This window comes from Aegilops tauschii, chromosome 7 (genome assembly GCF_002575655.3).
Source record: "Aegilops tauschii subsp. strangulata cultivar AL8/78 chromosome 7, Aet v6.0, whole genome shotgun sequence".
Taxonomy (NCBI): Eukaryota; Viridiplantae; Streptophyta; class Magnoliopsida; order Poales; family Poaceae; genus Aegilops; species Aegilops tauschii.
Genome location: NC_053041.3, coordinates 302,355,543 through 302,427,631, shown reverse-complemented (window position 1 = coordinate 302,427,631; position 72,089 = coordinate 302,355,543). Strand labels below are relative to the sequence as shown.

Sequence of the window (72,089 nt, the reverse complement as noted above, 5' to 3'; positions counted from 1 at the left end):
CGCGAGATACCTCCGATTAAGCCGTGTGGTCGTCTTCGTCGTCTTCGCTTCGCGTTCTCCATGCATGATGATGATGATGTGATGACGATGTGAGTGTATGGTGTGGGCGGCGGCAAAGCCCGTGTCCTCGTCGGTACACGTGCCGCTAAAAACATGGCTTTGTGTTGGCCACGTTCGCCCTCACCGTCGCGCCTCGTCGGTCTTGACAGCGTTGATGTAGTCGGTGTTGAAGTTGCATGGGTCCTGCTCTGCTCGGACTTCTTGACGATGTAGCGGCTTCGTCGGGGATGCAAGGGGTTGCCTCGCTGAAGTATTCTTTTGTGGAGACCAGCGTCGGTGCAAAACCAACGCTCGCTCGTATCAGCAATGCCGGTGTGGTTGGCGCCTCGTCTTGGCTGGACGCCGTGTTTATGGCGGTCCTCCAAGACAAGGGCACCGCTTCACAGGGCCATCGGGAGTTAGTGTTGGTGAAGTCACGTCGCCTCCTCGCCATCACACCTCGTCTTCATGGGATTCGTGTCGCAAATAGCACCATGTAGTGGTAAGGGTTGGTGAAGCCACATCATTGCGTAGCACCATCTTCTTCGCATCGCGGGCTCCGTGTTGCGGGCAGCACCGAGGGCGTGTGTCATCTTCATGGCTCCGGGTCGCGGGCTCCATCTTGACGAGGTAGACATTGGTGGTGTCCTCCTTGCGAGCTCCACGCCACGATGCTTCGCGGTACCGGGTTGATGTTGGCGCTGGGCGTCGTCTTGGCGAGCTCCGCGCCACCATCCACAGCGGCACGGCAGCGGCATCCTTTCGAGCTCCACGCCTCCATCCTCCATGGCACCAGCTTGATGATATTGGCGTTGGTGTCGTCTTGGCGAGCTCCGCGCCGCTATCCACCGCGGCACGACGGAGCCGTCGTTGTGAGCCTCCATGCCTTTGTCCTCCATGGCACCGGCTTGATGAAGAAGAAGATGGACGTCGTCCTAGCGAGTGCCGTCTCGCCTTCCTTGCAGTACACGACGGAATCCCTGCGAGCTTCGCGCCTCTGGGCTCCAGCTTGACGAAGTAGACATCGACGGCATCCCCAACGGGCGCCATGCCTTCGTCCTCTAGCTCCAGCATGATGAAGTGGATGGCGGGTGTCCTTCTTGTGAGCTCCCCGTCATGATCCTTGCGGCACCGGGTTGATGACGTTGACATTCGCGTCATCTTGGCGAAATCCGTGGCGCCATCCACCACGGCACGGCGACGGCATCCTCCCAAGCCTCCACGCCTTCGTCCTCCATGGCCCCGGCTTGATGAAGTTGACACTGGCGTCGTCTTGGCGAACTTCGCGCCACGATCCACGGCGGCACGGCGGCGGCATCCTCGCAAGCCTCCCCACCTTCATCCTCCATTGCGCCAGCTTGATGAAGAAAACGAGGGCGTCCTCCTAGCGAGCTCCATGTCGTCATCCACGGCGGCATCCTCGCGAGCCTCGCGCCTTCGGGGCTCCAGCTTGACGAAGTAGACGTCGCCGGCCTCATCACCAAGGGCGGCCACCACAAAGGAGTCCCACGGGCTGCGCACCGGCAGCCCCATTGGTATTGCCATTGTCTTCAACGGCATCCTTGCAGAAGGTGTCGGCGGGCTGCGAGATTGCATCCTCCACCAATATTGCGTTCGGCGCCGATTGTGTGATGACTTGCTCGTGTGCATGAATGTTGTATACCAAGGAGAAACAAGAAGATAGATGCATTAGTTCAAAGTCTCACCCTCGGAGAATGTGTGCTTCATCATGGCGCCTCCTGGACTGCGTTTTCTCCTTCCTCCTTGCTCTTCTCGACGACGCCGGATGGCGGGATGAGGTGCTGGTCTGATGGATGTGTTGCTGCGTGGATTTGCTGTGCGCGTGATGGCGGCGATGTGTTCGGGTGTGGTGTTGCGTGCGTGGTGTGTTGGCTCCCCTCCTCTATGTTGAGACCTTGCCTCTATATATAGGCGGCCGGCCGAATCAGATTTCTTGGCCCGTACATCTTGCGTGGTTTGGCAGATCATCTTATCTTTCCTTTTGTATGACCTTCCTGATGCGAACTGTGTGTCCTTCCCAAAATGGCGGCTGCTTTTGTTTTCAAATTTTGCCGACTTGCCAATTGTGCATTGCTCCTCGTCCAAGTTGATCTTCGATACGTGAGCTAAGTAAAATAAATCCCGATGTCGTTTCTACACCTTCCTTCTGCTAGAACCTTTCCGTTTGAGCCTGCAAAAAGAAAGGAAACCATTTTGCCTACATGTGATTATGGGCCAGCCTCTCGTCGGGTAAATACGTGTGTGTGCCGGCCGGCCTGCGAATACTCCAGCATGTATGCATGCGTACGTGGATGCCGTGTATAATCTACCAAAAGAAAAATACATGCATGCTACCTTACGTTTACGTGTGCATGCAAAGATATAAACTTGCCCTCCAGTGCAGTACGAGGCACGTAATAAACTTAACTTGGATGCATGTGCAAAACTAAACCAAAGACCAGCTATACAGGAGTGGGCTACTATACAAGTACACGTATATGCATGGTTTGAGGCTTGCGGGTATTCGGGTATATACACGCGCCAGAATACATACATATAGCGTATAAATACTAATCCAAGGCAAAGCTGTTCGCGTACACGCAAAACCCCTATTTTTATTTTTGAACGTGCATGCATAAGCTATGTACATATGATAATAAGCCCAATCTCACGTACATTACCTATGCCAAAAAAAACTCAAAGATAATCATTAGTAAAGAAAAATATCCATCGAACAAATGCCCCCTCACCAAATAAAGTTCGAGCGTGAAGCGATCAAACTTAGTTTGGTGAAAACATTTTTTTCTGTAACGAATTGGCGCATCACCATGTGTGCAGCCTGGAGAGGTATTGACCCGAGGTTCGTGATATGGAGCATCGTCCCGAAGATCATTGATTGATAGTAATATAAATTAGTGTAGGCATGTCCATCCATACCTGTGTTCTCTAGGGTGCTTGTTGGATCGTATAATAGGCACGATGCCAATCAATGAGGAAAACCCTATCTCGTCTTCATTCCATGGCGAAACATCATGCCTTGTCCTGAAAACAAAAGGAATTTTTTTACCAATCTCGTTGCAACCGTCTAGCTGCTACGGTGCCAGCCGACTTGATTGGTGGGTTTCACAGATTCACGCTGGCCGCACTGGCGCGTTGCACTGCTCCCGTGATCTCTTTGTGTTGATGTAGGTGAGGCATCGGTAGACCGTCGATAGCTCCCCTTCGTTGAGCGAACCGTCACACCATCCATGGTGTGACAATTCTGGTGGTGCGCCGGGATGCCATCGGCCTTACGAATAATTGAGGGGTTGACGTTGCCCCCATGCTTCATTGTTGTTGGAGACAGGGTTGCGGAGACGAATCGGCTCCACCTTCGCGAGCGCAGGTGTTGCCTTCTGGCGCCCATCATGCGTGTCGGTGTAGACCATTGGTTGTCGGGTTGGTATCGGTGTTGTCAGGGACGCATGGGTATTGCTGCACCCAAACACCCAAGACAAAGTCGATGTATAGTGGTTGTTGTCTGATTGCCGTCGACGATGACAGGGAGTGTCTCTCCATGGCTGCAAAAGATGTTAGAGGAGCACAACTAGGAACACCAAATGAAAACGGGCGAAAAAGAGAGGGGAAAAAAGTTTGTGGGTTTTAAAATGTTGGCTTTCCCATTATACACCAGCTATAGGCGTGATATCTGAGAAGGCTACTGAAGGACTTGTCATTGGTAACCGTCGAAAGACCTTGACGATTGCAACTCAACAACTTAAATAGCTTTGGTGTACGTGTATGAAGATGTCGTGTTTCGGGATGCCTCCGAGAGGCAACGAAAATTCATACTCTAGCCCATCATCATACTGAGGGCCCCCACAGCTCAACATGCCCCCTGCACACGCCCCATTAACCCAGAGACTTGGGTGTGGTAAGTTCTGGGTAAATGGTTTTGGGACAACAGCTTGGCGATTTTTCTTTGTGCACATTGAGGGGTGGTGAACAGCTACCTCCCTCCTTCCTTCCAGTGGGCCCCTTACTGCTTGGGACCTCTTGATTGCTTCTTGGACTGTTGGGATTTTCTTTCTTGAATTTGCTTGTTGGACTTTCGGAATTTCATCTTGATTGCTCACGCGGATGATTGATTTGCCGCGGACTTCATGGACTTGTTTTGACATTCGACTCGAACTTCTTGACGACTCTTCTTCCGGGATTTCTTGGGGACCCACCTTAGGAACTTGGAAGGGAACTGTTCACCTCTATGGACTAGGAAAAACCCTCTAGCACTTTATCTGGGGCTTCTGGTGGCGCACCCCAGGGTTGCCATGTGACTACGCACCAAACCAACTTGTGTCGGGTCAGGCAGCCCTCCATGATCTTTTACTATAGTCTTCCCTGGAGTGCAAGACTTTGTGAACACGAGGCATGCCAGGAAACATAAAGAGCGCGGGGTCTCAATACTCAGAAGTGCCCAAGTAATCATCTTCGCTGCCTCCGGAAGCATACACCTGGTACGTGTCGTGCATCGTGGGTATAGGAGCCGCTCCACCTGCAAATCGACACATTGTGCTGCGCTCCAACAAGTCCTAGGGTAGCTGAAAGTTCAATCAACAGCTTAGTGCGATAGGGGAAAGCCATTTTTTGTTGGACTTAGTTCGTAAAAATTAGGGAAAACTAGATATATCCCCGAAATGCTAATGAGAATGCATCATGGATCCGAAAGCCCAGAGAAAAAGTTTACCCAATGAAAATCCGAAAGGCAACAAAAGAGCCAAATTTTAAGAAAAATATTTTTTGAGGAACCTTCCGTTGATTGGGGGCATTGGTCGGACTCCCTGAGAATCGATGAGCTGGTATGCTCCCCCGTCGTAGACTTGCTCGATGACGTATGGCCCTTCCCACTTTGGCTCGAACTTGCCCTTCGTCTTGTGCATCACAACGATGGGTCGCCTGAGCACGAGAACCAACTCGCCTTTCGGAAGACGCGTTGCTTGACGAGCTTGTCGTAAGCTCTCACCATATTCTGGCGGTAAAGCTCCAGGTTCTGTAGGGCATTAAGTCGCCCCTCTTCAAGGGCATCGAGCTCCTGAAACCGCAGTTGTACTTGTTCATCGTGGGTGAATTCATCTTGGATAGCCACCCTCAAAGAGGGTAGCTGGACCTCCAGTGGTAGGACCGCCTCACTCCCGTAAACAAGAGAAAACGGAGTCGCCTGTGTTGGGGTACGGATTGTGACACGATACGCCCATAAGGACTCGAAGAGACGATCATGCCAGTCTCTCCGATTCCTTGTCACCGTCTTCTTGAGTATCTTTCCGAGCGTCTTGTTGAAAGCCTCGATCGCACCGTTAGCTTGAGGGTAGTAGCCGGTGGAGTAGTTCCACTTGATCTTGTACTTCTCCGTGAACCTGTACATCTTGTTTGACTTGAAGGCCTTGCCGTTGTCAGAGGTGATCCGATGAGGTATCCCAAAGCGATATATGATGTTTCGCTCTAGGAAGTTGATGACGTTGTCACTCTTCACCTCCCGTAACGGAACAGCTTCCGCCCACTTCGAGAAGTAGTCCGTCGCGGCGAGGATGAAGCGGTGCCCCCTGGAAGATGGAGGGTCGATAGGGCCGATGATGTCGATTCCCCAGGCATCGAATGGCCAAGAGGGAATGGTAGGGTGAAGAGGGACCGGCGGCCTGTGCTTGAAATCACCATGAACTTGACAATTATGGCACGATCTAGCCACCCGAAGGCAGTCTACCATAATTCCGGGCCAGTAGTATCCTGCTAGACGTATACTATGATACATCTTGGCCCCTCCTTGGTGCCCGCCGCAGACTCCATGATGCAACTCCTGTAGGATCTTGTCGGCTTCACTTTGGTTGATGCATCGAAGTAGGACCTCCTGTCCATGCGAGCGCCTGTATAGGACACCTGCTTCAAAAAGATAGAAAGGGAGTCGTCATTGTAGTTGGCGCCTCGTGACAGGGTCATCGGGGAGGCTCCCATGCTTGAAGTATTCGAGGAATGGTTACAGCCACTCACCCTCCTGTACGGCATTTGTCATGACGGTATTGACTTCATACTCCGTCAGGATGAGCTCCAAGACAGCCGGGAGTAGCCACCTTTCTTCCGTGTTCACCTGCATTGTTTTATTATCTGGGAGCACCAATGCCGCTACTAGTTTCGCCAAGGCATCAGCAGGTGCATTCCTACTTCGTGGGACATGAAGCACTTCAACATGTTGAAATTTTCCCATTAGATTCCGGGCCGCGGAATAGTACGGCAGCAGTTCAGGCTTGTGAACTTCATAGATGTCGTTGACTTGATGGATGATGAGTTGAGAGTCTCCATAAGCCCGCAAGGAACGAACCTCCATGGAGAGTGCCAAGAGGAGCTCGAAGATGAGCGCTTCGTACTCTGCTTCGTTGTTGGAGCATTCTTCCTTGAGGAGGGAGAATGAGTGATACATCACCCCTCCTTGTGGCGTCTTGAACACCAAACCTACACCGGCTCTTTGTCTTGGGGTACCATCGGGGTCGGCGTCCATGCGGGAGGCACCGTCAAAGTAGAGCTCCCACGACGCATCGAGGTTGATGTTAAAAACCTCCTCATCAGGAAGGTCCGTGACAAGAGGTGAGTCATCTGGAATTGGGTGCGCTGCGAGAAACTCCGCCAAGGCTTGACCCTTGATTGCTTTTTGAGGCACAAAGGTGATGTCAAACTCCATCATGATAAGTGCCCATTTTCCAAGTCGCCCAATGAGCGCGGGCTGACTTAAAACGTACCTCACGGGGTCCGCCCTCGCGACGAGCTGGACTTCATGCTTCAACGTGTAGTGCCTGAGCTTCTTCAAAGCAAAGATTAGGGCCAAGCACAACTTCTCTATAGAAGAGTAGTTTCGCTCAGCCCCCACCATGGTGCGGCTCAAGTAATAACACGCCACCTCCTTCCCCTCGTCATTGTTTTGGGTGAACAAAGCGCCTATCGAAGTAGGTTGCTGCAATGTATAGGATGAGTGGGCGCCCCTTTACGGGAGCTGCCAAGACAGGTGGATTAAGGAGGTACCTTTTGATTTCATCGAATCCGTGTTGGCATCCTTCATCCCACACGAATGGAGCTCCTTTCGTCATGAGGCTCGAGAAGGGCTGGATGCGTCCGGAGAGGTTGGAGATGAAGCGCCGGATGTACGCTAGCTTCCCTTGCAATGACCTCAACTCCTTGAGATCTTGAGGCGGCCGCATGTCGAGGATGGCCTTGATCTTCTTAGGCTCGATCTCTATGCCTCGGTGACGAACAACAAAGCCGAGGAAGAGGCCTGACTGAACAGCAAAGGCACACTTCATCGGGTTCATCTTGAGTTGATGTTGGCGTAGCCGCTCGAAGACAACTCGAAGATCCTCCTGATGATGCTTGCGATCCTTGGTTTTGACTACCATGTCATCAACATAGCATTCCACCGAATGGTGGATTAAATCACCAAGAACACATGTCATGGCACGTTGGTAAGTTGCACTAGCATTCTTCAGTCCGAATGGCATGACGGTGTAGTAGAAATTTCCTTTTGGGGTCCTGAAAGCGGTGTCGATGGCGTCATCAGGATCCATCTTGATCTGGTTGTAGCCTGATGAACCGTCCATGAAGTAAAGTGCGCCATGGCCTGTGGTGGAGTCGATGATGATCTCTGGGATTGGGAGAGGAAAGTCATCCTTTGGGTAGGCGCGATTGAGGTCGCGGAAGTCCTGGCAGATTCGTATCTGCCCATTCTTCTTCTCCACAGGGACAATATTGGCGAGCCACCATGGATACTTCGTCTCCTTGATGAAACCTGCATCGATTAACTTGTCGACCTCTGCGATGACATCGTCTTCAAGTTCTAGACGTAACCGCCGTGGTTGCGGCATGATGGGATGGAACCGTGGGTCAATTTCCAACTTGTGCGTGGCGACACGAGGGTCCAAACCTGGCATCTCCTTGTAACTCCAGGAGAAGCAGTCTCGGTACTCCATCAAAAAGCTTCGGTAGTCCTCCCGCTCCTCTTCCGTCAGTGTGGCGCTAACAAAAGTGGGGCGTGGGTCGTCCTCCGCTCCAAGGTTGACTTGGACGAGATCATCGATGGTGGGCTACCCTCCGTCTTCTAAATCCTGTGGTGCTGATATGGAGCTAAGTTCCTCGGTGTCACTTGGCTCACCGTTGGCAGAGTGTTGTTGATGAAGAACGGTAGACAAAGTGTCGGACTCATCGCTTGATGAGACGGACATGGCGTGGCAGTTGACTCGTGTTCTGACACCGAGCTCCTCCTCTTCATCGGCAGAGACGTCGTAGGTACAACATTCCATCGCATGGTGTATCGGATCGCCAAGGACGCATGTCATGGCATGCTGGTATGTTGCACCTGCATTCTTCAACCCAAAAGGCATGCGAGTGTTGTAGAAGTCTCCTTCTGGCATCGGTCGCCTTTTATCTTCTAGTTCTTGTGGTGTTGGCGTGGAGCTGAGCTTCCCCTCATCGCCGGGGGCATCGGGGTTGTGTTAGCCAAGCCCAAACTTTGGTTGAGCTTTGCCTTTTTGCTTGGTGAGGTCTTCCGCTTGTCTCCACCATTCCTCGCATATGGCGGGTGGTGGAGGCATCCTGTTGTTCCGCCCAAGAGTGATCCCGGCCTTCTCCAATAAGCGAACCATCCTAGGCTCCGCCTTCATTGTCGATAGTACATCCTGTGGGTCACTGCAAGTTTGGGGAAATTCAAATACAAAATCACATTGTTTTACCTGCGGGGCCTTGTAGAAAATGGTCTGGACTCTAGATCCAGACAAACTGGGGATTGCCCAAACCTCCAATGGGGAAGTCACTGAGACATAGAGCGACGGGGGTTGTATGCCTTGAGCTCCCCTTGCGACTTCCTCCACCTCTTTTATTCTTCTTCTATCGGCTATCGGTACGGGCGCAGGCTCTTCCCTACAGGGGTTGCGTGCCTGTAGCGTGATGGGTCGTGGCGCATCATTGCCGCCTGTTAGCATCCTGGAGCCTTCCTGGGCACCTCAGCGTGATGGGTGTTGACGTCGGGAACCTTGCCTTCAACAGTAATGGGGTCACCGGACCAGGCATAGAAGATCGTGTTCCACATGAGGTCAAAGTAGAGCTCCCTACCTACAATTGGGAAGAGGAGCTATAGTCGTACCGCACAGAAGAAGATGACCGCCTACGGACTTGGTTCCTGTGGCTCCAAAAGGAGGAGCCCTTTGCATCGGTAGGTGAGCTCGGCACCATGGGGAGCTTCATCTCGTCTACTGGACCAAAACTTGGTTTGGTCAAGAGATCCACCGGAGGTGTTGTGCGCCCCAACTGCTGGTTGCTATCTATGACGGGGAAGTAGTACTTCGCATCTACATGGTGAGACTCCTTGAAGCTAAAAGTTGACATCTGGATCTTCAATGTAATGGCACCCAGCGTAGGCTTCCCTTGGTTGTCGAAGCCGCAGATCATCACGTCAGTAGCCTCCAAGTCGTCCACCATAAAACCTGCCCGCGTCAAACTCCGAAGAGGGAGAATGTTCACGGCAGACCCTGGCTCTATGAGGATCCTGCGAAGATGTGCAACACCAATATTACCTTCCACATACAATGGCCAGTTGTGGTCACCATCATCTATGAGCTTATCATCCTCGTCGAACGTGATCTCGTTCACGAACAAGAGGCTGGAGCAAAGATGGTGTTTCGCCATGGACACCTCATAGAGTTCCGGAGCTTGGAGCGCCTTGATAAGGGCTTCGCGAAGGTCGGGCACCATCATGAGCGCGTCGTGCACACTCAAGAGTGCTGGAATCCGCTTGAGGTGGGCGATGATGTTGTAGTCAACGTCACGTGCCTTCATCTTCTCTTGGCCTTGGTGTTCAGATTCCTCCACCTGCAAAGGCGCCTCCCTTGGGGCGGTTGGCTTCTGCACCCTTGTCAGCTTGATCTTTAGTGGTTCAGGTAGGACTTTGCCCCCACGTAGGTTCATGTTCACCTCTTCCAATGGCACTTCCTTTGTCGCCTCTTCAGCGTGGAGGACCGCCTGCTCTTCAGGAGTAAATATGTCTTCGGAAGGGGTATCGCTGTAGTCATGGATGACGTTGCAACTCTCTATGCTTGGTGATTGGGATGAGCTCGCTCCTTCTTGAACTTGCTCCCCCTCCTTTACCGGTGCTTGCCCCCAGCTGGGTGGCAAGAACTGCGCCAAGGTTGGTAGCACACGCCCCTGTCGAGGAAAAGGCTCGTCTCCCTCTGACATGGGGACAAATCTTGGCGGAGGCCGGCATTGACTTGGATCGAACCGCCTTAGAATTCTTGGGGGAGCACGTTCTGGCAAAACCAGGCGAGGATGTCGGGGTGGAAGCCTCCTTGCGTATGGCCTTCGGCGCACCGTCCTCCAAGGCTCCTCCTCGGGAACGGTTGGGGTCACCTGCGGCCGAAAGGGAGATGCCTGCGTCTTGGAGAGGACGAGGTTGGATAGCTGGTCTTCAACTTGGGCCAGTGGCACCCATGTTTCTTCAAGCTTCGTGTCTTCACTTGGAGGAGACGGTAACTTCATGCTCACCATGTTTACTGCATGGTAATCTGGGTTGATAGCTTCTGGGTCGAGGTTGATCCTCCTCTCATTAATGGCTCTTTGGAGCCATTCTTTGAATGCGACACAATCTTCAATGACATGTCCCACGTACCTATGATATGGGCAAAATAAAGGATTATATGTCATCCTCACCTGATCAGGCCTCCGAGGCTCTGGTAAGTTCAAGGCTCGATGCTCCATCAACTGTAACATGTCCTTGACGAGCTCCCGACGGAAGACGTACTGCTTCTTGAGGAGTTCCTGCATTGATGAGCGTTGCCTCCCTCCGGCTTGTTTGCCCCTTGCACCCAAGATGGGCACATGGCCTTGCGGTGCAGATGAGAAGATCTTGGTGGTGTTTGTTTCGGCTGGTGCCTTCGCCCTGCTACTGTTGTTGATTTGCTTGGACGTCGAGGCGAAACGCTTGGTGGGATCAAACGCGCTGGCATTCTTATAGAGCTCCATTATATGCGGTGATTTCTCAAACTCGAGCTTCGTGGCTGCTACCGCCGTGCTAAGGGCACTAAAGTTCTAGGCTCACGCCGAGAGGATTCAAGTGACCAATGTTGTTGCATCCCATGGACGCACATCTCAATGGCATCCTCTAGGTGCATCTCCCTGGCGAGACGCACATAACTGTTGCGGAAGCGGATGTTGTAGTCATCAATGGACTCATCGCGTCGTTGTCGGACTTGCGCCAGCTCGACAACGGAGAAGTCCTTCTTCATGGCGATGAAGTCCTTCTTGAAAACCTCTTTCATGGCCGCCCAACTCCCAATGGACCCAACCGGTAAACGGCTGTACCAATGGAAGGTGGACCCGGTTAATGACCCTGAAAATTGGTGAAGGAGAAGTGACGGGCTATTTGTTGTGTCGCCGCATGCCGCCTCGAAGTACGCCAAGTGCTCCCTTGCATCACCGGTTCCATCAAATTGACGGAACTTTGGTGGGTGTCACCCTGCGGGATACGCCATCATGTCATGCCACGCCTCGTAAGGCTTCTCCAGCTCACTCTCGAAGGTGCGAGGGGCTTGATCTATCGCCATTTACTTCAACTTCTTGTCCACCATATCCCCGACCATGTCGTGGTAGTCCTTCAGCATAACCGCGCGTGGTACTACGTTGGCAGAACCAGCAGGGCTAACCCAAGGCCGAGCTTGTGTGTTGGGGTTGAGTTGAGGCACATCATTTAAGGGCACCCTAGCAGGAGGGCCCACCTGGAGTTCCTGCTCTTGCGGATCCACCACTTGCTGCAGCACGCCTTGTGGAGGAACTCCTTGGTTGTTCATCATGAGCTCAATGAACTGTTCAAGCTTTGACGCCAACTGGTCAATCGTGTGGCGCTGGCTTCTGACCTCTTCTTCTAGAGGCACTTCTTGTGGTTCTACTTTGTTTACAGCACTTGGGCCCTGGGTGCCATCAACGGGTGACTTGGCAGCAGGATCTTGATCCACAAGGCTATCACCATGATTCACCATGCGAACGGGCGTGGTGTGGAGGTCTTCATCACCTCCCTCGTAATCTAACAAAACCGATGAAGCTAGTTCATGGTAACGAGGGGAGTGTGGGCCACTCTCCAACGATGGCGAGGAAGATGAGTCGGAGAAGCCTTCTTCATCATCAAGGCTGTCTTGGCGTTCTCCATCTCCGAGAAACCCATCCATCACGCCTTGACGGGCGATGGATTTTAATCTTGTATTGGCCCCTGGCCGGTTTACAACTTGTCGTCGTCCTTCAAGGTCTTGAGGAAGCCTTGATGTAATGTCGGTGTAGTGACGCTTGTATATATCTTCATTTTAAGTGCTCCCTCCACCTAATGAGCTTTCCCTGTTGTCACAGGAAGACACGTGGCCCTGGATCTTGCAGCTTCTTGCGATGTTGATGAGCTTGTCTTGGCATCCCCCTCCGCACCCCTGAGCCATGCACGAACAAGGCCAAGGCGCGGTAGGAAGGTCCTCTGGAAGTCCGCCTTTGGGTTCGGCACAATCTCTTCTTCAAAAGGATAGTCGAACTCCTCGGTGATGGCGGGAGGTCGCCATCCATTACTTGACCCTTCACTTGGCTGCACTCCAAGAGTACCGCACAAGGCAAGGTTCTTCTCAGTTGATTCCTTCGCTTTTTTAGCATCCTGCTGAGCTTGAGCTTCTCCTTGTTGGTCCATCCTTTCAGAGGGAACAAGAGGAAACTCCGTGGGAAGTGTTGTGTCTTGTGGGAGGGCAGCGTTGGCTGCACCCTCGGAAGCTACTTCGTTGTTGGAGGAGAACGTAAGCTTGGCTTCTTCAACGCCTTCCATCGGTGTGGCCGTCGGCGCTGGCATCTTCCGATTCTCTAGTGGGGGCGCTGGTGCGGTCGCCTTCACATGTTCATTATTCTCCTGGGGAAAGGATGAAGAAGGAACCACCTTGTTCCCTTGCTCAATGCTTCTCGTGAAGGTCTTGCGTGGTTTCGGCGCCAACCGGCTGAGCAGGTAGCTATACCGCTCATGCCGCTCCAAGTCCGGGGAGATGACAAATTTGATCCTGTCATTTTCTTGAGCAACCCCAACATCGGGTCGTAAACGTACCTGAGTGTGTCGAAGGACTAAGTCCTCAAGCTCTTGATAAAGAACATGGCGGTTTCTCCGACGCCTCTCGCGCTTGCGCTGGTTCTCCGTTGGAAAGATACCATCCCTTTGTACCGGTGGCGTGTGTAGGAGTGCTGGTGCAGGGCGCGTCGTGGATGATGGAGTCCTATCCGTCATCGTCTGCAGCTATGGCCGATCTCCCCACCTAGGAGGTGACGAAGGTCATGGTGGAAGTGTCGGTCGCAAAGGTTCCCGTGGTTGCCACTGTTGAGTGGGCCGAGGGTCCCTCTCATCGTCTCGATGTCCCCGCCTGGGAGGTGACGAAGGTCGTGGTGGAAGTGTCTGTCGCAAAGGTTCCCGTGGTTGCCACTACTGAGTGGGCCGGGGGTCCCTCTCATCGTCTTGTCTTGACCATCGGTTCCAACGTGGAGGCATGTTGGGATATCTCCGTTGTGGGAAATGTCAAGTTGGTGAAGGTTGTCGCCGAGGCGCCAAAGTCTGGCGCTCATGTTGAGGACGATGGCTTGGGGCTTGACGCCTCATCCTTCCCTCAGCTTGAGCCGATGATGCACTTGGCGCCGTTGGATCTTGGAGCCTCCTCTGGATATTGTTCATCTGCTCTTGGAGTTGGCGAAATTCTCGCCGTAGGTCATCGTCCCGTGGCGCAGGTGCTTCATGCCGAAGGGTGGAAAACCTGTTGTTGTTGGGGAGAGACCTTCCTTCGACTGCCGAGTTGTGGAGACACGGCGCCCATGCACCCCTTCGAGTGTCGCCAATGTTGAGGGAGACAGTAGGGCCTGGTAGAACGGGCTCTTTGCGTGAGCGCCGCTTCTAGAACTCCTTCATGATGGCGTGTCTCACCAGCTCCTTGACCTTGCATGGCTCGTATGCCCAATCATCAGGGAACAAGTCATACGGAGGGGTTAAGGTGCTTCGGTAAGTGAACACCTTATCAGCTAGGTCCATAGCACCGAGGGACCAATCCTCCTCCGGCACCGTGCTCTGAGCGATGCGGGAAGCTATCTGTTGGTGGAGTAACTGTACCTTGCGGTACTTCCTCCTGTAGTTGCGTAGGGGATGAGGGCTATCCGACAAACGAGCGTTGGCCATGAGCCTACGCAAGTTATGGGTCATGGCCTCCAAACCCTCGAGAAGCTCTACCTCGGTGCGCCGCGGAGTTGGCTTCAGCGGCTCCGAATGCGTAGTCGTGGCGTAGTCGTGGTAGGGGTGTGGAGGGACACCGCACTAGACTGCCTGTTGGCGGCTCTGGTGCGGAGGCGTTGAGCTGCCTCCACATCTCCTTTCATATCCGCCCTTGTCGATTCCTTCAACAGGGCGCGCGCCTCAAGCATTAGCTCGCGACGCTCCTTCTTCATCTTGGCAGCCTCCCGCCTTAGTGCCTTCTTCGACTGCACAGTTTGAAACTACGCAGGATCCTGGGCTTGATGGATGTAGACCTTCTCGCCAAGCTCGATGACGACCATGGGCGGCAACGATCCAAACTGGATCATCACCGGCTCTGAGTTGCTGTCACGGGAGAGTCCACCTGCATGAAAGGGATCTTGATGAGCGGAAATCCCCGCTTACGCCTTGTCATGCAACATGTTGTGCAGGTTGGGGGACGAGCGAAGACGATTCAGACGACCACAATGAAGCGAAGATGGGAGGAGAATCGGGTCCCACCGGGCGTGCCAATTTGTTTGACATGAGAAAAATCCTATTACACTCCGGAAGAAGGGAAGAGGAGGTGTTTGATTTCTCTCATGCGCCGGGAAAAAAATAAAAATGCGGGCGTGCTAGGTACCATAGTACACAAAGAAAAGTGATACGGGAAACAAGTATTTCATTTATCTCTTTGGATGAACAAAATTACAAGATCCCATAAAAAATGGTTGCGCTCCGTGGCCTACTAGCGCGGCTTGCCTGACTATGGCGATGTGCGATCTCCTGGTTCCCGGGGCCACAAAAAGCTCCCGCTTAATTACTCCCATAGGTTGCTCCGCGAGATACCTCCGATTAAGCCGTGTGGTCGTCTTCGTCGTCTTCGCTTCGCGTTCTCCATCCATGATGATGATGATGATGATGTGATTGTATGGTGTGGGCGGTGGCAAAGCTCGTGTCCTCGTCGGTACACGTGCCGCTCAAAACATGGCTTTGTGTTGGCCACGTTCGCCCTCGCCGTCGCGCCTCGTCGGTCTTGATAGCGTTGATGTAGTCGGTGTTGAAGTTGCATGAGTCCTGCTCTGCTCGGACTTCTTGACGATGTAGCGGCTTCGTCGGGGATGCAAGGGGTTGCCTCACGGGAGTATTCTTTTGTGCAGACCAGCGTCCGTGCAAAACCAATGCTCGCTCGTATCGGCAATGCCGGTGTGGTTGGCGCCTAGTCTTGGCTGGACGCCGTGTTTACAGCGGTCCTCCAAGACAAGGGCACCGCCTCACAGGGCCATCGGGAGCTAGTGTTGGTGAAGTCACGTCGCCTCCTCGCCATCACGCCTCGTCATCATGGGCTTCGTGTCGCAAATAACACCATGTAGTGGTCAGGTTTGGTGAAGCCACGTCATTGCGTAGGACCATCTTCTTCGCATCACGGGCTCCGTGTTGCGGGCAACACCGAGGGCGTGTGTCATCTTCATGGCTCCGGGTCGCGGGCTCCATCTTGACGAGGTAAACATTGGTGGTGTCCTCCTTGCGAGCTCCACGCCACGATCCTTCGCGGTACCGGGTTGATGTTGGCGATGGGCGTCGTCTTGGCGAGCTCCGCGCCGCTATCCACCGCGGCACGGCAGCGGCATCCTTGCGAGCTCCACGCCTCCGTCCTCAATGGCACCGGCTTGATGATATTGGTGTTGGTGTCATCTTGGCGAGCTCCGCGCCGCTATCCACCGCGGCACGGCGGCGCCGTCGTTGCGAGCCTCCACGCCTTTGTCCCCCATGGCACCGACTTGATGAAGAAGAAGACGGGCGTCGTCCTAGCAAGCTCCGTCTCGCCTTCCTTGCAGTACACGACGGAATCCCTGCGAGCTTCACGCCTCCGGGCTCCAGCTTGACGAAGTAGACGTCGGCGGCATCCCCAACGGGCGCCACGCCTCCGTCCTCTAGCTCCAGCATGATGAAGTGGATGGCGGGCGTCCTTCTTGTGAGCTTCCCGTCACGATCCTTGTGGCACCGAGTTGATGATGTTGACATTGGCGTCATCTTGGCGAAATCCGTGGCACCATCCACCACGGCACGACGATGGCATCCTCCTGAGCCTCCATGCCTTCGTCCTCCATGGCACCGGCTTGATGAAGTTGACACTGGCGTCGTCTTGGCGAACTTCGCGCCGCGATCCACCGCGGCACGGCGGCGGCATCCTCGCAAGCCTCCCCACCTTCATCCTCCATTGCGCCAGCTTGATGAAGAAAACGAGGGCGTCGTCCTAGCGAGCTCCATGTCGTCATCCATGGCGGCATCCTCGCAAGCCTCGCGCCTTCGGGGCTCCAGCTTGACGAAATAGACGTCGCCGGCCTAATCACCAAGGGCAGCCACCACAAAGGAGTCCAACGGGCTGCGCACCGGCAGCCCCATTGGTATTGCCATTGTCTTCAACGGCATCCTTGCAAGAGGTGTCGGCGGGCTGCGAGATTGCATGCTCCACCAATATTGCGTTCAGCGCCGATTGTGTGATGACTTGCTCGTGTGCATGAATGCTGTATGCCAAGGAGAAACAAGAAAATAGATGCATTAGTTCAAAGTCTCACCCTCGGAGAATGTGTGCTTCATCATGGCGCGTCCTGGACTGCGTTTTCTCCTTCCTCCTTGCTCTTCTCGACGATGCCGGATGGTGGGATGAGGTGCTGGTTTGATGGATGTGTTGCTACGTGGGTTGCTGTGCGCGTGATGGCGGCGATGTGGTGGCTGGATGTGTTCGGGTGTGGTACTGTTGCGTGCGTGGTGTGTTGGCTCCCCTCCTCTATGTTGAGACCTTGCCTCTATATATAGGCGGCCGGCCGAATCAGATTTCTTGGCCCGTACATCTTGCGTGGTTTGGCAGGTCATCTTATCTTTCCTTTTGTATGACCTTCCTGATGCGAACTGTGTGTCCTTCCCAAAATGATCAAAGGCGGCTTCTTTTGTTTCCAAATTTTGCCGACTTGCCAATTGTGCATTGCTCCTCGTCCAAGTTGATCTTCGATACGTGAGCTAAGTAAAATAAATCCCGATGTCGTTTCTACACCTTCCTTCTGCTAGAACCTTTCCGTTTGAGCCCGCAAAAAGAAAGGAAACCATTTTGCCTACATGTGATTATGGGCCTGCCTCTCGTCGGGTAAATACGTGTGTGTGCCGGCCGGCCTGCGAATACTCCAGCATGTATGCATGCGTACGTGGCTGCCGCGTATAATCTACCAAAAGAAAAATATATGCATGCTACCTTTCGTTTACGTGTGCATGCAAAGATATAATCTTGCCTTCCAGTGCAGTACGAGGCACGTAATGAACTTAACTTGGATGCATGTGCAAAACTAAATCAAAGACCAGCTAGTATAGGAGTGGGCTACTGTACAAGTACACATATATGCATGGTTTGAGGCTTGCGGGTATTCGGGTATATACACGCGCGAGCTTGCCGGCCGGCCGAGACACCCGAATACGTACATATAGCGTATAAATACTAATCCAAGGCAAAGTTGTTCGCGGACACGGAAAACCCCTATTTTTATTTTTGAACGTGCATGCATAAGCTATGTACATAAGCCCATTCTCACGTACATTACCTGTGCCAAAAAAAACTCAAAGATAATCATTAGTAAAGAAAAATATCCATCGAACACCTGACTATTGTCACTCTGGGGTTGCCGGATCATAACAGGTAGTAGGTGACTATAACTTGCAAGATCGGATCTAGAAGATGGATATAATTGTGATAACATAAAAGGTTCAGATCTAAAATCATGGCACCCGGGCCTAAAGTGACAAGCATTAAGCATGGCAAAGTCATAGCAATATCAATCTCAGAACATAGTGGATACGAGGGATCAGGCCCTAACAAAACTAACTAGATTACATGATGAATCTCATCCAACTCCTCACCGACCAGCGAGCCTATGAAGGAATTACTCACTCCCGGTGGGGAGCATCATGGAATTGGCGATGGAGAAGGGTTGGTGATGACGAAGATCGAAGATCCCCCTCTGTGAAGCCCCAAATGGACTCTAGATCTGGCCTCCCGATGAAGAACAGGAGGTGATGGCGGCTCCGTCTCGTGGAATGCGATAATTCTTTCTCCCAGATTTTTCTGAAAAATGTGATTTTATAGCGTCGGTTTCTGGGTCTGCGGGGCCACCAGGTGGGGAAAACCCGCCTGGGCGTGCCTGGAGGGGGGCGCGCCCTGGTGGGTTGTGCCCACCTAGGTGCCCCCCTCCGGTGGTTCTTGGCTCCAGAAATTCTCTTTTATTGGGTAAAAATTCCTTGCAAAGTTTTGTTCCATTCCGAGAACTTTTATTTCTACACAAAAACAACACCATGGTAGTTCTACTGAAAACAATGCCAGTCCGGGGTTAGTTTCATTCAAATCATGCAAATTAGAGTCCAAAACAAGAGGAAAAGTGTTAGAAAAAGTAGATACATTGGAGACGTATCAACTCCCCCAAACTTAAACCTTTGCTTGTCCTCAAGCAATTCAGTTGATAAACTGAAAGTGAAAAAAGAAAAAAATTTATGAACTCTTTGGCTCTTGTTTGCATAAATAAGCTTAAACAACACCCAGGTTTTTAGCCAGTATTATAACTAACCATGCCGACAATAACTCCTAAAAATTATATTAACTCATATCAATGACATAATCAGCTAGCTAGCAATAATAAGATATCTCAAACAGCAACACATTAGCAAAACAACCATGATATAATATGACAATAGTGGTATCTCACTAGCCCTTTCTGAGACCGCAAAACAGAAATGCAGAGCACCTCCAAAGTTCAAGCAGCGACTAAACGTTGTAATTCATGGTAGAAAAGATCCAGTCATGATGCACCCAACATTAGCTACACACAATGCATCAGCATGACAACAGTGCTCTCAGGTTCTGGCGCTTACTTTAGAAGGTGATGACATAACATAAAAGTTAATAGAAAGTCCCTTCGTAGAGGGAAGCAGTGATTTGCAGGGATGCCAGAGCTCAAGTTTTTAAAACAGAGGTAAATGATATTTTGAGAAATGCACCCTTCTTGTTTACTTCATGACCATCAGTTATCAATATCTTCCATGCTAAGCACGCTAGTGGCGGTTCCCAAGCGATAAAAGTAAAGGTTTACTCCCCCTCCACCAACAATCACACTCCACGGCTTGTTCGAAACAACGGGTGTCGCCCATACCAACAACAGTTCCGAGGGAGTTTTGTTTAATTATTTGCAATTTGAGTTCGGGACTGGGAATTCCTATTACCGCCCTTTTCTCGTGCGATGGTGAGTGAATAAACACTCAACCTGAGAATAACCCGCTTAGCATGGAAGATACTGACCACCTCATGTCGTTCCATGAACGAACCAGGCACACAAAAGGATATTTATTTGAAGTTTTTAGAGGTGGGACATGCAAATTTACTTAGGACGGAAGGGTGATACCGCATATAGGTAGATATGGTGGACTCATCTGGAATAACTGGGGTTCAAGGTTTTCGATGAACAAGCAGAGATCCCACTTAGTACAGGCGAAGGCTAGCAAATAGGTTGAGAAGCGGCCAGCTAGAGAGTAACAACGGTCATGAACATGCATTATGCATAAGTAATATTGGACACTAGCATGAGTAGGATATGAACACTATGAACATAAATATCATAGAGGCTATGTTGGTTTTGATTCAACTACATGCATGAACATGTGCCCAGTCAAGCCACTCGAACATTCAGAGGAGGATACCATATCATCATACTACATCACAATCATTTTAACGCAATGTTGATATCCAAGATAAATCATTATCCACCCCTAGCTACTTATGCATGGCATGAGAAACTATAATCTCTAATTGTCATTGCAAACATGTTTAATCATAATGGGATGCATTATGGATACTAGGTTAAACATATTTACAAAAACAGAACAAATCGACTTCATACCTGTTTCTCTCTGCCACGGCCAGTTCGTCAAATATCGTCATTATTGCCTTTCACTTGCACGACCGAACAACGTGAAAATAATAATAGTGCAAGAGTGTCGTGGACTAAGCTGGAATCAGCAAACATTTTATTCAACAGGAGAAGACAAGGTAATATGGGCTCTTTGTTAGATCAACAATAATGCATATGAGAGCCACTCAACATTTTCATCATGGTCTTCTCCTTGGTACGACTCGAGTAAAAAAGAAAAGAAATTCAGAGAAACACAGTGAAATATTTTTGGAGTTTTTGGTTTTGTTTAACCAGCAAATAAAAGGGAAAAACAAAAACGAGAAAAACTATTTACACGGGAAAGCTCCCAACAAGCAAAAGAAGAACAAGGAAATTTCTTTTTGGGTTTTCTTTTTAGTGCTACAGCTAACTAATCTAGAAAGAAAAATGAAAAAGAAGCAGGAAATATTTTTGGATTTTCTCAAGGTTTTTCAAACACACAAGAAGAAAGCGAGAAAATATATTTAACATGGATAATACAATGAAAAAGTATGGACACCGACAACTGGAATGAAATGTGGGAACATGAATGTAATGTCGGTGGGAATACATACTCCCCCAACCTTAGGCTTTTGGCCTAACTTGGTAATCAGTCAATAGTCGAAGAAACCATGGGGTCCCATGTCGAACTGCTGAGGAACGGGCACCTGTGGATCCCACTGCTGAGGCTCCTCCTCTGCTGTAGCCTGGTTGTTCCGGTAGGCGATGATATCCGCAGGCATAATATTGTATCCACCCCTGGCAATAGGATCAAACAAAGCAGGTGCAGGCAATGGAACAATATTACGAGTTCTCACACTAAAAACCAGGTTATACGGAATAGGGATGTTAGGGTAATCAGTAGCAATAAACTGATGGTCTTCCATAGCCGCGCGATCTAGGTAAACCTTGGGCAAAGGATAATCATGCAAGCGTATCTCAACGTTAAAGCAAGCTGCCAAACGAGTGGCGTAAATACCTCCATATATTTTACCCTTGGATTTATTAATGTGAAGACGACGTGCCACAATAGCTCCCAAGCTATAAGTGTTGTCGCCTTCAAGTGCACGACGTAAAACAGCAAGGTCTAGGGCACTAAGTGCACCCACCTTCTCTCTAGCCAGCAAGCATTTTTTAATGAAAAGAGTAAAATAATGAACAGCAGGAAAATGCAAGCCAGCGGCGGTGATACTCGACACCCCTCTCCCATCCCCCACGACCAGAGTACGGTAAAAACCATCAAACTCTTCGGGCCTAGGCTTTACCAAACCACCATCAGAAGGAAGCAAGCATATTTCACAGAACTCAGTAAGCGGTATCTGATGGGGTTCAACGTATAAATTAAACTGCACCTCAAGAGGATTATTCCTAGGAAGGAAAGTAAAACTTTGCACAAAGGAGTTTGTGAGGAGATGATACTATTCGCATTCAGCTGCGATGAAGTCAGTGAGGCTGGCATTAGCAGCATATTGTGCAAACTCTTGAAGGATTCCAGCCCCTTCCATGAACGGGGTATGCGGCCATTCACACGGCCGTACTTCCGCCAATCTCCGGGTTTGGAGATCACTGTCAGACGACTCCCCAATAACTCCCTTGGAGTTCTTCTTGGAAGCAAACTTCCTAAAGATATTCATCTTTTTCCTATGAACAAAATGCTGAAATTTTTTAGTCCACAAAATTTTCTCAACAAAACTTACAAGATTGATAGCAACTACTCATAGGGATACATAGAGGCCATAGCAAGCATTCAAACTACTTAGAACTCTAAGAATTCAACATGCAAGCTCATCTACAGTAGCACCAAGAGTAGCTAATTATTCAAAATGTAAACCACTAAAGCAAAAACTAATTGGATAAACGGTGGAGTCACATACCAAGCAACAATCCCCCGAAACAGTTTTGGAAACGGAACTTCGAGCAAAGAGATTGAAATCCGCGGGTTTGAGAGTAAGAACACGAGAGAGAGAGAGAGAGAGAGAGAGAGAGAGAGAGCACTGGTGAATTTTTTCTGCAGGTAGGTGATGAAGTGGTATGAAGAGATAAGTGAGGGGGCCCACGTGGGGACCACAACCCACCAGGGCATGCCTGGGGGTCCTGGCGCGCCCAGGTGGGTTGTGCCCACCTGGTGCACCTCCCTCTAATGTTATTTGCACCCAAAATTCTTAAATATTCAGAAAAAAACGTATTAAATTTTCAGAGCATTCTAAGAACTTTTATTTTTGGGTCATTTTTTTATTGCACAGAAAATTCAGAAAACAGACAAAACATGGCATTTTATTTTATTTGACTAATAAAAACAGAAAACAAAAGGTAGGGATAGAAGGTAGTGCTTACTAAATTCATCAACTTCATACCTCTCAAAAATGATCCATTAATAAGGTTGTTTAAGTCTTATTAACAACCACTTTCGATTAGCATGAAACCGAAGAACTTTCGTAAATCACTAAGTTACCTCAACGGGGATATGACTGTCCCCAACAATAAGCATTTCATATTTCTTTTTAACAATAGGTAGAGGTAGTTGAAAACTTCCAATAGTGATTGTCGAAGATTTTTCAATAACATTAATACCGTTCACTTGGAATTGTTTCTTCCGAAAGTGCACCGTATGCTCATTACCATTGATATGAAAAGTGACCTTGCTTTTATTGCAATCAATAACAGCCCCTGCAGTATTCAAGAAGGGTCTACGAAGGATAATCGACATGTTGTCGTCCTCGGGCATCTCAAGTATAACAAAGTCAGTCAAAATAGTAACATTAGCAACAACAACGGGCACATCCTCACAAATACCGATAGGTACGGTAGTTGATTTGTCAGCCATTTGCAAAGATACTTCAGCAGGTGTGAGTTTATTCAAATCAAGTCTTTTATATAAAGAGGAAGGCATAACACTAACACCAGCTCCTAAATCACATAAAGTAGTTTTCACATAGTTTCTTTTGATGGAGCAAGGTATAGTTGGTATTCCCGGATATCCAAGTTTTTTAGGTACTCCATCTTTAAAAGTATAATTAGCAAGCATAGTGGAGATTTCAGCTTCCGGTATTTTTCTCTTATTGGTGATGATGTCTTTCATGTATTTTGCATAAGGAGGCATTTTAGGGATATCAGTCAAGCGAGTACGCAAAAAGATTAGCCTCAGCATTTCAGCAAAGCGTTCAAATTCCTCATCATCTTTCTTTTTAGTTGACTTAGGTGGAAAGGGCATAGGTTTTTGAACCCGCGGTTCTCTTTCTTTACCATGCTTTCTAGCAATAAAGTCTCTTTTATCATATCATGTATTCTTGGGTTGTGGGTTATCCAGATCAACTGCAGGTTCTATCTCGACATCATTGTCTGGTTCTTTACTATTTTTTTGAGTATTTTCACGAACCTCATCATTATCGTTTTCATTACCAGAAGGTGAGTGTTCATTACCAGACTGAGTTTCAGCATCAGAGATAGAAATTTCATTATCATTATCAGGAGGTTTTTCTACTTCAGGTTCACTAGAGGCATGCAAAGTCCTATCATTTTTCTTTTTCTTTTTCTTTTTAGAAGGACTACATGCATCAGTGTTAACTCTTTGAGAGTCTTGTTCAATTATTTTTGGGTGTCCCTCAGGATAAAGTGGTTCCTGAGTCATTTTACCTCCTCTAGTTGCTACTCTAACAGCAAAGTCACTTATGTTATTATTCATTTCATCAAGCAACTCTCTTTGAGATTTAGCAACTTGTCCTAACTGAGTTTGAACCATAGAAGCATGCTTTCCCATACCTCTAACATCATTCGAGATTCTAAATAACAAGTCACTCAAGCGAGCAATCATATCAGAATTGTATTTCAATTGTCTCATAACATTTGCATTGAAGTGATCTTGCTTTCTAATGTAATTTTCAAACTCATAAAGGCATTGGCTAGGGTGCATATTGTGAGGATTGTCATTATCATTGAATTTCATTAGAGAATTTACCTCTACCACCTTAGGTGGTGGTGGTGTATCAAGCCCATGTATTTCTTCTATACGAGGTAAATTTTTAACATCCTCGCCTTTAATACCTTTTTCCTTCATAGATTTCTTTGCCTCTTGCATATCTTCAGGACTGAGATATAATATACCCCTTTTCTTCGGAATGGGTTTAGGTGGTGGTTCAGGAAGAGTCCAATCATCATAATTTTTCAATATGTTATTCAATAATTCTTCAGCTTGCCCAATAGTTCGTTCCCTGAAAACACAACCAGCACAACTATCTAGGAAATCCCTAGAAGCATCGGTTAGTCCATTATACAAGATATCAAGTATTTCATTTTTCCAAGAGGATGATCAGGCAAAGCATTAAGCAATTGGCAAAGCCTCCCCCAAGCTTGTGGGAGACTCTCTTCTTCAATTTGCACAAAGTTAAATATTTCCTATAAAGTAGCTCGTTTCTTATGAGCAGGGAAATATTTTTCAGAGAAGTAATAAATCATATCCTGGGGACTACGCACACAACTAGGAGCAAGAGTATTGTACCAAGCTTTGGCATCACCCTTTAATGAGAACGGAAATAATTTGAGAATATAGTAATAACGAGTTTTCTCATCATAAGTAAAAAAGGGTGGCTATGTCATTCAACTTAGTAAGATGTGCCACAACAGTTTCAGTTTCATAACCATGGAAAGGATCAGATTCAACTAAAGTAATTAACTCTGGGTCGACAGAGAATTCATAATCCTTATCATCAATAAAGATAGGTGAGGTAGCAAACTTAGGATCATATTGCATTCTAGCATTCAAGGATTTTTTCTTTATACTTGCATAATAATTTGTCTAGATCATCTCTATCCTTACAAACAAGAATATCTCTAGTTGTCTCCTCATTCATAACATAACCTTCCGGTACCTTTGGCAATTCATATCTAGGAGGGCTAGTTCTAGTAGGTGTTTCAAGATTTTCAGTTTCAAGCTCATCATCAGTTTCCACAATATCATGATGTCTTACTCTAGCAATTTGTTCATCAAGAAACACCTAGTGGCACATCATCATCATCAAGCAAGGTACTAGCATCATCATAGTATCATTCATAGCAGAAGTAGCATCATCAATAGCTTGCGACATATCAGGATTAATAGCATGTGGTGGTGTTGCAAGTTTACTTATAACAGAAGGTGAATCTAAAGCAGAGCTAGATGGCAGTTCCTTACCTCCCCTCGTCTTAGAGGGATAAATCTTAGTCTTAGCATCCTTCAGGTTCTTCATAGTGATAAATTGATAATAATCCCAAGTGACTCAACAAATATAGTTATGCTCCCTGGCAACGCGCCAGAAAAAGGTCTTGATAACCCACAAGTATAGGGGATCGCAACAGTTTTCGAGGGTAGAGCATTCAACCCAAATTTATAGATTCGACAGAAGGGGAGCCAAAGAATATTTCAAGTATTAGCAGCTGAGTTGTCAATTCAACCACACTTGGAGATTAATTATCTGCAGCAAAGTGATTAGTACCAAAGTAATATGATAGTTTTGATAATAGTGACAGCAGCAATGGTAAGGGTAACAATGATAGCAGTAGTTTTGTAGCAAGTGCAATAGTAACGATAGCAGTAGTAACTTAGCAAGAACAATATAAGATAAATTCGTAGGCATTGGATCGGTAATTTGTTGGATGATATTCATCATGTGACAGTCATAACCTAGGGCGATACGGCACTAGCTCCAGATCATAAATATAATGTAGGCATGTATTCCGTAAATAGTCATACGTGCTTATGGAAAGAACTTGCATGACATCTTTTGTCCTACCCTCCCGTGGCAGCGGGGTCCAATTGGAAACTAAGGGATATTAAGGCGAGAGGCCTCCTTTTAATAGAGAACCGGAACAAAGCATTAACACACGGTGAATACATGAACTCCTCAAACTACGGTCATCACCGGGAGTGGTCCTGACTATTGTCACTCCGGGGTTGCCGGATCATAACACATAGTAGGTGACTATAACATGCAAGATCGGATCTAGAACATGGATATAATTGTGATAACATAAACGGTTCAGATCTGAAATCATGGCACCCGGTCCCAAAGTGACAATCATTAAGCATGGCAAATTCATAGCAACATCAATCTCAGAACATAGTGGATACTAGGGATCAGGCCCTAAAAAAACTAACTAGATTACATGATGAATATCATCCAACTCCTCACTGACCAGCGAGCCTACGAAAGAATTACTCACTCCCGGTGGGGAGCATCATGGAATTGGAGATGGAGAAGGGTTGGTGATGATGAATATCGAAGATCCCCTCTCCGATGCCCCAAACGGACTCCAGATCTGGCCTCCTGATGAAGAACAGGGGGTGATGGTGGCTCCGTCTCGTGGAACACGATAATTCTTTCTCCCTGATTTTTTTCCGAAAAAATGTGATTTCATAGTGTCGGTTTCAGGGTCTGCGGGGCCACCGGGTGGGGACAACCCACCTGGGCGTTCCTGGAGGGGGAGCGCGCCCTGGTGGGTTGTGCCCACCTAGGTACCCCCCTCTGGTGGTTCTTGGCTCTAGAAATTCTCTTTTATTGGGTAAAAATTCCTCGCAAAGTTTCATTCCATTCCAAGAACTTTTATTTCTACACAAAAACAACACCATGGTAGTTCTGCTGAAAACAGCGTCAGTCCGGGGTTAGTTTCATTCAAATCATGCAAATTAGAGTCCAAAACAAGAGGAAAAGCGTTAGGAAAAGTAGATACGTTGGAGACGTATCAGACCATAGAACGTATTACTCATGTAAATAGAATAACCATTATTCTTTGACTTCAATGAATAACCGTATTGCAATAAACACGATCTAATCGTGTTCATGCTCAACGCAGACACCAAATAACATTATCTAGGTTTAACACTAATCTCGTAGGTAGAGGGAGCGTGTGATGGTGATCACATCAACCTTGGAAACACTTCCGACACACATCGTCACCTCACCCTTAGCTAGTCTCCGTTTATTCCGCAGCTTTTGTTTCGAGTCACCAATATTAGCAACTGAATCGGTATCTAATACCCATGTGCTACTAGGAGTACTAGTAAGGTACACATCAATAACACGTATATCAAATATACTTTTGTTGAAGTTGCCAGCCTTCTTATCTACCAAGTATTTGGGGCAGTTCCGCTACCACTGACCGTTCCCCTTACAATAGAAGCACTTAGTCTCGGGTTTGAGTTCAACCTCGGGTTTCTTCACTGGAGCGGCAATTGGCTCGCCATTCATGAAGTTTCCCTTCTCGCCCTTGCCCTTCTTGAAACCAGTGGTCTTGTTAACCATCAACACTTGATGCTCCTTCTTGATTTTCACCGTCACGGCCTTTAAGCACCGCGAGCAGCTCCGGGATCATCTCCATCCCTTGCATGTTATAGTTCATCACGAAGCTCTAGTAGCTTGGTGATAGTGACACCGACAGCCCCGGCGGTGAACCATCTTTTATTAGCGGATGATAGCCTGCTGTTTTTCAGGGCAAGTACTAATGGAGCTGAAGAGGTATCAAACCTATTGGAAGCTTATTGCATGGCCTCAGGCCAAAGAGTTAACAGAGAGAAGTCCTTCATATTTTTCAGTAGGGGTTGCCCTGAGATAGTTCGTAATATTGTCAAAGGGTTCCTTAATGTTCCCAATGAATCTTTGAGTGATAGGTACTTGGGAATGCTGACAGATGTGGGGCACTCGAAGAAGGGAACGTTCAAATACCTAAGTGACAGAGTTTGGGACAAGGCGAAAGGATGGATGAGTAAATGTCTTTGTGCTGGAGGAAAGGATGTTCTCATTAAATCAGTGGCTCAAGCGATTTCGGTGTACTCTATGTCGTGTTTCAAGCTTCCGAGGGGTTTATGTGATCATGTCAAATCCATCATACAGAAGTTTTGGTGGGGATGCAAACAAGGAGAGCGTAAACCAGCTTGGGTCTCATGGGACACTATGACAAGACCCAAAAGTCTGGGCAGGCTCGGTTTTAAAGATCTTTAGATTTAACCTCACTTTACTTGCGAGACAAGCCTGGAGAATAATGCAACAACCGAACACTTGGAGTACAATAATTCTGAAGGCTTCATATTTCCTTGAGGGAAATATCATCGAGGCGGAGCTCGGAAGTAGACCATCCCAAATTTGGAGATCGATAATTGAAGGGCGGGACTTGCTTAAGCAAGGAATTATCCGCCGAATAGGAAATGGCCAAACAACAGATATTTGGGCAGACAACTGGATTCCGAAGGAGACTGCACCAAGGCCCATAACATCTTTAGTGGCTGACCCACCGAGGCTTGTCGCTGAGCTTTTATCTCCGGCGACAGGATCATGGAATGAGGCTTTGGTGAGGACCGTTTTTCTGCCAATTGATGCAAATGCAATCCTGAAGATACTGTTGGGGAACGTAGTAATTTCAAAAAAATTCCTACGAACACGCAAGATCATGGTGATGCATAGCAACGAGAGGGGAGAGCGTTGTCCACGTACCCTCGTAGACCGACAGCGGAAGCGTTATCACAACGCGGTTGATGTAGTCGTACGTCTTCACGATCCGACCGATCAAGTACCGAACGTACGGCACCTCCGAGTTCTACACACGTTCAGCTCGATGACGTCCCTCGAACTCCGATCCAGCCGAGTGTTGAGGGAGAGTTTCGTCAGCACGACGGCGTGGTGACGATGATGATGTTCCACCGACGCAGGGCTTCGCCTAAGCTCCGCAACGGTATTATCGAGGTGTAATATGGTGGAGGGGGGCACCGCACACGGCTAAGAGATCTCAAGGATCAATTGTTGTGTCTATGGGGTGCCCCCTGCCCCCGTATATAAAGGAGCAAGGGGGAGGCGGCCGGCCAAGGGGAGAGGCGCGCCAAGGGGGGGAGTCCTACTCCCACCGGGAGTAGGACTCCTCCTTTCCTTGTGGGAGTAGGAGAAGGGAAGGGGGAAGGAGAAAGAAGGAAGGGTGCGCCCCCCTTCCCTAGTCCAATTCGGACCAGATCATGGGGAGGGGTGCGGCCACCTTTTGAGGCCTTTCTCTCCTTTCCCGTATGGCCCATTAAGGCCCAATACGAATTCCCGTAACTCTCCGGTACTCCGAAAAATACCCGAATCACTCGGAACCTTTCCGAAGTCCGAATATAGTCGTCCAATATATCGATTTTTACGTCTCGACCATTTCGAGACTCCTCGTCATATCCCCGATCTCATCCGGGACTCCGAACTCCTTCGGTACATCAAAACTCAATAAAACTGTCATCGTAACGTTAAGCGTGCGGACCCTACGGGTTCGAGAACTATGTAGACATGACCGAGACACGTCTCCGGTCAATAACCAATAGCGGGACCTGGATGCCCATATTGGCTCCCACATATTCTATGAAGATCTTTATCGGTCGGACCGCATAACAACATACGTTGTTCCCTTTGTCACCGGTATGTTACTTGCCCGAGATTTGATCGTCGGTATCTCGATACCTAGTTCAATCTCGTTACCGGCAAGTCTCTTTACTCGTTCCGTAACACATCATCCCGCAACTAACTCATTAGTCACAATGCTTGCAAGGCTTATAGTGATGTGCATTACCGAGTGGGCCCAGAGATACCTCTCCGACAATTGGAGTGACAAATCCTAATCTCGAAATACGCCAACCCAACAAGTACCTTTGGAGACACCTGTAGAGCACCTTTATAATCACCCATTTACGTTGTGACGTTTGGTAGCACACAAAGTGTTCCTCCGGTAAACGGGAGTTGCATAATCTCATAGTCATAGGAACATGTCTAAGTCATGAAGAAAGCAATAGCAGCATACTAAACGATCGAGTGCTAAGCTAACGGAATGGGTCAAGTCAATCACGTCATTCTCCTAATGAGGTGATCTCGTTAATCAAATGACAACTTATGTCTATGGCTAGGAAACATAACCATCTTTGATTAACGAGCTAGTCAAGTAGAGGCATACTAGTGACACTCTGTTTGTCTATATATTCACACATGTATTATGTTTCCGGTTAATACAATTCTAGCATGAATAATAAACATTTATCATGATACAAGGAAATAAATAATACTTTATTATTGCCTCTAGGGCATATTTCCTTCAGATACCTACATGCAATAGCAATACAACAGATTTCTGGGCATGGCACCCGGATAAGAAGGGTAGGTTTATAGTGTCATCGGCCTATAAGTTTTTGCAGCGGACAAAGTTTCAGCGCGGGGAATGGCTGCAAGGTACAGGTGGATCATCCAGTGCCTAGCGAGATGAGAAATCATGGTGCTCTCTTTGGAAACTGCAAGTACCATCGAAGATCAGAATCTTTCTGTGGCGGCTTGCTCACCATTCCCTCCCTACCAATGATGTTTTGAAGAGATGCAATATGTCTGTCCAAGATGTGTGCCCTCTCTGTGGTTGTCAGGACTCATGGCGACATGCCCTTGTTTCATGCACTATGTCCAGGTGTATTTGGGCTCTATCGGATAATTATTTGGTCTCACAGATGACAGGTAATTTGGAGCCCAATGCCAGGTTGTGGCTGTTCGAGTTGAGTGACACTATGGATCACACGAGCTTCACGAGGATGGCCATCACGCTATGGTCCATATGGTATGCCAGGCGAAAAGCAGTCTACAAATTCATCTTCCAAAGCCCACAACAGACAATATCTTTTGTTGACAATTTTCTGTCAGATTTGGGGCAGCCTTTGGTGAAACCAGGCCGTGGAAGATCAACTGATACGGCATCGGCACAGCCACAACGTTGGCTTCCGCCTCTAGCAGGAAGCGTGAAAATCAATGTAGACGGAGCAGTGGCTGCTATTTGCCGAGACCAAACGGGCTTATACCTAGGGTCCTCATCTGTGTTTTTTCAAGGAACCAATGACCCTCATATCCTGGAGACATATGCATGTCGGGAAGCACTCGCGCTAGCAGAAGACTTAGTTGTGATAGCCATCTATGTCGCATCTGATTGCCAAGGAGTGGTGGATGACATAAACAGGGGGACTGGAGGTCCAAATGCAGCGACCATACATGAGATAACAAACCATTGTAATAGTTTTATTTCATGTTCTTTTATTCATGAGCATAGGAACTTCAACTTTGAGGCTCATAATCTCGCCAAGTTTGCTTGTAATCTAGGCATGGGTAGACATGTGTGGTTGGGCAATCCCCATGACCCAAACCTTGTACCTATGACCTCGCTTTGAATGAATAAAGCTGGCGAGAATTCTAAAAAAAAACTAGCACTTTACATCTAAATCTCTCCCCTGACCGCTCTTCTCCCCCACCCGCCCACGGCGGCATACCTGCCACTCAAACCCTCCATCCTCGCCTAGTTTAAGCTCTCTTCACCTTGGTGCCAACGACGGACACCACGTGCGGTCGTGCTCACCATGATCGCTGCGGCGACAACTTGACAATGTCCTCAAGCATGAGGTGAGGCATCCCACGCAAGATCTGGCGAGGAGGAGGCCCTTCCTCACGAGATCCGGCGGAGCAAGGCAGCATCCAGGCCGTTGCCCTTCTCCAGCGCGGCGGAGGCTCGAACTGGCGCCCCGCCCAGTCTGTCTCCTTTCTTTTGGGCCTCGAGGATGTCGTAGAAGGCTCGTGCCCCGTCGTCCACAACTCATTGCTTTTTCGGCAGCTTGGAGGCCAAAGAAGTGGCGGGTGAGTGCTAAGCCTCAGCACTGACACATGACCACCAGGTGGTTAGTGATAAGAGGTCAATGCTATTTATTGTTGTAGTAGTTCATACACGCTCGTAAATTGTTGGAACTAGCAAAGTTAGTGAGATTGACAACCTCGCCGGAATTATTGGAGACACAAATGAAGTCCTTAATTGTGTTGCAAAACTGGTCATTGAACCAGAAATTGTGATTTACAAATTGACAATCTTGGTTTTTATTACGGAAAGGCCTTCATTGTTGTTTTGTTAACTCAAATCAAACTTACATCGTTTGCTAATGCATTGAGAATAAAAGTGGGAAGTGCATCCGACCACATTGTCGGTGGATTACCCCTCCCATAGCTAGCTAACTCATGAGCAACCATATTTTTCTCTCTAAAACAATGTTTGATAATGACCTTCCCAAAATCTTGCAGTAGACTGCGACAATCATCTAAAATTGGTGAAGCCACCAGTATGTACCCTTCATTCAACTTCAGAGAGTCTATGACAATAATACTATCCGACTGAATCATGATTTTGTCACTTTCGAGTCCTCGAATATATAAGATCCCTTACACATCGCCTCCGCCTCCGCTGAAACCACATCAGCCAGATATGTCATCTGTGTTGTTGCTGATAAACCCTCGTGTGATAATTGGAGCAACGAGCAAGGGCCTACTGACCTTACCGTTAGCACCTTGAAACACTAGTACAAATGCCCGTGCGTTGCACCCGGCAAAAAAAGAGTACAGCCTGCTTCATATGCTACAAATAAAAAAACGTGTATTCCTCAAAACATAATTGAGCAATAAATAAAGTGTGTGGTTAGCCTAAAAAAATACCTGTTTCATGTGCCATTGTGCATCTTTTTATATCTAATTTTAATAAATGTTGATGATAAGGTTAAACCTGGAAATTTTTTACATAAAAATTGGAATACCTTTTAAAGAATAGTTAACATTTTTACTAAATTGGAATATTTCTCTAAAAAGGAACATTTTTAACAGATGTTTTTTAAGAATGTTTTTTTATTATCTTTTTCTGTAATTGTTTTTTGCACTATTCGGGCTTGGCCCAAACACAAGGGCTTGCCGTTCTCAGAAAAAGAAGACAATGTCATTGCAAGATGAACTGCAAGCACTGTCTCTCTTCCCGTTCCCCATCTCATTATCCCTAGTAAACGAATAGTTGCCCCCTTTGTATTTAATTGCCCGTGTGTCGCAACTCGAACCGTCACATAATTTGCATGTTTGAAAAGTCGCCTGGATTCAGTTATCTTGGCTAAAGCAAATGCATAAATGAAAAACTTAACTCGGTTTTGCATCTTCTCTAAAATTAAGGACATTACTGGCATAGTTGGTCATCAATTACCCGCTGCTAAGTGAAAAACAATTGATCAAGGACTATTTAATTAGTTTTGTATCTTCTTTAAATTCGAGGTGGTACTATTTAATTAGCCGCTGAACCCTCCTTGTGACGTGATTGTGTGCTAGCCTAGTTGGTTGGACTCTATGGTTTGGTGGTGTTAGTCCTGGGTTCAAAACCAGGGAGCTGCTCGATCCCGAGGCCAACATGCGAAACGAGTATGGCTACGCACACCCAACCCCTATAAGTATCACCGAGAGACTACGCCGGTAAATTTTAGGAATGACGAAGTCATCATAGATGTCTCGTAGTTGACACCAACGTCCTATCACTCAAAAAATACTGCTAAAAAGACTAGGTTAAATTCAGAAAAAATGCGACTATCTGGTCCAAGATGTCTCGTAGTTGACACCAACGTCCTATCACTCAAAAAATACTGCCAAAAAGACTAGGTTAAATTCAGAAAAAATGCGACTATCTGGTCCAAGCGTAGGACTTCAACCCATATGGACATGTTCCACCACAAAGAGCCTAGTCATCTAAGCGATGCTCAGTTTGCGAAACATAGTACATCATGGCATAGACAAAACACATCATTAACACAATCCCCAAGAAAATTGCAGAAATCTCGGAAAAATGCTGTTGAGGCCATACAAATGGGATGCCGCATAGTTTATCTAGGAAACTTATTACAATTTCAGTCTTCTTTTTTTTTTTGAAAAGGAGGTCATCCCCCGGCCTCTGCATCGAAGAGATGTCAGTCTTGTCTTCTGAATTTCTTGCAAACCTAATTTAACTTGAGGCTCTACACAGCAATAACAGACCTACTAGCAGGAGACGTGGTAAATAACTTTGATCTTTCTATTGTCTGTTGAATTCCACAGAATGCCAAACCATAAGCACAAAAAGGGAAACAAAACAATTGTACAAGGTTAGAAATTGCAGCGCATGACATCGGTTTTAGTACCGTAAGACAATTGCCTGTCAAAGAACTCTTATATACAGAAACATGCTACCCTACAATCTTGTAGCTCGGGTTGACAAGATTGTCTAGGCCTGAGACAACCTGGATTGATTCAATAACGTCCCCAACCTTGAGATCAGCCAAGAAATCCTCATTCTCGGTTACATATCCAAACACCGAATACCGTCCGTCCAATATATTGGAATTGCTTGGCGTCAGCTCACTTTCTTTCAAGAGCCAGAAGACTTGACTAGAAGCGGAGTTGTCATCAAATTCCTGTCAAGATATGCAGAAGCCTTGTGTTAGAACCAGGGATTTCTTTTCTCGGTCTGTGTTTCCACTGCCTCCTAAGAAACAGTACTACCGTTCAAACAAATACGGATAAATTTGAATCTGAATGTAAAAACAGGGTCAAATAAGATGTGCATGCTTATAACAATGTAGAGCAGACCTTGGCGCAGTGGTAACAGGTGTTCAAGTAGGTGTGTTTGGTGGCGCGATCGAATTCCGTCCACTCCATTATATATGTGAGCTTTTCACGGTTGTGCGCCGGAGGGAACTCGAACCCGTTACTTATTTCGAGGAATAAATGAATTGTACTAACTGTTGGGACACGGGCAACTATAGGTCAGGGCCACAAACTTATATTTTGACCCAAAACAAAATGATTTCAAATTTTGTCTGAATTTTTCGGGAAGTAAAATACTGATATTTTCCAGAAACCAGTTCTTCTAGCCCGTCCAAAAAAATGTTATCAAGAAGAAGAAAAAACTTGGGTACAACTAAGAAAATGGTACTCACTCCATCCAGAAATATAAGACGTACAGGTTACGGAAGCTTTAACTCTGAACAATAATCCAACTATAGATGGATGTTAGATACAACGTCGGTAACATTGAAAAGTGCTCTATAATAAAAATTCAATTATACTCCCTCCGTCCCGTAATATAAGATGTTATATTACGGCATGGAGGGAGTATTAACATCTTATATTATGAGATGGAGGGAGTATCAATTTTCTTTCACGTATTGCTAAACAAATTCGTGATCAACGATAAATTTGGGGAAGCATGTGCACTTTATATTTCTGGACAGAGGTAATAATTATTTTGGCATATCCTTGATATGTCAAAATAGAAGAGTCTAGGTGAGCCTTACTTCTCTAGCCATTGCCATCGTTCCAAATGCATTAAAAGGAAGCTTTGTTTGAGCCTTGTAAAGACCAAGTTCCTGAAATGCATGGCCATACAAACTCTAAGAACATTCAATCCGCAGCAGCCAGAATTCCCAGCAGCCGTGAAATAAATTAAAAAGTTAAGTGCTGGTTACATACCTCAAGTGTTTCACCATATATAGGCGCCTTGTCACCATCAACCATTATCTCAAGAGGTATGGTACGACTCTTGCCAGTACTGGGATCAATAAAACCCTCGGCTGGTCCCTCGGGATCTCCCGTCTGAACAACAAAACCATCAGCTGCAAGAGAATCAACACCCACGCTGTATCAGTAAACTTTTTAACTGCTTAGACACACTTGCATGTTCAGTAGTGATTCTGAGCACTAAACAGTAGACATCTTAAACTGTGCTAATTGCTCTGAAAGCATCAATTACTATGCATAACAAACTGTACAAAAATACCAAATGGTGGATAGTGCTACTGCAGACTAAGTATATTATAATTATCGAATGCACCTGAGACACATTGGTTACCTCTTTGGATTTCCATGCCATCATAGAACTTCCGTTCCACCAGATCTACGAAGTTCCCAGAAGTCACAGGAGCATTATATCCATCCAGAACTATCCGAAATACACAATCTTCTACGTTTGGATTATCTTTAATCTTAACCGTCATATCCACAGTAGCTCTTCCTTTAAGAAGAGGCATGTTGTTGTATTCTTCTGGTACTTCATAGGGGAAGCCATCAACCATATCTTCTTCTACACTGCAGAAATGCAATGTCCCAGGAAGATCTCAGCTGCAGTCAATGGCAGGGTATAAATGAGAAGAGCTCTTTCATAAGAGTTCTCAGTAGTTTTTTACTGGTAGATACAATTCAGTTCTCTAATGCTACAAAGGTACCATATGTCACAGTTACCTTGTTTTCAAGGAAATGCGGATATTATAGATGGACACCATAATTTTCCGAAAAGAAAACTAGAGTACCAAATCTGACCCCCGAAAGTTGGTTATTAAAACTGACTAAAATAAGGGAAGTGGATCTAATTTAAAATTTAAGGCGATAATTTTACTCACGTTCCAACATAATTGAGAAGCTCTTTCTGCTTTGGAGCTACCGCATTCCTGTTTCTATCCTCGATAATTCGTTGAAGCTCTTCAAGTCCAACAGCTAATTTATCCAATGTTTTTTCTCCGTTTGCTCTTTTTGATTCAGCAAGACCCGAAAGTATTAAACTCCTCCCATTAGTCAGCGCTCTTGAGGCCTGCCTCACATTCTACAATTTGAAGAAAAATTAAAAAAATCCTAGGATCCATATGCATAAAGTAGATTGAAGAAACCTGAGACAGCATATAGCTGCTTTCTATTTCTTTAAAGAAAATATAGATCTTTGCTACCAGGTATCTTGAAAGAATGACTTACTCTTTCAACTGAATCCAACGCTCTAACACCAGAAACTTTGAGACTATCGGTAATATCCTCTAGCGGTTTTTGAACTTCACGAATAGCTTTATTATCTATGGGCAAAGCATATCTCAACAAAGCACCTGGATCTTTAATGGGAGGTCCAGAAATAAGAACTGAAATATCAGGAATTACAGGTTCGAGAGGATAAGCATGGGCCGACCATCCAAATGTTGGTGGGACAGTAATTAATCCAACAGACAATGCTACAGAAATTGCACATTCTTTCCAGCTAAATGAGTTTCCTTTCTGCAGAGCTTGAAAGAAATAAAAATTAGAGAAGAGCAGCTCATAGTATAAACCTATAGTCAGTTGCAATAACTAATCTCAAAAAGGACAATTAAACAGCAAAATCATGAAACAAAGTATATAAGTTAATAGATACAGACAATGCATATTCTCAACATAAGTTGTGCCTTCCAAAGCATGCATTATTCAAAATATATCCAGGAAAAGAAAATTAAGGGCCATATATGTAAACTGCAAGTGGTCGGACCCTTCTCCGGGCCCTGCGCAAGCGGGAGCTGCGTGCACCGGGCTGCCCTTTTATATGTAAACTGTATTACTACAGCATTACTGGATGGTTCCATATGTGTTATAATATCTAATCATCTGCGCAAATATCCAACGGCAGAAACGGAGAAATCTAATAACCAAAGGAGATACTTTGGAAAAAAAAAACAATTCTACACGTTCCAATCCTAACGAAGAACTCAATGCTCGAACCATTTTCATGAATTACACAAAATTATCATTTGGTTACAGTTATTCCATTTTCACCTGAACTTCAAATTAATGTCAAGCAAGACCAGAAGATATTGATGTCCAGAAAAAGATGAATTGCTACCCCTCGTGCCCCCAGACTCATGTTTTGCGAAAATCCCCATTTTCTCAAACTATATTTAGTGCATATACATACATCCCTAATTCAACAGCAACATGAACTAAATTTACACATGATTTCTTCTAGCATTCATTTTGAAGTAATATTCAACTTTGTGTCATCCAGAAAACAGTAACATTGGTCGTGTTTGTGCACCAACATTCAGTACCATCTTTCACTTTCAGGCCAAATTGCATAGTTTGTAAATACCCACCCACCCAAGATTTACATTCACCACATAATTAAAAACATTCTCCCCCGCAAAAAAAAAAAAAAAAAAAAAAAAAAAACATTCCCATCGCATCAATAAATACCCGGGCACAACTGGATTTAGAAATGCAGCAATACTGAGCCACATTGGCATGCATCATCCAGAAGCCGAATTTCTACCAGGAGCTATCTTCCAGCGACTACTACTAGTACGACCGTAATGAGTTGTAAGATCCTAACCCCGCCGGAGAGCGCACACCGGGCGACGGAGCTTCGGCGGCGATCAGTGGTAAGAAGCGAAGGGCGGCGGCAGCAGCGGGAGGAGGCGAGCGCCGCGGCCATGCGGTGGGGAGGGGATGGGGGTACGGTTCCGATGAAGCAAGGCGTTGGTGGAAGACCGATGGAAGCGGAGGAGCTGGTGGTGGTTTCGGGATGTGGATAAGGCGGGACAAAATATGGAGCCGTAGGGCCGGGGAGTTTGCTATTGGTGGAGGAGATGCTGAGGTGCACAAAGACATGGATAAGACCACTAGAGAGAAACTTTTAGATTATTGTTAAGTTAGATTAGTTATGCATATAACCATGTTAAAAAATTTATGGATATAACACTAGTCTATGTTACCACCACTTATATACTAGTGTTATGCATATACAATATATTGGTCTATGTATATAGTGCAAAGTACTGCCTCCGTCTAGGTTTAGGCCCTTTCGAGTGCTTCATGGTGTATCGGTGCTAAGCATGACACATAGGTAAAAAATATGATGTGGCAAGGTATTTAAGAAGAGAGATAGGAGCTTGTGACCTTACGAAGAACCAATGCCAAGCGCTTGGACCAATGCAAAACACTTAAATATAAAAAATTGTCCTAAGCATGGAAGAGTTTAGTTGTTAAACCATTAAATGAAAAATTGTGTCCTATGCATGAAAGAGTTCTTCCGCGATCCCATCTGAATGCCTTTTCGGGTACCCTGTCGGGGGGGGGGGCATTGATCATGGAGTGCCTTTACATCAACCTTGCTGCCTCTCTGATGATGCACGAAAAGTTCCTTACAAGACATAGGGGTCCATAGCAGTAACTAGATGACCCTCTCTCTCTCTCTCATATTCAATACAATGTTCTCTTCGAAGATCAATTTGATGTAATCTTTTGCGATGCGTTTGTTGGAGTTCAATGAATTGTGGGTTTATGATCAGATTGTTCATTGAAAATAATTGAGTTATTTCTGAACTTTATTATGTGTGATTATTATGGTTTTGTATTTCTCTCTGATCTATCCATTTAGTTTGGCCAACTAGATTGATTTATCTTTAGTAGGAGAGGTGCTTTGTTGTAGGTTCAATCTTGTGGTGTCCTCATCTCATGATAGAAGGGGTAGCGAGACACATATTTATATTGTTACTACGAAGAGTAAAACGATGGGGTTAGATCATATTGCTTGGTCTTATTGTGTCTACATTATGACATCGTTCTTAAAACATTACTCTGTTTGTCATGAACTTAATACCTAGAGAGGCAAGCATAGAAGCTCTCTCGAAGTGGAGTAATGGTAGTAGGCGTCAGAAAGTTTAACGGACTACTTGTCAGAGACGTAATGTCTGTGTACTTGTCATGTCATTAATAACATTGATACGTCTCCAACGTATCTATAATTTTTTTATTGTTCCATGCTATTATATTATCCATCTTGGATGTTTTATATGCATTATTATGCTATTTTCTATCATTTTTTGGGACTAATCTATTAACCTAGTGCCAAGTGTCAGTTGTTGTTTTTGCCTTTACGGAAAATCAATAGTAAACGGAGTCCAACGGAATTAAACTTTTTGACGATTTTTCTTGGACCACAAGACACCCTGGAAGCTTCGAGGGGAGGCCAGAGGGGCCACAAGGCCACGACAAGCTCATAGGGCGCCCCCAAGCTTGTGGGCCCCTGTGGCTCTTTCAACCCTAGTTCTTGTTATATAAATACCCAAATATTCCCCATAGACCAGAGGGCACACCAAAAATACTTTTCCGCTGCCGCAAGTTTCTATCCTTGTGAGATCCCATCTGGAGGCCTTTCCGGTACTCTGCCGGAGGGGATCCGACCATGGAGGGCTTCTACATCAACCTTCCTGCCCTTCCGATGATGTGTGAGTAGTTTACCATAGACCTACGGGTCCATAGCTAGTAGCTAGATGGCTTCTTCTCTCTCTTTGATCTTCAATACAATGTTCTCCTTAATGTTCTTGGAGATCTATTCAATGTAATCTTCTTCTGCGGTGCGTTTGTTGAGATCCGATGAATTGTGGGTTTATGATCAGATTATCTATGAATATTATTTGAGTCTTCTCTGAACTTTTTTATGCATGATTAAGATAAAATTGTATTTTCTCTCTGATCTATTGATTTGGTTTGGCCAACTAGATTGATTTTTCTTGCAACGGGAGAGGTGCTTTGTAACGGGTTCAATCTTGCGGTGCTTACTCCCAGTGATAGAAAGGGACGTGACACATATTTGTATTGTTGCCATTAAGGATAAAAGGATGGGGTTTGTTCATATTGATTGGATCTATCTCTCTACATCATGTCATCTTGCTTAAGGCGTTACTCCGTTCTTGTTAACTTAATACGCTATATGCATGTTGGATAGCGGTCGATGTGTGGAGTAATACTAGTAGATGTAGGCAGGAGTCGGTCTATTTATCACGGACGTGATGCCTATATTCATGATCATTGCGTTAGATATCGTCATAATTATCTGCTTTTCTATCAATTGCTCAACAGTAATTTGTTTACCCACCGTTGCGTTCTTTCAAGAGAGAAGCCTCTAGTGAAAACTATGGCCCCCGGTCTATTTTTATCATATTATTTTCAGATATATAAAACCAAAAACCCAAAAATACCTTGCTGCAATTTATTTACTATTACTTTATTTTGCACTTTTACTTATCTTTTATACCTATCTCTATCAGATTCATCCTTGTAAGTAACCGTGAAGAGATTGACAACCCCTTTATCGCGTTGGGTGCAAGTATTTGTTTGTTTGTGTAGGTGCAACCATTGGTGACTTTTGTGTTCCTCCTACTGGATTGATACCTTGGTTCTTAACTAAGGGAAATACTTATCTCTACTTTGCTGCATCACCCTTTCCTCTTCAAGGGAAAAACCAACGCAAGCTCAAGAAGTAACAGGAAGAATTTCTGGAGCCGTTGCCGGGGAGGATCTACATCAAGCCTACCAAGTACCCATCATAAACTCTCATCTCTTGCATTTACATTATTTGCCATTTGCCTCTCGTTTTCCTCTCCTCCACTTCTAAAGCGTTTTCAGTAAAACACAAAAATATTTGCCTTTTTATCGCCTTTTTCCTCGTTTGCTTCTTTGCTTGCCTTGCCATCATGTTTGAATCTAGGGAGGTTATAGTTGAAAATACTAGTGAAAATCTTGAGGAAAAATTTGAATCTTGTGTTCTTAATCACGATCCTTTTGAAACTGATACTTTCACCAATCTTAAAACAAAGATCTATCATATAGGTGATGGTAATATTATTGTAAAGAACATTATTCAAGAATTTTTTGATTGCACGGGAGTTATGCCTATAAATAGGGGAACCATCCTTGATAACACAAATTGCTATGCGGACGCTATTTCTATGCTTGTGGTTAAATTAGAAAGATAATTTTTACAAATCCATCTGGCTTTACAAAAGATGTTTTATGAACTCCCCAACATTCATGATCCTAAGGCTAAAAAAACTGTTACTATTATCCTTATGCGTGAATTTGACTACATAGCCCGAGAGGCTAGAGAAATTTTTTCTCACTATAAAATAGACTTTGAGCATCCCCCAATAGAATAAATTCTTTATGATAAAGAATCTATGGGTGGTTTGGAATCTAAGGATCACTTTGCTTTTAGTAACAATTTAAGGAAAAGAGTCCCCTATGTCAAAGTTATCCAAGCTTTATATATTGATGCTTATGCTAGATTTAATTGGGTCACTAAGGGAATTGACGAAGGATTTAATAACGAGTGGATTAAAGAGATGGCTAGGGAGACTATTAAAAATGAGATACAGGTTTCATATGAAGATGTCGATGGTGATGATCTTGAGTATGAATGTCAAAATTACTAATCGAAGTCCTTTCCATAAATTGAGCTCTCCCATTAGGAGGGAGGAACGTGAGAAGAGAACTCTACTAAGAAATGTTTTGTAAGATTTGATTAGGAAGGAATTGAATGACAATACCTAGATCTATGCAATATGCCTAGCTAGGGGCGTAAAACAATAGCGCTTGTTGGAGGCAACCCAAATTTTTTTTGCTTATGTTTTTCAAGAAATATGCAATTATACTTCTGTTATGATTGTGTTTTAGTGTATTAATTAGTGTTTGTGCCAAGTAAGACCTTTGGGATGGTTTGGAAGATTGTTGATTTGATTCTATGCAAAAATAGAAACTTTTACGTCCAGTAGCAGAATTGTTAAAACTCACTGGAAGTACAATATGTTCAGTAATTACAGGATTAGACAACAATTAACTATGATGAACCACAATATTTAGAGGCGGTAAAGGTGAAGAGACAAGTGTAAATCATTTTGAATGCTGATGGTGTTGAAGAAGCGGAATGCCCATAACGTGCCTTCCTGCATGCCATAGGCACGAACAATTTTTGTCCAACCCCTTGTGATGATCGCTCGCCCATCCTTCACCGCCTTCAAGAAGACTTCTAGAGCATTATCATGGTAGCATGAATTATATACTTTAACCTTAATTGCCGCCACTCCATTCATGTAGTTTGCAAGGTAATCATCAGTAAATAGCTTCGGAAACCACTGAAAAGAGAAAAATATCAGATATTGAGGTCTAATAGAGTAACTTGTTGTGGGTAGGGGGAAAAGGCAACACATTACTTACCATTCTAAACTTCACTGTTGTCTTGGACAAAGTGTAAATAAAGAGCTTAATTCCCATCACTCGTTTCTTTCGCCTAACAATCTTTCTTAGTTTCCTCACTTGATGCTTGTTCATAATATCTCATTGCCCCATACGCAAAAGGGTTCGAAGTTTGGATCAGTACCGCTCATATATGTACCTACAAGCAACCAGTAAATGTTAGAAGCTAAACAGAGATTGCACAAATGATGTAAAATACAACTACCTACGTCCCTAAGTACAAGTATTTTTAGAGATTTCAATATGAACTACATACGGATGTATATAGAATTATAGATATAGTTTAGATTAGAATCTAGATTCACTCATTTTTCTCCTTATGTAGTCTATATTGGAATCTCTAAAAAATACTTATATTTAGGAACATATGGTGTATAAGACATGGGATGCAGCTAACCTCGACAACAAACAACAGCATCGCCCATTGTAGCCCTATTTAAGTACATGGAAAGCCAATGTTAACTACAACAGGGTTAACATTCACCAAAAATAGCAACTGGTAATAAAACGGCAGCATTTGTAGTGATATCTTCATTGCGAAAGAGTAGCACGGTAGCAAAGGGACGGATTAAAAAAAGGATACAACTGTTAATTGCAACAGACTTAACAGCATCCTAAGTCATGTTTTGTAATTTGTAGCCATTGAAATACAACTGTTTAAAAAATGGATACAACTGTTAATTGCAATAGGCTTAATAGCCATTGAAACCGGTACTGATAAAAATGCAATTGATAGAGTTAAACATCAATAGGCAGGTGCTGCCAGAGCAGAGAATGGCCCAGTTGCCTATAAAAAGGTAGGGAAAATAGCTAAAACGTGTTAGGCATGTTTACTACAACATGCTTAATACATCCACTGTACAAAACATAGCCATTAATTGCAACTGGTATTGGTAAGATTGAACTGGTGAGTTCATACTTGGTAAGTCCTGAGAGGTAGTTGCTGGGGCACTTCATCTTGGCTAGAGCCCGCCCAAAGTCAGCGGCGGCGGAGGCGAGCTCTTCCTCCGGGTTGAAGCATGGGTCAGTGCCACCGACATGTGTACCTACAAGAAGCAAGTAAATGTTAGAAGCCAAACTGCAATTGCACAAATGATGTAAAATACTGTAAGACATGGGATGCAGCTAACCTCGACGGCAAACAACAACGTCGCCCGTTATGGCCCTGCGTAAGTACGTGGAAAGGCATGTTAAGTACAAAAGGGTTAGCATCCACCAAAAATAGCAAATGGGCAGCATCTCTAGTATATCTTCATTGCGGAGAGTAGCACAGTAGCAAAGGGACATATTAGAAAATGGATACAACTGTTAATTGCAACAGGCTTAACAGCATTCTAAGTCATGTTTTGTAAGTTCGTAGCCATTGAAATACAACTGTTTAAAAATGGAAGCAACTGTTAATTGCAACATGCTTAATAGCCATTGAAACCGGTACTGATAAAAATGCAATTGGCAGAGTTAAACATCACAAGGCAAGTGCTTCCAGAGTAGAGAATGGCCTAGTTGTCTATAAAAAGGTAGGGAAAGTAGCTAAAACATGTTAGGCATGTTTACTACAACATGCTTAATACATCGACTGTACAAAACATAGCCATTAATTGCAACTGGTATTGGTAAGATTGAACTGATGAGTACATACTTGGTAAGTCCTGAGAGGTAGTTGCGAGGGCACTTCATCTTGGCTAGAGCCCGCCCAAAGTCAGCGGCGGCGGAGGCGAGCTGTTCCTCCGGGTCGAAGCGTGGATCAGTGCCACTGACATGTGTACCTACAGGCAACCAGTAAATGTTAGAAGTTAGACTACAATTGCACAAATGATGTGAAATACTGTAAGACATGGGATGCATCTAACCTCGACGGCAAACAACAGCATCGGCCGTTATGACTCTGCGTAAGTACATGGACATGCATGTTAAGTACAACAGGGTTAGCATCCACCAAAAATAGCAAATGGGCAGCATCTCTAGTGATATCCTAAGTCATGTATTGTAAGTTTGTTGCTGGTATTGGTGAAATTGAGCTAGATAGTTAATACTTGAACATCACACAGTGTGGATTACTGAAATAAAGAAGGCATGAACATGCTTAATACATTAACCGTACAAAATATAGCCATTGCAAGTGGTATTGGTAAGATTGAGCTGGTCAGATCATACATGTTAAGTCTTGGGGGGTAGTCGCTGGGGCACTTCATCTTGGCCAGAGCCTGCATCATTCGGCGGCGGCGGAGGCGAGGTGTTCCTCCGGGTCAACACGCACAACGGCCATCGCGCCATGGACCGCCATCAGCTCCTCGACCTCCACGTGATATGTGGTTGGGCTTGCGCGGCGATGCTCTGGAGGTAGGGGCAGTGGGGATTTGGAGGCATAAGGATGTTTCGCAGGCGCCATTTAAGCAATCAGGTTGGGGCAGTGATAGAGATCGATGGTTTACCTGACTGGATCCGAGCAGAACGTAGATGTGGTTGAAGCTGTGGTTCTGGCGACGGCGGTTTGAGCTGCCGGTAGGGGGAGGGGAGATACTAAGGAAATTTGATGGGTGGGGATGTGGTTGGAGGAATAAATTCTGAAATCGCGCGCCTAATGAAAATTTTGCTGCGAAACTTGAAACTTGGGCGGGGGAAACACACAACACAGACGAAGCGCGTAAAATACTCCTGTGCAAGAAAAGAGAAAATGGGCAGATCCCGCCTCCAAAAAAACGCACAGGGGTACGCCATAGAAACTGTGTGTTTTGTGATCTTCTAATAATTCTTATATCTATCAGCATCTCCAACCGCACCTAATTTCAAAAATCTCTTTCATTGTATCAGGATTATTCAATGTACATGAACGAGGCAAAGTGACACCCGGTGAGCAATCATCAGTTTATTAAATGCAATCAAGTGTCAACCTGCCTCACTCGCGTAGCCAGATTTGATCCTATGCAACAAGAGAGAAACTTGCTGCCATCCGCCGGCGCGACAATTTAAGCTGATGTGCGGCCAACTCGCGCGGTGAGTTGGGACTAAAAACCTACTGCGACCAGCTCTAGTCTCCTCCGGTGGCTGCGGGCGGACGTTTCAGTAGTATTTGGAGCTGGGGTGCGGCTACAAAACTTCAGTGAGCACATGCTAATCAATGCTCAAAGCCCTCAAAGGATGCGCTTACCGACATTGTACGTTAAAATAGATAGTACCAACTTAAAGTACTACTGGTAATTTTCTCTAAGACTAGTATGTATGTCGTACTTGTAGATGCTCGTAATTAATTATACAAACTTATGGGTGACACACGCACTGACTACTTCTCACATGCTACCATCGGGGCATGCTAGCCAGACGCTGGCGTTCTCCTTCCTGGCCTTGTATGCGGCAGCCCACCGTGCTTCGATCTCCGCCAAACTCTCCCCAGCATGGCATGCGGCCTCTTCTTTCTTGCGGCGGCGGGACTCTCTTTTCTTGACTGCTTTTTGCCTTTTTCGCTCCTTCTGTGCGGCTTTGGCCGCCTCTAGATCCACTGCCCATTCGGCCATGGCAGCCTCAAAGTCCGCCCACGTAACTGTGTGGCCGTCGGCGACGATGAACTTGGCGCGGCGAAATGCCATCGCTTCCTTACCATGTGTGCGGTCGCGGGCGGCGAGGAACGCGGCGCAACAGGATGCCATCACTTCCTTACCAGTTACTGTGCATCACGGTGCCATGAACGATGCTTGGAGAGAGCTCTGGGATGGAGGGGCCGGGCAGCCGTACAGTGCGGTGGTTTTAAGAGCTCAACGACAAACGACGAAGGAAATTTGGCTTCCCGTACAATTTTGCTCGTTCATTATCGCACACGGTTCATCTTTGTCGCCTCCGGAAACAGTGTGCGCTGAGCCTATTGTGTGTTGCGTTAGCATTGGCCGGAACCCCAGCCATGCGGATCGCGTGTGCACCGTAGGATACGTCGCGATCGAACGACAATCCACGTCCCTCACATCACACCCGTGTAGCTGTAGCTGGATTGGATTTATATGCGCTAAATGCCTAGAAAATGCATATAATCCCCTAAATATGATAAATGAGCCCGAAAAAAATGCCAAATTTGAACACGGTGATTTGCAGGGTGTATGTTCATCGTAGAAAAAAAAACTCCGGGGCAAAGAACGAAGAAAATTTAGATTCCCCTTCAATCTTGGTGATTTCCCTCTCGAAAGCATGAAACTTCCTTGGTGATGGTTCGATTTATGAAGGGCGTGCATGACGACATAAGCCAAACCTTCTCAAATTTTTACCAAGGCATGGTGAGGCCATACCATGGCACCATGCCAGGCGTCATGTTTTTCAAGCATTTATTTCATTTTTTCTATAGTTGAAAACCCAATAAACAAACATTTGTGATTGAATATTGCCACACATTTCATCGAAATATCTGCCCATTCCTTGTAAAAGGCATGAGAATTTACTAAATGGCACGAGCATGGTTTTCCAGGCCGTTCTTGTGCACCCTTTCATGCGCCGATTGTTTGAACTTGAATTGTGTGCATTAATGCCTAGAAAATGCACATAATCCCCTAAATATGGTAAATGAACCCAGAAAAGTGCCAAATTTGAACACGGTGATTTGCAGGGTGTATGTTCATCGTAGAAAAAAACTCATGGACAGAGGACACAGGAAATTTGGATCCCCCTTCAATCTTGCTGATTTCCCCCTCAAAACCATGAAACTTCCTCGGTGATGGTTTGATTTATGAAAGCGTGCATGACGACATAAGGCAAACATTCTCAAATTTTTACCAGGGCACGGTGAGGCAATACCATGGCACCACGCCCGGCGTCATGTTTTCCAAGCATGTATTTCATTTTTGTATAGTTGTTAACCGAGTAAACGACGCGTTTGTGGTTGACTATTGCAACATATTTCCTTGAAATATCTGCCCATTTCTTGTAAAAGACATGAGAATTTATTAAATAGCACGAGCATGGTTTTCCATCCCGTTCTTGTGCACCTTTTCATGCACCGATTGTTCGAATTTGAATTATGTGCATTAATGCCTAGAAAATGCACATAATCCCTAAATATGGTAAATGAGCCCGGAAAATTTCAAATTTGAACACGTTGCATTGGAGGCGGTATGTTGATCGTTGGAAAAAAACTGAATGACAAACTAGGACGGAAATTTGGATTCCCCTTCAATCTTGGTGATTTCCCTCTCGAAAGCATGGAACTTCCTCGGTGATGGTTCGATTTATGAAGGGCATGCAGGACGACATAAATCAAACCTTCTCAGCTTTTTACCAGGGCACGGTGAGGCCATACCATGGCACCATGCAAGGCGTCATGTTTTTCAAGCACGTATTTCATTTTTCTATAGTTCATAACCCAGTAAATGACGCGTTTCTGGTTGACTATGGCCACGCATCCCCTTGAAATCTCTGCCCATTCCTTGTAAAAGGCTTGAGAATTTACTAAATACCATGAGTATGGTTTTTCCAGACCGTTCTTGTGCACCTTTTCATGCACCGATTGTTCGAATTTGAATTATGTGGATTAATGCCTAGAAAATGAACATAATCCCCTAATATGGTAAATGAGCTCGGAAAAATGCCAAATTTGAACACGTTGCATTCGAGGGTGTATGTTGATTGTAGAAAAAACTGAATGACAAGCTAGGAAGGAAATTTGGATTTCCGGCCCCTTCAATCTTGCTGATTTCCCCCTCGAAACCATGAAAATTCCTCGGAGATGGTTCGATTTATGAATGGCATGGACGACGACATAAGCCAAACCTTCTCAAATTTGTACCAGGGCATGGTGAGGCCATACCATGGCACCATGATAGCCGTCATGTTTTTCAAGCATGTATTTCATTTTTCTACAGTTGAAAAACCAATAAACGACATGTTTGTGGTTGACTATTGCCACACATTTCCATGAAATATCTGCCCATTCCTTGTAAAAGGCATGAGAATTTACTAAATAGCACGATCATGTTTTTCCGAACCGTTCTCGTGCACCTTTTCATGCATCGATTGTTTGAATTTGAATTATGTGCATTAATGCTTAGAAAATGCACATAATCCCCTAAATATCGTAAATGAACCCGAAAAAGTGCCAAATTTGAAAATGGTGATTTGCAGGGTTTATGTTCATCGTAGAAAAAAACTCATGGACATAGGACAAAGGAAATTTGGGTTCCCCTTCAATCTCGGTGATTTACTATGGCACACGATTCATCTCCGTCGCCTCTGCGAACCGTGTGTGTTCACCCACGCATGCAAAAGGAAAAAAGAAAACCCTCGCCCACTTCGTCCCCACCCACTCGCCGTGGACTCCTCCGGAACTCTGCACCTCATCAACTTCTATCATGGCGGCCACCCTAAGCTCGACAGCTGTTGTCGGTGGGCGGAGGTCATGCTCCAGACGGCACGGGATTTCGCCCCTACTGTTTTCCGCCGCCTATCTGCACTGACATTCTAGACTCTGGTCGACTGGGGTTTTCTATGGGATTGGGTCGGGGATTTTTCTCATGGAGAAGGTAACCAACTTAGTAAAATATTCACTCATCTCTTATCGCAGTCCGTTCGTCGCTGTTAATCAACCGGCGTAAATCGCCATGGATTCATTTTTCTTCTAGCTGATTCGAGGGTTTTCATTCATGTGTCCACGGTGCGAGCACAAATCGGGCAAGTGTGGCCGCGGCCAGTTGGAAACGAAGTTCTATCTCACCATTCCAGATGACTTCAGGGAGCGCTCGGTATGTTCAATCTCAACCTACCACGGTCGGCATGGCCTAAATTTGTGAACATATACCGTCTGTTGCTACATTTAGATAAAAGGTACGGTGCCACGTGCAGCCTAGATGTCGAAGCCGATTCCCCCCACTATATTAGGCAAATATATGATGTATTGTCCATTCAGTTACTCTCATATTTGCATCAAATCTTTGTGACATTATCTATTTTTAATTATATATTTTTGTACTTTGCTTTCATATATATATATATATATATATATATATATATATATATATATATATATATATATATATATATATATATATATATATATATATATATATATCTATTCTATCAGTTACTCCCATATTTGCATCTTGCTCTGTTATTTCAATATATCGAATTTACGATCTTAATTTCATTTCAAGCAGTACATCCCTTGCTTTGCAAGAACAGGAGTAGAAGGAAATCTTGGGCTTTACTTTGCTGATGACTCCATGGATGTCATATTGACAATGCAACATGGATTTACAATGACGGTTAGCGTAAAACATGATAAAGATGGTCACTCCTATTTTGATGCGGACCTTTGGAGAAAAATGTCCAAGTGTTATGAACTGAAAGCTGGCAATAAAATTCCAGTGGGTGCACCACAACCTGGTCTAATTAACATGGATGTTTACTTCCCCAACATCATCAGCCGATCAAAGTCTGATCGAGGTTAGTGTCCTTTCAACTTTCTCCATGCTGGCATATTACTTAGCAAAATCGGGGTATTTGTTCTAACTAATTGATCACTATTTAAGCAACCAATTGTGATTTCATTTTCTGACTCCATTCCTAGGCAGTAACATATTCCATTTACCAATTTATGCGCACTATATATTCTTCTGCCATGTTCTGAATAAATAATACATTTCCACCTTTTAAGCAGGATATGTTGGATGCATAGTGAACGATCTATATGTTACTAAGCGTACCAAATTTCACTGGAAGGACTTGAAGCATGTCATAAACTTTGTTGATAATCTGACAGAGATAGCACAGCGTATGAACGTTGGATTTTGGATGGGATTAATTATACCTATGGTGCACACATTGAACAAGACCAATTGTGTGCACAAAACGCTGGTACAAAGTCTTATTTTATGTTGATGCTAATAAACTATACATATCTTCAACGATATGTTACAATTAGTTTTTATTCTATATTTCAATAGAAATTGCCCGATGTAGCAGTTCCTGGATCGATTTCCCAGCATGGTCGAATTACACTTGTGCCTGCTAATAACGCCAAAGTGATTGCAAGGTACTGCATTTCTCGCAGAAATGGAACCATTCAAATTAACAAGTTCTTTCTTGTCGTGGCAATGCATCCATATTGGAAAATTGGAGACACTGTTCTACTCATGCTCTACCAAGGCACAGGAGGGCTCTTCCTTTTCATTGACGAGATGCCGAGTCGCCATGATCAAGCTACTTCTAGTGGATAGTTGTGGTTGTTGGCCCTCAACCTCTTAAAATGTGCTAGTTGTTACTATGTTAGGTATGTAGATATGGACCATATGGTTGTTGGCCCTCAGCCTCTTAAAATGTGATAGTTGTTACTATGTTAAGTATGTAGATATGGACCATATGGCTGTCAAAATCGTGTTACGAAGATCCTCCTTTTGTCGAATAGTGTAACCACTATATATATGTTACTCAAATGCTGTTAGCCAAGTTCTTAAATTTTCATGGGAAGTATTAGTATCGTACACAGTTCATTGAGTTTAAGCGTGTGCCCGATGTCCAGAAGGCATTTGCATATTAACTGTCCATATTGCAAATTCACACACGTGTTCACATAAGGAAATGTATGTGTAACTTACTAATCATCGCACATGAGTACTCGCAGACGCATCGTGTGCGATACTCCTAACCACTGCAAGCAACTAGTTTGCAATTTTCAAAGTTTTTTGTACACACAGAATCACATACGAATTAACTGTAGTAACCGTCTGTGTTGTAATTTCTCATCGCAAACAGTTCATCCGAGTCGGCTGTTTGCCGCGTATCACACACATCTTGTTTACACGACTCATTTGTGTTCTTTTGGCTCATCGCAAACAGTTCATCTATGTGAACTGTATGCCGCATATCACACACATCTTGTTTACACGACTTGTTTGTGTTCTTTTGGCTCATCGCAAACAGTTCATCTATGTGAACTATATGCCGCATATCACATACATCTTGGTAAGTTCAACCGTTTCTGTTGTGTTACCTAATAAAAAACAATTCGGCCGAGTGAACCGTATGCCGTTTATCACACACACCTTGATCTAGCTGACCGTTTCTGTTGCTTTCCCTAATAGCAAACAGTTCATCGGAGCGAACTGTATGCCGTATATCACACACACATTGATATGGCTGCCCGTTTCTGTTGTTCTATCTCATCGCAAATAGTTCGTATGGATCAACCGTGTGCCCTGCATCGCACACGCAACTAAAATTGGAACCATGTTTGATGGCTCCACCACCGCAAACGTTTTGCATATTTTTTGACGTTTTTTTTTCATCACCGTTTGCGATCCTAGTGTCTATGATCGTAGTGTCGCGTTAGCAGCATCCTGCAGTAGTGTAAGTGCATTAGTGGCAGAATAACATTGTAACTGTACACATTTTCATATGGTTTCACTTTAATTTGGCCATGTTTCTTTGCATTCCTCCGTTCTTCCAATTCTTGTGAACCAAACACCCAAGTTGACCGAAATCATGTAACATCCCAAATTTTTCAATTTGGAATGTTATACATAGATCATTCATGCATATCATATTCTATTGCATATTTGTTTTGCGATCCTCGAAATTCTAAGCAACTCAAGGACCCTCGGAGAGAGTTGGGGATTTCACCGTTTTCGTATTTGAAATTTTATCGAATATCGAAACGAGGAGCATTTGTTTTATTATTTTTCCCTTCGAAAATATTTCATATTAAAATATATGAGAAGAGATAATATGACTTCTCCAAAATAAATGAAATATTGGAGGAAAAATATTAAAATCAAATATTTGATTTTATTCGGATTTTATTTGCATAGGAAAAATTTGCGTTTTTCAAAATTGCATTATAGGCCGAAATAAAAGTTCGCCTTGTCCGGTTTATTTTTAGAGGACGGGGACAATTTATTTCGGAATTTTTGGTGTCCGTTTAGTATTTCTTTTCTTTCTTTTTCTGCACGTCGGAATATTTTTTTAAAAAAGGAAACTGACTCCGGGCCGTACCCGACCGGGACTCCGCCCTGGGGGGGGGGGGGGGGGCTTTATAAGCCGCGCCGCCCCTGCCCCCGCAGGCCACCGCCGCCCGCAGCCCACCCGCGGCCCAAACCCTAGCCGCCGCCGCCAGCCTCAGCCGCCGCCGTGCCACCTCCCGCCGCCGCCGCCCCGCGCGCTGCGCTGCCGCCGCCGCGCCACCTCCCGCCGCCACCGCCGCCTCCCGTCGCCGCCGTGCCGCCGCCCGCCGTCGCCGGAGCCACCGTCGCCGCGCTGGATCCCATCGCCATTGACCGCCGTTGACCTGTCGGTTTTCTTCGGATAACCCAGTTTTTTTTCTTCGGTTTATTTTCGTTAGATCGGTTTTCCCGACGGTTTATTTATTTTGCGGACGTTCGTCCGTTCGTTCATTTAAACGAATGCCGTTCAGCCGTTAGTCACAGACAGCGAACGTTCGTTCGTTAGCCTGTTCGTCAGTTTTTCTTTTTCTCGGGATTTTCGCGATTATTTTCGATCGCGATTTCTGATCTGATTTTCATTTTAGTTTATCTTTTCGCTCGTTTATCGGAATTAGGCGATTCAAGCGCCTAGATCTTCGTCTCGAAGCCCTCTTTCTGTTTAACCAACTTGAAAAAGATTTTGATACTGTAAAATTTGACTTTAGTCCAGATTAGTAAACAGATCTTGTTTCTTTCGCCGTTTGAGTTTCGTTGCTCCGTTTGATTTGATTTTTTTTGCAAACCGGAGTTCTTAAGTTGAACTTTCTGGTTATATCTTCTCATTTGATTTTTACCCTTGCATCTTTGCTTGATTTCTTATGTATGCTATTGTTTGTTTGTGATAGAATTCCCGGAGTGCGAAGCGTGCTACTACGAGTCACTAGGTTTTGCGGATCGTCAGCAAGGCAAGTAACACATTGATGATACCCCTTTATTCCTAGTTTTTATGCATTAGGTACAATCCTCAAACATTGCATCATTAGGATGTGTATAACTTGTGGGTTTGGGAAGTAGATGATGAGGTAGAACCTATTGCCCTGTTTAATATCAAAACTTGGGAGTTACTTCTACGTTATGCTTATATTGCTATGTTATGCTTGTAGACGTGGATTGGGTTTGAGTGTATCCATGACAGATGTGAGTTGTTAATTAATGGTTCAACTTAAGGTGGCAACTTTAATACACATCTGGGTGGATTGCTTGTTTGGGCACCTGGGGTATCCAGTGTTGTCCTAGGAGATCCCGGGGTATCCGTGTGATCATCCTACGGTTTGCCACCCAGGCTCAAAGGGATCGTGAGATTATTCATGCTAGAAACTTCCGTGTGCAGCCACAAGCCATTATGGGCTCTGGCATAGTTGAGTATGTTGTGTGACCTCTTTCAGTGGTGGGCTGGCAGATGTAGAGGGAAAGTAGGTGTAACTATCCACCCAGAGTAAAGAGTTAATGCTTCTGAAAGACTGTGTCTCGGTCATCTGTTTCTCAAACACCATGTAGTGCGAGAAAACAAACGGAGGAGATCGAGTCTTGTGGAGAAAAGTGCGCAAACCTCTGCAGAGTGTACAATCTAATCATGGTTAGCCGTGTCCCCGGTTATGGACATCTTGAGTATCTAGTACTTGGATTTTCCTATTGTATCTCATCACTCTAATTTAATTTGTTGGGTTAGTAATCAACTTTAATTGGGATTGAGATGGGTGTGCCATTCTCAATGATGTTTCAACTACCATGATAGTTAAATAAAATTTATTCCTTTGTTGTAGGGAAAAATTGGCTTTTCGCAAAATCATATAACCATAGAGCCTCCACCAGCCATATATCCATATAGTGATAGCATTATCTGTTCATTGCTCTACTGTGTTATATTGCCAGCATATTCCATGTGCTGACCTGTTTTTGGGCTGCAACGTATTATGTTGCAGACTTTTCAGACGACGAGCAAAGGTGCGATAGGTCGTTGTCATGCACTCAGCTATGCCATTGGAGTTGATGGACTCACTTTATCTTCCAAGTCTTCCGTTGTTATCATATTAGATGGCCTTAAGCCATATTTATTGTAATAAGTTCTCTTTTGAGACATTCGATGTAATAAGTGTGTGATTGCTACTCTGTTATAAATCCTTCGAGTACTGTGTGTGTCAGCATTACCGATCCAGGGATGACACTGAAGCACAGAGACTTGACCGTTTGAAGTCGGGTCGCTACAAGATGGTATCAGAGCACACGCTGAATGTAGGACACGACCACTAAGAAAAAGCCATAGGTCACTATTCTCTACTCATTTCTGACTCCTCTCCATTTTCTACTCTTTAGGATGACGGACTCGAGGAACAAGTTTGCACAACCGGATGAAGACACCCCCTTTGGACGACACTTGAAGGAAGTCACTAGATACCTGAACATTGGAATACCAAGCTTCACCGAGACCTACAACGCCACCTTACCAGAAGAGGAGCGCTGGATGATTCAAGTTCAAATTCCAGGAAGGACGTGCATGCCAATCACGGAGCCCATAGAGTTTTCCTTTGATGCCCCAACCTAGAGTCTAGGCAAGAGCATGGCAGCCCACATCGCCATGGGACGCATTGGCGAAGTTTACCACAAGGATCTCAAGGATACTATCTACCAAATATGTGGACGCCAAGATGAGCAATGGGAGATAGTCAGCACCAGGAAGGACAAGTCCATTGCAGCTTTCATCCAGGAGTTAAACCAGCACATTTGACGCCAGGAGAACCAGATGTGCCCAGACATGATAGTTTTGAAGAAGGCGATGACAAGGATCACCGAGCTTGAAGAGGAACTCAAGTCTACACGCGATGGATACGAGGAGGAAATCGCTACACTATTGGAGAAGAACGACGACCTGATAAAGAAGATCGGAGTATTCATGGGAGACCCCGCGCCAGGAGGAGAAGACGACGATTCCACTTGCTCGGAGAACTACATCATCATCGATGACACCGACTCCGACCCCGACGATAGTGATGATGACTTTGAAGACAAAGCTGGAGCGGATATCATGGAGTCTTCCACCGATCAAAATTTCTAGTAGACCACCATATGATTAGTAGTATTCCCCCATGTATATAGTAGTAGTTCGAGCACTGTAACAATAGCTAGATCGATTGTATGCCCTTGCTTGATTGATTGAGTGATATGATTGTGTTTGTCTCATGTGCATATGGGTAGTGTTTTCTCACTATACCTCAATTCTATTCTAATCTCTTCCCTCTAAAACCCCTCAGATGCCTCCGAGACGTGACACCAGATTTGTCTTCCCACTGGAGATCACCCAGTTGATCCAGCAGCAGAATGCCTTGATGCAGATATTAGTCCAGAACCAAGGCAACAACAACAACAACAACAACCCTCCTCCAGTTGACAACTTAGCCCGTTTTCTGAGGTTACAGCCGCCGGTGTTTTCCAGTAGCACTGAGCCGATAGTTGCGGATGATTGGCTACGCAGGATAGGAAGGGAGTTGACCACCGCAGGTTCACGGATGCTGAGAAGGTGCGTTTAGCCGCACACCAGTTGGATGGACCAGCAGCCTCATGGTGGGATAATTACACGACCACTTTTCCCATAGCCAATGTTACTTGGGATCAGTTTCAGCAAGCATTCCGCACAACCCATGTCTCAACTGGAGCTATGAGCATGAAGAAGCGTGAGTTTTGCAACTTACGCCAGGGGAACCATACTGTGGGGCAGTACGTGGATGCGTTTAGTAAGCTATCTCGCTATGCCCCTGATGATGTGGCCACAGATGCCGCGAAGCAGGAGAAGTTTATGGAAGGGCTTAATGATGAGATGAGCATGCAGTTGATGGTGGCAACATTTAACAACTACCAGGAGTTGGTAGACAAGGCTCTTATGATTGAAGGGAAGCAGCAGCAGATTGAGAGCCGCAAGAGGAAGTATGCACAAGGAAAGTACAATTCTGGAGCTCAGCAGAAGCCTCGTTTCACCCCGAACTCTGGAGGACTTGTCCATAATCATGGAGGCCACAACCACAATGGAGGAAGTTCTCATAATCACAATGGCCCCAAGAATGGAAACGGGAATGGAGCAGGCAGCAATCAGAAACCGCTCTAACCCAGCCACACCCGCCAAGAAGGATCAAAGTCACATTACTTGTTACAAGTGCGGGAAGACTGGACATTACGCCAACGACTGTCCAAAATTGAAGAACGGCACTGGCAATGGAAGCGCCGGGAAGAAGCCCAACCATTTCAACAGGGGACAAGTGAACCACGTGAACGTGGAGGAGGTTGAGGAGCAGCCTGATGCAGTTATTGGTAAGTTTTTGGTTAAGTCTTTTACTGAAATTGTTCTTTTTGATACTGGTGCATCGCATTCATACATATCAAGGGGATTCGTGGATAAGTATAAGTTGCCCACTAAGGTACTTAGGACACCCATGTTAGTAAGTTCGCTAGGAGCAGAATATATGGCAAGACAAGGATGTTTTCAGATGCCATTGACCATTGGAAGCCATGTTTTCCCCTCAGACCTGATAATCTTGGAGTCACGAGGTTTGGATGTGATACTAGGAATGGATTGGCTATCGATGTATGGAGGAAACATCGATTGCGCCAGTAAGTCAATTTTGCTCACTACCCCGGAGGGAAAAAGGATAAAGTATGTATCCAGGCATGCGCCAAGGAGGACTCAAGTAAATTCTCTCACGGGAGTTGTTCAGGAGGAAGTGCCTGTAGTGAAGGATTACCCGGATGTATTTCCGGAGGAGTTACCAGGCATGCCACCAGATCGAGACATCGAGTTTTTGATAGAGCTGTTGCCAGGCACCGGGCCAATATCAAAGAGACCATACCGGATGCCCGCAAACGATCTGGAGGAGATTAAGAAGCAGATTAAGGAGTTATTGGAGAAAGGTTACATTCGAAGAAGTTAATCACCATGGGGAGCCCCAGTGCTTTTGGTTGAGAAGAAGGATGGATCCTTAAGGATGGTTGTTGATTATCGTGCTTTGAATGAAGTAACAATCAAGAAAAGTACCCATTGCCGATGATCAATGATTTATTTCACTAGTTGATAGGAGCTAAAGTGTTTTCGAAGATCGATCTGCGATCAGGGTATCACCAACCGAAGATTAGGGAAAAAGATATACCTAAAACAGCTTTCACCATAAGGTACGGGCTATATGAGTATACGGTTATGTCTTTTGGACTAACTAACGCCCCTACCTATTTCATGAGTATGATGAACAAGGTGTTCATGGAGTTCTTGGATAAGTTCGTTGTGGTGTTCATTGAAGATATCTTGGTATACTCGAAGAATGAAGAGGAACACAAGGAACATTTGCGTTTGGTTCTCGAGAAGCTCAGGGAACATCAACTATATGCCAAGTTCAGCAAATGTGAGTTTTGGAGGAAGTTGGATTTCTTGGACATGTTATATCAGGAGAAGGTATAGCAGTGGATCCCACCATGGTTCAGTCAGTTACGGAGTGGTTGGCACCCACCTCAGTTGGAGAGATCCGCAGTTTTCTTGGACTCGCGGGATACTATCGGAGATTCATTGAGAATTTTTCTAAGATTCAGAGGCCTATGACGGCATTGTTGAAGAAGGATACTAAGTTCCATTGGACTGATGAATGTGAAGCAAGTTTCCAGGAGTTGAAGAAATGATTGACTACAGCCCCAGTGCTGATTCTGCCGAATATACGCAAGGATTTCCAAGTGTATTGTGACGCCTCTCGCTTAGGACTTGGAGGAGTGCTTATGCAAGACGAGAGAGTTGTTTCGTATGCCTCATGGCAACTGAAACCGCACGAGTTGAATTATGCCACGCATGATTTGGAGTTAGCAGCCGTGGTGCATGCGCTCAAGACCTGGAGACATTTTCTTATTGGAAACCGTCGGATGTGGGGTTCCGGCAAACCCTTAAGGTTCGAACATCGGGGTACGCGCGAAGTCTTTCCCTCCTACCGATCTATGCCCTAGCTCGCTAGATCTCGCGGACGAACTCGACGAACCCACAACACAGAAAGACATGAGATTTTTACTGGTTCGGGCCACCGTTGTGGTGTAATACCCTACTCTAGTGTGGTGGTGGTGGATTGCTGATGTCTACTACACAACCTTCTTCTTGTAGACGTTGTTGGGCCTCCAAGTGCAAAGGTTTGTAGGACAGTAGCAAATTTCCCTCAAGTGGATGACCTAAGGTTTATCAATCCATGGGAGGCGTAGGATGAAGATGGTCTCTCTCAAGGAACCCTGCAACCAAATAACAAAGAGTCTCTTGTGTCCCCAACACACTCAATACAATGGTAAATTGTATAGGTGCACTAGTTCGGCGAAGAGATGGTGATACAAGTACAATATGGATGGTAGATATAGGTTTTTGTAATCTGAAAATATAAAAACAACAAGGTAACTAATGATAAAAGTGAGCGTAAACGGTATTGCAATGCTAGGAAACAAGGCCTAGGGTTCATACTTTCACTAGTGCAAGTTCTCTCAACAATAATAACATAATTGGATCACATAACTATCCCTCAACATGCAACAAAGAGTCAATCCAAAGTCACTAATAGCGGAGAACAAACGAAGAGATTATGGTGGGGTACGAAACCACCTCAAAGTTATTCTTTCCGATCAATCCATTGGGCTATTCCTATAAGTGTCACAAAGAGCCCTAGAGTTCGTAGTAAAATAACACCTTAAGACACACATCAACCAAAACCCTAATGTCACCTAGATACTCCAATGTCACCTCAAGTATCCGTGGGTATGATTATACGATATGCATCACACAATCTCAAATTCATCTATTCAACCAACACATAGAACCTCAAAGAGTGCCCCAAAGTTTCTACCGGAGAGTCAAGACGAAAACGTGTGCCAACCCCTATGCATAGGTTCATGGGCGGAACCCGCAAGTTGATCACCAAAACATACATCAAGTGGATCACTAGAATACCCCATTGTCACCACGGGTATCCCACGCAAGACATACATCAAGTGTTCTCAAATCCTTAAAGACTCAATCCGATAAGATAACTCAAAAGGGGAAACTCAATCCATTACAAGAGAGTAGAGGGGGAGAAACATCATAAGATCCAACTACAATAGCAAAGCTCGCGATACATCAAGATCGTATCACCTCAAGAACACGAGAGAGAGAGAGAGATCAAACACATAGCTACTGGTACATACCCTCAGCCCCGAGGGTGAACTACTCCCTCCTCGTCATGGGGAGCGCCGGGATGATGAAGATGGCCACCGGTGAGGGCTCCCCCTCCGACAGGGTGCCGGAACAGGGTCCCGATTGGTTTTTCATGGCTACAGAGGCTGAGGCTGCGGCAGCGGAACTCCCGATCTATTCTGTTCCCCGAAGTTTTTAGGGTATATTGGTATATATAGGCGGAAGAAATACGTCAGGGGAGCCACGAGGGGCCCACGAGGGTGGAGGGCGCGCCCAGGGAGGAGGGCGCGCCCCCTGCCTCGTGCCTCCCTTGTTGCTTTCCTGACGTGCACTCCAAGTCCCCCGGATTGCTTTCTTTCCAAAAATAACTTCTCCAGAAGGTTTCATTCCGTTTCGACTCCGTTTGATATTCCTTTTCTTCGAAACACTGAAACAAGGGAAAACCAGGAACTGGCACTGGGCTCTGGGTTACTAGGTTAGTCCCAAAAATATTATAAAAGTGCATAATAAAGCCCATAAACATCCAAAACAGATAATATAATAGCATGGAACAATAAAAAATTACAGATACGTTGGAGACGTATCAGCATCCCCAAGCTTAATTCCTGCTCGTCCTCGAGTAGGTAAATGATAAAAACAAATTTTTTTATGTGGAATGCTACTTGGCATAATTTCAATGTAATTCTTCTTAATTGTGGTATGAATATTCAGATCCCAAAGATTCAAGATAAAAGTTCATATTGACATAAAAGTAATAATACTTCAAGCATACTAACTAAGCAATTATGTCCTCTCAAAATAGCATGGCCAAAGAAAGTTCATCCCTACAAAATCATATACTTTAGTCATGCTCCATTTTTGTCACACAAGAATGCTCTCATCATGCACAACCCCGATGACAAGCCAAGCAATTGTTTCATACTTTAGTAATCTCAAACTTTTTCAACCTTCACGCAATACATGAGCGTGAGCCATGGATATAGCACTATGGGTTGAATAGAATATGATGATGGGGGTTATGTGGAGAAGACAAAAAAGGAGAAAGTCTCACATCAACGAGGCTAATCAATGAGCTATGGAGATGCCCATCGATTGATGTTAATGCAAGGAGTAGGGATTGCCATGCAACGGATGCACTAGAGCTATAAATATATGAAAGCTCAACAAAAGAAACTAAGTGGGTGTGCATCTAACTTGCTTGCTCATGAAGACCTAGGGCACTTGAGGAGGCCCATTGTTGGAATATACAAGCCAAGTTCTATAATGAAAAATTCCCACTAGTATATGAAAGTGACAAAACAAGAGACTCTCTATCATGAAGATTATGGTGCTACTTTAAAGCACAAGTGTGGTAAAAAGGATAGTAACATTGTCCCTTCTCTCTTTTTCTCTCATTTTTTTGGGCCTTCTCTTTTTTTATGGCCTTTCTCTCTTTTTTTATTCCTCACTTGGAACAATGCTCTAGAAAATGATGATCATCACACTTCTATTTATTTACAACTCAATGATTACAACTCGATACTAGAATAGAGTATGACTCTATATGAATGCCTCCGGCGGTGTACCGGGATATGCAATGAACCAAGAGTGACATGTATGAAAGAATTATGAACGGTGGCTTTGCCACAAATACTATGTCAACTACATGATCATGCAAAGCAATATGACAATGATGAACGTGTCATAATAAACGGAACGGTGGAAAGTTGCATGGCAATATATCTCGGAATGGCTATGGAAATGCCATAATAGGTAGGTATGGTGGCTGTTTTGAGGAAGATATAAGGAGGTTTATGTGTGAAAGAGCGTATCATATCACGGGGTTTGGATGCACCGGCGAAGTTTGCACCAACTCTCAATGTGAGAAAGGGCAATGCACGGTACCGAAGAGGCTAGCAATGATGGAAGGGTGAGAGTGCGTATAATCCATGGACTCAACATTAGTCATAAAGAACTCACATACTTATTGCAAAAATCTACAAGTCATCAAAAACCAAGCACTACGCGCATGCTCCTAAGGGGATAGATTGGTAGGAAAAGACCATCGCTCGTCCCCGACCGCCACTCATAAGGAGGACAATCAAAGAACACCTCATGTTTCAAATTTGTTACATAACGTTTACCATACATGCATGCTATGGGACTTTCAAACTTCAACACAAGTATTTCTCAAATTCACAACTACTCAACTAGCACAACTTTGATATCACTACCTCCATGTCTCAAAACAATCATCAAGCATCAAACTTCTCTTAGTATTCAACACACTCATAAGAAAGTTTTTACTAGTCTTGAATACCTAGCATATTCGGATTAAGCAAATTACCATGCTATTTAAGACTCTCAAAATAATATAAGTGAAGCATGAGAGTTCGTCTATTTATTTAAAATAAAACCACCACCGTGCTCTAAAAGGATATAAGTGAAGCACTAGAGCAAATGACAAACTACTCCGAAAGATATAAGTGAAGATCAATGAGTAGCCGAATAATTATACAACTATGTGAAGACTCTCTAACAATTAAGAATTTCAGATCTTGATATTTTATTCAAACAGCAAGCAAAACAAAATAAAACAAAATAAAATAAAATGACGCCCCAAGCAAAACACATATCATGTGGTGAATAAAAATATAGCTCCAAGTAAAGTTACAGATGAACGAAGATGAAAGAGGGGATGCCATCCGGGGCATCCCCAAGCTTAGGCTCTTGGTTGTCCTTGAATATTACCTTGGGTTGCCTTGGGCATCCCCAAGCTTAGGCTCTTGCCACTCCTTATTCCGTAGTCCATCGAATCTTTACCCAAAACTTGAAAACTTCACAACACAAAACTTAACAGAAAATCTCGTGAGCTCCGTTAGCGAAAGAAAACAAAACACCACTTCATGGTACTGTAATGAACTCATTATTTATTTATATTGGTGTTAAACCTACTGTATTCCAACTTCTCTATGGTTTATAAACTATTTTACTAGCCATAGAGTCATCAAAATAAGAAAACAACACACGAAAAACAGAATCTGTCAAAAATAGAACAGTCTGTAGTAATCTGTAACTAACGCAAACTTATGGAACTCCAAAAATTCTAAAATAAATTGGTGGACCTGAGTAATTTGTCTAATAATCATCTGCAAAAAGAATCAACTAAATATCACTCTCCAGTAAAACGTTTTAGCTAATCTCGTGAGCGCTAAAGTTTTTGTTTTTTACAGCATGATCATAAAGACTTCACCCAAGTCTTCCCAAAGGTTCTACTTGGCACAAACACTAATTAAAACATAAAACCACATCTAACCAGAGTCTAGATGATTTGTTTATTGCTAAACAGGAGCAAAAAGCAAGGAACAAAAATAAAATTGGGTTGCCTCCCAACAAGCGCTAACGTTTAACGCCCCTAGCTAGGCATGATGATTACAATGATGCTCACATAAAAGATAAGAATTGAAACATAAAGAGAGCATCATGAAGAATATGACTAGCACCTTTATGTCTAGCCCACTTCCTATGCATAGGGATTTTGTGAGCAAACAACTTATGGTAACAATAATCAACTAGCATAGGAAGGCAAAACAAGCATAACTTTAAAACTTTAAGCACATAGAGAGGAAACTTGGTATTATTGCAATTCCTACAAGCGAATATTCCTCCCCCATAATAATTTTCAGTAGCATCATGAATGAATTCAACAATATAACCAGAACCTAAAGCATTCTTTTCATGATCTACTTGCATAGAAATTTTACTACTCTCCACATAAGCAAAATTCTTCTCATTCGGAATAGTGGGAGTATCATAAGAGACTTGAATACTATAAATTGTTTCCACATTAAAAGAGTAATGTTCAGAAAAGGGTAATCATAATCATGACAAGTTTTATAAATATAATCATCACTACTTTTTATAGCATAAGTTTCATCACAATAGTCATCATAAGTAGCAACTTTGTTCTCATCATAATCAATTGAAACCTCTTCCGAAATAGTGGATACATCACTAAATAAAGTAATGACCTCTCCAAATCCACTTTCATAAATATTATAAGATTCAACATCCTCCAAAATAGTGGGATCATTACTTCCTAAAGTTGACACTCTTCCAAACCCACTTTCATCACTATAATCATCATAGGTAGAAGGCATGCTATCATCATAACAACTTTGCATATGAAAACTTGGGAGGCTAAAAATATCATCTTCATTAGACATAGCATCCCCAAGCTTGGGACAAACATTAATTGCAGCAAATATATTCTCAAATATGCCATCCTCATCAAACATAGCTTCCCCAAGCTTGGGCCTTTTCATATCATAAGCATAATCATTCTCATCATTAATAGTATGGATAGCACCAATTGTATATCAATTATCATCATCACAATGAGTAGTAGGAGCAACATCATTTGGGAGGGATACCTTTTTACCTTTGCTTCTCCGTTTTTTCTTTTTCTTCTTCACATCATGTGCGGGTTTTATCCCTCTTTTTTGAGCTCCTTATTGATGAGATTGGTTGAATAGAAAGCTCCTCCTCGTTACCTGATTCATCATAAGAAATAATAGGAGGATATTGGGAAGTCTCTTACCTTTCATTAGTATTTTCTTCATCTTCTATTTTCTTTATTTTCTTTATGTAATTGGCAATATAAGGATTTTCAATGCAATTCACCGCACAATACATATAAATTTCTTCTAGATCAATATCGAGGAATTTCTCAAGGTTATATTCTGGAATAAACTTACTTTGATGTTTCAATTCTTCATAACCCAAAAGCAGACTAAGTTCATTATGATGTGCAAGGGAAATCAAGTCATCACAATTTTTGGACACGATTCGATCATGAAACAATTTGCATTTGATATTTAAATGACCATGTTCATTGCAAAGTTTACAAGTACGGCTAAGATATTTTAAATTTTCAGCACTAACATTCAGCCTTTCTTGCAACCATTTAGCTTCTAAATGCTTATGCCTCTTGCAAGATCTATCTTCCCTATTTGGTGTGTACTTGCAAACCCAATACACTCCACAAAAATCGACATGCTTATAAGAGATATTTTCATCATGACCAGTGCAATCATCATTAGTACTATGGATATTCAAGGAGTTCATACTAACAACATTGCAACCATGCTCATCATTCAAAGATTCAGTGCCAAACATTTTAATGCATTCTTCTTCTAACACTTTGGCACAATTTTCCTTTCCATCATACTCACGAAAGATATTAAAAAGATGAAGCATATGAGACAAACTTAATTCCATTTTTTTAGTTTTCTTTTATAAACTAAACTAGTGCTAAAACAAGAAACAAATGGATTCAATTGCAAGATCTAAAGATATACCTTCAAGCACTCACCTCCCCGGCAACGGCGCTAGAAAAGAGCTTGATGTCTACCACACAACCTTCTTCTTGTAGACGTTGTTGGGCCTCCAAGTGCAGAGGTTTGTAGGATAGTAGCAAATTTCCCTCAATTGGATGACCTAAGGTTTATCAATCCGTGGGAGGCGTAGGATGAAGATGGTCTCTCTCAAGCAGCCCTGCAACCAAATAACAAAGAGTCTCTTGTGTCCCCAACACACTCAATACAATGGTAAATTGTATAGGTGCACTAGTTCGGCGAAGAGATGGTGATACAAGTACAATATGGATGGTAGATATAGGTTTTTGTAATCTGAAAATATAAAAACAGCAAGGTAACAAATGATAAAAGTGAGCGTAAACGGTATTGCAATGCTAGGAAACAAGGCCTAGGGTTCATACTTTCACTAGTGCAAGTTCTCTCAACAATAATAAGATAATTGGATCACATAACTATCCCTCAACATGCAACAAAGAGTCATTCCAAAGTCACTAATAGCGGAGAACAAATGAAGAGATTATGGTAGGGTATGAAACCACCTCAAAGTTATTCTTTCCGATCAATCCATTGGGCTATTCCTATAAGTTTCACAAACAGCCCTAGAGTTCGTAGTAAAATAACACCTTAAGACACACATCAACCAGAACCCTAATGTCACCTAGATACTCCAATGTCACCTCAAGTATCCGTGGGTATGATTATACAATATGCATCACACAATCTCAAATTCATCTATTCAACCAACAGAGTGCCCCAAAGTTTCTACCGGAGAGTCAAGACGAAAACGTGTGCTAACCCCTATGCCTAGGTTCATGGGCGGAACCCGCAAGTTGATCACCAAAATATACATCAAGTGGATCAATAGAATACCCCATTGTCACCACGGGTATCCCACGCAAGACATACATCAAGTGTTCTCAAATCCTTAAAGACTCAATCCGATAAGATAACTCAAAAGGGGAAACTCAATCCATTACAAGAGAGTAGAGGGGGGGAAACATCATAAGATCCAACTACAATAGCAAAGCTCGCGATACATCAAGATCGTATCACCTCAAGAACACGAGAGAGAGAGAGAGAGATCAAACACATAGCTACTGGTACATACCCTCAGCCTCGAGGGTAAACTACTCCCTCCTTGTCACGGAGAGCGCCGGGATGATGAAGAGGGCCACCGGTGATGGTTCCCCCCCCGGCAAGGTGCCGGAACAGGGTCCCGATTGGTTTTTCGTGGCTACAGAGGCTTGCGGCAGCGGAACTCCCGATCTATTCTGTTCCCCGAAGTTTTTACGGTATATTGGTATATATAGGCGGAAGAAATACATCAGGGGAGCCACGAGGGGCCCACGAGGGTGGAGGGCGCGCCCCCCCGCCTCGTGCCTCCCTCGTTGCTTTCCTGACGTGCACTCCAAGTCCCCCGAATTGCTTTCTTTCCAAAAATAACTTCTCCAGAAGGTTTCATTCCGTTTCGACTCCGTTTGATATTCCTTTTCTTCGAAACACTGAAACAAGGGAAAAAACAGGAACTGGTACTGGGCTCTGGGTTAATAGGTTAGTCCCAAAAATATTATAAAAGTGCATAATAAAGCCCATAAACATCTAAAATAGATAATATAATAGCATGGAACAATCAAAAATTATAGATACGTTGGAGACGTATCAATTGCCTCTTGGGCTGATGATAAACAGTATAGAGGGAAGAACAACCTCCTGGGGTTGAGGTGTTCTTGGGCTTGGTGACTTAGCAGGTGAGAGCCGGATGAACTGCTCGATCCCCTCTACTGTGGTGGCCAGCTCTACTTATATAGGCCCTGGTCCTCTTCCCAAATATTGAGCGGGAAGGGAGCCAACAACGGCGGGCAAATTTGAAGGGGGACAGCTAGTACAAGCTATCCTGACAAAAGTGGTCTTCGCCCGCAAAAGGCTCTGGTGGTGACGCCGTCTTGGGCTCCACGATGACCTCCGTCTTGCCATCCTTCTGGTCTTGGTCTCATTGCACTGATATGGCAACCTTTGCCTGATCCCTCGGTACTCCTCGCCTGCACTAGCTTCCTTAGCACCAGAGAGGAAACAAGGACACTGCGCACACTGGTGCCCGCCTGGCGTCGACCGTCATGGCTCACGTCACGAGAGCCTCGTGAGGTTTGCCCCGCCTTGATATCTCCGCTCCTCGTGAGCCTGCCCGACTAGGCCACTCCTGAGGAGGTCTTGCGTCGTCTGCCTCGCGAGGCTTGGCCCCTCTCGTGGGTCTTGGATGCCTTGTTGATGAAGATGGGCCGTACGGCCTGCTGGCTTAGCCACGCCGTGGGCCGCAGGCAGGCAAGTTTGGGGACCCCCGTTCCCAGAACGCCAACAGTAGCCCCGGGCCCAAGGTGCGCTCGGGCTTGGCTTCGCGGCGAAGCCAAGGGTCAAGTACGGAGCACCGCGGGCCCCAAAAGCCTGCGGCCTCGGTTGACGCATGGCGGTTGATTGGACGTGGGCGTCTCCGCTTCCCCACGCTGCCTCGGCAACTGCACGACTTGACAAGTCCCTGCGACATGCAAGGAGAACCATCATTACCTGCGATCGTGGGAGGCGCCGGTTGGCCTTCTTCCGTTATAAATGGGAAGGGGGCGGAGCCCCCGTCGCCCATCTCTTCCTCGCTTGCTTGCTTCTTCCTCCTCGCTCCATTGCTTGCAGTGCCACCAATGGTGCCACGAAGGAAGTTCTCTGCCGCTGAGAAGGGAAAGGCCCCTCGCGAGGGCCCCGACTCCCCGGCGCCCAAGCGCGGACGCGGCCGTCCGCGCAAGCACGCCGCGACCCCCGCCGTGGTCCACTGTCGAGGCGGCGCCGCGGCACGCGGAGGGGGTCGTCCTAGCCATGGTGGTCCAGTTGACGAGGGGAGGCGTGCTATGGTGGCGCGCCCCCCCGTCCGCGCTTCCACACGGCGGAGGTGTCGCCGGAGTTTGTCGTCTGGTCGGAGAACCCGGCCAGCAACTGGCTCCAACTTCCGCGCTTCTTCGCTGGTGAACTGCCGGCCTCCGGTCCAGGTGGACTCTGGTTGCAGGCGGATGCTTGCTGCAGCAAGACCTCTTGGGTTGCGGTCGAGACTTCCGCCGCGGGCAACATAGCCGTGGCCCGCGGCTGGCAGACGTTCGCCCGCGCGCGCGGCCTGGGCAGGCTTCAAGTACGATGGTGGATCGACCCTCTATGTGAGGGTGTTTGGGGAAGATGGTCGCGGCGCCGGGTGCTGCCCCGAGACGAACGACGGTGTGGAGGTGCTCGGCCTTGGGGACGGTCGCGACGAGGATGAGAGCGAGCCTGCCCTCGGCGGCGACCGTGTCTCGTCCAGCTACGGCGGCTCTTCCTCCGGCGACAGCTCCAGCAGTGGCGGCTACGACCAGTCGCCGCGCCGCCGCACCCGCTTTGAAGGCGGCAGTGGGTCATCTCGTCGCCACGCCTCTGTGAAGCGCGAGGAAGGATCCGGCTAGGCTCGGGGCGCCGCTAGGGGCCTGCCTCCACGGATCGCTGCAACGCTACTTTTGTTTTACTCTTTTTCCTGCATCAAGAATGAAACCAGTATGGGCCCAGGGGGGCATGTACCGAACTATGGTTCCTCGGCTATTGCACTATGCGAGTTGTTCCTGTGCCGTGTCGTTATTTTGTGCAAAGATAACTTAACCTGGTATATTCTGGACACCCTCTTCCTCACCAGGCGCTTATTTCCTTGTGTCCATCTTGCCTTGGTGGCCTGCATTTGTTCAGGAACTGCAAAAACTCGTTAGGAAGTGCGTTAAAAGATTTGTCGTTGACCCTGGCCTTGACCTGGCGCTTTGTATCGCGGTACTCGAGGGGCACGGACTAGGAGAGGTGCGCCAGCTTTTGGGCTCGAACGAGGGTGGCTCGCGAGAAGGCAGAGAGGAGAAAAAATGCTCGCGAGGGCACCTGCCTAGCCCCCTCATGAGGTATGCGAGAGAGAGAACACGAGCAAACACGAGCCAGAAAAATGCAGTGAGAGGCGAGGGAATCAAATCAGCAAGGAACACTAAAAAGCAAACTTTGATTAAGGAAAAGCGAGCCAACTATGGAAAGCAAATGAAAACCCGCGTCCGTCACCTAATCTAGTCTTCAAGTCTTCTCACCAGCGCGGAGCTAAGTGCTGCCACTAGGCGTGGGCGGGAGCCCCAGGGCCTGAGGCCGGCACTCCTGAGACTCCGGGGCGTGTACAGCCCCAAATCATTATTACGTGAGAGTGTCACGGGCGGCGATTCCTCATAGGCACCGGGCCTTCATCACAGGCTCTGGGCCTTTCTTCACAGGCTCTGGGCCTTGCTTCATGGGTAGAACTTCCGGAGGTGCTGGATGTTCCAGGCGTTTTGGATAGGTACCCCGTCTTGTGTCTCCAGGCGCACGGCGCCAGGCTTGGAGATGTGGACGACCTTGAACGAGCCCTCCCACATTGGTGAAAGCTTATGCAGCCCTTCCCTGGAAAGGACCCGCCTCAGGACTAGGTCACCCGTCTCGAGTGTCCTGGAGCGGATGTTGCGGCAGTGGTATCGCCACAGCGCTTGCTGGTACCTTGCCGCCCTCAGCGCAGCTTCGCGACGATGTTCCTCCCCGAGCACGAGATCGATCCCCCGCGTGGCGTCCTGCTGCGTTTCGTCGAACGCCAGGACCCGTGCGGAGCGATGCTTGACCTCATGAGGGAGGACCGCTTCAGCCCCGTAGACGAGGAAGAATGGAGTCTCGCCCGTTGGCTTGGTGGCGGTGGTTCGGATGGACCACAACACGGACTGGAGCTCGTCGTGCCAGCCCCTGCCGCAGGCCTGCAGCTTCTTCTTGAAGGTCCTGGTCTTGAGGCCCCTCAAGACCTCCGCGTTAGTGCGTTCGGCCTGACCATTACTCCTGGGTTGGGCCACCGAAGCGTAGCAGATCTGCGTTCCAAGGTTAGCACAGTAGGTTTTGAAGAGGTTGCTAGTAAACTGCGAACCGTTATCTGTGATGATGCGGTTGGGGTCCCCAAAGCGGCTCACGAGGCCCTTGATGAACTTGACAGCAGAGCCAGCTGGGATGGTATAGACGGCTTCCACTTCCGCCCACTTGATGAACTTGTCGATGGCGACGTAGAGATAGCGGTAGCCCCCTGGCGCCCGAGGGAATGGGCCTAAGATGTCCAGCCCCCAGACCGCGAACGGCCATGTGAGCGGGATTGTTTGGAGACCCTGAGCAGGCTGATGGATTTGCTTGGCGTGGAATTGGCAAGCTTCGCAGGACTTCACCAGCTCGGCTGCGTCGTTGAGTGCTGTAGGCCAGTAGAATCCACTGCGGAACACCTTGCCGATGAGGGTCCGTGACGACGAGTGGTGTCCGTAGTCCCCGCCGTGTATGTCAATCAGCAACTCCCTTCCGTGGAGATGCAGCGCAGCGTGACATCGTTTGGTCGTTTCCTGTATAACTCGCCGTCTTGGATACAGTATGCCGTGGCTTGTCGGGCCACGCGCTCCGCGTCCTCTTCCTTCTCCGGCAGCATCCCGTGCGTCAGGTACTCCTTGAATTACTTGGTCCAGCATTCCTCCTGGGGCTCAAGCGCCAAGAGCAGCCGAGCTCCTGAGGTCGGGCCACAGGCTGGGGCTCCCGTGGCGGGAGGCTGTGGGAGCTCCTCCCGAGGCTGAGTCGTGCTTGAAAGAGGTGGCGTAGCTGATGGCTTGAAGAGCCGCTCCTCAAAGACACCGGGCTCTTGCGGTTGCCGCTTTGATGCTCTCTTGGAGATGTCGTCGGCTTCCTTGTTGGTGCCCCGGGGCACGTGCCGCAGCTCCAGGCCCGAGAACTGCTTCTCCATCTTGCGCACCTCCGCGAGGTAGGCCTCCATATGCTCGTCCTTCGGCTCGTACACCTTGTTGGAGAAGTTGACGAGGAGTTGCGAGTCGCCTCTGACGGTGAGGCGCTTCACCCCTAGAGCCGCCGCAGCCTTCAGGCCAGCTATGAGGCCTTCGTATTCTACGATATTGTTGGAGACCTTCTTGCCATGCTGAAAGCAGAGTTGCACGGCGTAGTAGAGCTTGTCCTGAGTGTGCGAGATGAGCACTGCTCCCGCCCCCGCGCCCTGGTGCGCGAAGGCGCCATAGAAATACATGACCCAGCCGTCTGGAGCCTCTCTTCCTGGGGAGGTGGACCGGTCTTCTCCTTCCTCAAGTGTCGGGGCATCCGTCCATTCTGCTACAAAGTCAGCGAGCGCGGCCCCCTTGATGACCCTGGTAGTGCTGAACTCCAACTGGAATGCTTGCAACTCGATGTTCCGCTCAGCGACCCTTCCGGCTGAGTTAGGGCTCCTGAGTACCCTCTCCAATGGGTAGGCTAAGACGACCTTGATGGGGTGGCCCTGGAAGTAGTGTCGCAGCTTGCGTGAGGCCACCGGGAGTGCGAGCAGGAGTTTCTGGGGCATGGGGTAGCGTGCCCTCGCGTCCCGCAGTACGGTGTTGACGAAGTACACTGGGTGTTTGACGAGGGCTGGCACACTGTCGAGGCTCGGGTCCTGCGGAGATCGGGGCATATCCTGAGGTGGAGGGGGTTCCTGAGACCTGAATGTCCTCAGGAGCTTCTGCGATGTTGCCCTGTTGAGCTTGGTCTTCCACCACTAATGCCTTTGCCGCGCCTTCCTGACCCTGCGCCACTTCAGCTCCGGCTTGGTGCAATG

The 72,089-nt window shown here is 45.8% G+C and overlaps 1 protein-coding gene across 1 annotated transcript; it reads right to left on the bottom strand.

The window, feature by feature from the left end:
* Nucleotides 1-34,134: 34,134 nt before the first annotated feature.
* Nucleotides 34,135-38,503, bottom strand: LOC109755360 (peptidyl-prolyl cis-trans isomerase, chloroplastic). Its single transcript, XM_020314272.3, has 7 exons — nt 38,239-38,503; nt 36,864-37,154; nt 36,518-36,717; nt 35,971-36,206; nt 35,592-35,734; nt 35,417-35,488; nt 34,135-34,534 (listed from the first exon to the last, which is right to left on the bottom strand). The coding sequence occupies exons 1-7, from the start codon at nt 38,338-38,340 to the stop codon at nt 34,307-34,309; spliced, it is 1,272 nt and encodes a 423-aa protein (XP_020169861.1). The 5' UTR covers nt 38,341-38,503; the 3' UTR covers nt 34,135-34,306.
* Between the last annotated feature and the right edge of the window lie 33,586 nt (nt 38,504-72,089).

Excerpts from the sequence above, each read along its gene's own strand:
- LOC109755360 (XM_020314272.3), bottom strand. The coding sequence starts at position 38,340 with ATGGCCGCGGCGCTCGCCTCCTCCCGCTGCTGCCGCCGCCCTTCGCTT. Across the intron at positions 36,207-36,517 it reads CTTCTCAATTATGTTGGAAC|TGTAGAAGAAGATATGGTTG; the intron begins GTGAGTAAAATT and ends GCATTTCTGCAG. Across the intron at positions 35,735-35,970 it reads TGGCATGGAAATCCAAAGAG|CTGATGGTTTTGTTGTTCAG; the intron begins GTAACCAATGTG and ends ATTCTCTTGCAG.